The 72,089-nt window shown below is 38.2% G+C and overlaps 1 protein-coding gene across 1 annotated transcript; it reads left to right on the top strand.

The window, feature by feature from the left end:
* The first annotated feature begins 49,766 nt into the window (after positions 1-49,766).
* On the top strand, positions 49,767-62,291 carry LOC122114849 (vomeronasal type-2 receptor 116-like). The gene is made up of 8 exons (XM_042688111.1): positions 49,767-49,816; positions 49,980-50,114; positions 50,616-50,712; positions 55,081-55,347; positions 55,728-56,534; positions 57,714-57,941; positions 58,699-58,822; positions 61,369-62,291. Exons 1-8 carry the CDS (start codon positions 49,767-49,769, stop codon positions 62,289-62,291), a joined length of 2,631 nt encoding a protein of 876 aa, XP_042544045.1.
* The last annotated feature ends 9,798 nt before the right edge of the window (positions 62,292-72,089 follow it).

Here is a 72,089-nt window from a genome sequence, read left to right as displayed (position 1 = left end):
CCCATTAAACTAACCTGGGAGGGGGATCTCAAAATCTTGGGTAAAGCAGAGCATTTTTCTGCCTGTTCGAACAAACTGACTTAAGAAACCAATCAAGCCACAGAACCTCAAGCTGACCAGAGACTCCAACAAGAGGCTGGTTACAGACAAAAGGGAGATACAGGATTCTTCCCACCCCTCCCAAAAAAAATTAAAAAAAAATCAAAGAACTTTTTTTTCTTCTTCTCTTTTTTCTTTTTTTTTTTTTTGGGGGGGGGGACCTTATATATATATATATATAATTTTTTTTTCCTTTTCTAAAACTTTTATTAATTTTTTATTTTTGCCTTTTTGAAAAAATAATTGTTTTCCAGTAAATTTTTTTCCCTCTTATAATTTTTATTTTAGGAATACGTGAATGTACGTTTTCCTTTCTTTTCTTGTCTTCTCTTTCTTTCTTATCTTTTTGTTTTTTGTCTAGCTCTACTGAACTTCTGATCTTTTTTTTTCTCCCTTTCTTATCCTTTTCACCTTGTTCTTTCTTTTGTTCTTCTGTATGTGACTTAACTCTTGTCCTGCTCATCCTCAGATAAACCTATAGTTAACTAGTAGACCCTATCCCCCATTGTGTACACACTTAATCCACAAATTTATTACTCAATCCAAAACCTCTGAGACTTAAATTCCTTAATAGCAGTACTACCTCTTTATATCTATATAATATTTTAAGCATTTTTTAAGTTTTTCACATCTCCTCTATCTCCCTCCTGTTTTCTCATTATATTCATATTCCTCTCTAAATAGATGGTCTTTCAATCTCCATAACTATATTAATTTTTACGTTTCTATTTTTTTTTCTGGTCTCTTTTCATTTCCCTTTCCCTTTCTTCTTTTTCTCTCCCTCTCTACTTGCATCCTACCCAACCTATTTCCTGCATTGAGATTAGGACATAGTTAACTCTCCCTGTGCCTCCCCACACCAATCTATTCCTAATTTTTACCCACATCTCTCCCTAACCCTAAAAATTTCTGGTTTTCCAAATTCTTCTCTGCGGTTCGAAGCCCATTAACATATAGTTGTTTGATGTTGAATAGATGTATCTGTTGAACTAGATTGTATCTGTAGTCTATTGACTGTATAAATGCAAACGTTGGTTGATGGTTGCCTTAAGATAGTGTTCTAGCACAAAACTGGTGCTATTTTCATCTCAAATGGGCAGAGTAAGCCGGAAAAACACAAGAAAAATGGCAAATCCGGGTATCTCAATTCCCAATCTTGATAATCAGGGGTCAGATCAGATAATGAGCAATCCAGAGGAGAGTTCCCAAATAGCTCTACAAACACTGGTGGCAAACATGATAAATGAGAAGTTTGACAACTTACAAAGGACTCTGTATGAGCGTGATAGGGAGAGAGAGGAGGCATCCCAAAAGTTTATACAGGAATATCATAAGCGTGAGGAAGCTACTCAAAAACTGATACAGGATTTGCGTGAACAACTTGAGAATACTCAAAGAGAAAGGGAGGAATGGCGTGAGCAGGCTGAGAACACTAAAAGAGAACTGCAGGAATCCCACGAACGGGAGGAAAGAGAACTGCAGGAATCCCACAAACGGGAGGAAGCTAATCAAAGAGTAATTCAGGAATTGAGAGACCAGGTAGAGAACACACAAAGATCACTAAAGGCATTCATGGAATCCATTAACAAAGAGCTGAAGGAAGTCAGGGAGACCACAAAGGGAATGCTGAATGGAACCCAACAGAAGGAATGGGAGTCCAAAGAAACCATAACCAATCAACTAAGTGATTTGAGAACAAACACTGAACACCAAATTAAGGAAGTAAAGAAATTCATACAAGACCTAAAACAGAGCTTCAACAAAGAACTTGAAGCCATCAAAGCTGACCAATTAGAAGGAAAAGAGATAAAAAACAAAGTAGAGAGTCTTGACAGCAGGTTAGACCATGCAGAAGATCGAACCTCAGGGATTGAAGACAGCCTAGATATTATAGAGAAAGAACATACAACCATCCAAGACAAGTCCAAGAAGTATGATAGATCTATCCAACACCTGGAAGACACCATCAGAAGGCCTAATCTAAGGATAATGGGTGTAGAGGAGCACCTAGAAACAGAAGTTAATGGTCTAGGAAATTTGTTTAACAGGATCCTAGCAGAGAACTTCCCAAACATACAAAAAGATAGGCCTATTCAGATACAAGAAGCTTTTAGAACCCCAAATAGACCAGACCAGAATAGGACATCCCACCGCCACATTATAATCCACACAGGATCAACTCAGATCAAGAAAAGGTCCTTAAAGCTGTCAAGGAGAAAAGGTTAATCACCTATAAAGGGAAACCAATTAGAATCACCTCAGATTTCTCAGCAGAGACAATCAAAGCAAGAAGAGCCTGGAATGATGTATGCCATGCCCTAAAAACAAACAACTATCAACCAAGAATACTGTACCCAGCTAAACTCTCCTTCATAACTGAAGGCCAAATAAAAACCTTCCATAGCAAAGAAAAATTGAAACAATACATCTCCACCAAACCAGCCCTACAAAAGGTTCTTAAAGATGTCCTACACATAGAAAACCAACAAGACCACAACAAAGGCCAAGAAACTGCACCCAAACTGAGAATCGAAGAACCATAGGAAGAACCCAGTTTTCGCAGCCCCCAAGAAGGTGGATAACATGGCAGGAACTCCCAAATACCTCTCAGTCCTATCTCTTAACCTTAACGGACTGAACTCTCCAATTAAGCGACATAGACTGTCTAGTTGGATTAAAAAACAAGATCCTTCTATCTGCTGCCTGCAGGAGTCACATCTTGCCCGTAAAAACAAACACATTTTCAATGTTAAAGGCTGGAACAAAATCTACCAAGCAAACGGCCCCCATAAACAGGCGGGAGTTGCAATCTTAATATCAGATAAAATAGACTTCAAATTAAAATTCATGAGAAGAGATAAAGAAGGTCGCTACATACTAATTAAAGGATCTCTCCTTCAGGAGGATATTACAATTCTAAATATCTATTCGCCAAACAATGGAGCACCCAAATTTATCAAAGAAACACTACTTTCCCTCAAATCCCATATAGATCCAAAGACATTAATTGTTGGGGATTTTAACACACCACTCTCCCCACTAGATAGATCAACTCGGCAAAAACTCAACAGAGAAACCGCAGATCTAAACAGCTGCATAGATCACCTAGACTTAACAGACATCTACCGAACATTTCACCCAGCAGCATCCGAATACACGTTCTTCTCAGCAGCACATGGAACATTTTCTAAAATAGACCACATTTTAGGCCACAAAGCAAACTTGTCTAAATTCAGAAACATTGAAGTTATACCTTGCATTCTCTCTGACCACAAGGGAATAAAATTAGAACTCAACACCAAAAGCCACCAAAGAAAGTCTGGTATCACATGGAGGCTGAACAACACACTGCTGAATCAAGAGTGGGTCATGGAAGAGATTAGAAAGGAAATTCAAATGTTCATGCTATTCAACAAAAATGAACACACAAATTACCAGCTTCTCTGGGACACAGCAAAGGCAGTACTCAGAGGCAAGTTTATAGCTCTGAGCTCCTACATCAACAAATTGGAGAGATCTGAAACTAGCAATTTAATGACACATCTAAACCTCCTTGAAAAAGAGCAGCAAGATAAACCCCAATCCAGTAGACGGAAAGAAATAATCAAAATTAAATCAGAATTAAATGAATTAGAATCCAAAAAAACTATAGAAAGAATCAACAAAACAAAGAGTTGGTTCTTCGAAAAACTTAACAAAATTGACAGACCCTTAGCAAATCTTATCAGAAAAAGAAGAGAACACACCCAAATTAATAAACTCAGAGATGAGAATGGAAACATCACCACGGAAACAACCAAGATTCAGAACATTATAAGGGAATACTTCTCAAAACTTTATGCTAATAAGTTTGAGAACTTGACAGAAATGGACCTTTTCCTAGCAAATATTGACATGCCAAAACTAAACCAAGATGAGTTAAACCAGCTTAACAGGCCCATATCAAGCATTGAAATAGAAACAGCAATAAGAGACCTCCCAGCTAAGAAAAGTCCAGGACCAGATGGTTTTACAGCGGGATTTTACAAGGCCTTCAAAGCAGAGCTCACACCAATACTCCTCCAACTCTTCAATGAAATTGAAAGAGAAAGCTCACTACCGAACACATTCTATGAAGCCATCATAACCCTCATCCCAAAACCAGGCAGGGACTCATCAAAGAAAGAGAACTATAGACCCATTTCTTTGATGAACATTGATGCAAAACTTCTCAACAAAATTTTGGCCAATCAACTTCAACAATTCATCCAAAAAATCATACACCACGATCAAACAGGATTCATTTCAGGGATGCAAAGCTGGTTCAATATACGCAAATCAATTAATATTATTCATCACATCAACAGGAGCAAGAATAAGAACCACATGGTTATCTCAATAGATGCAGAAAAAGCATTCGACAAGATCCAACACCCCTTTATGATGAAGGTTTTGGAAAAATTAGGAATCCATGGAACATTCCTCAATACAATAAAGGCTGTATATGACAAACCTACAGCCAGCATTATACTCAATGGTGAAAAACTAAAGCCATTTCCTCTTAACTCAGGAACAAGACAAGGATGCCCACTCTCTCCACTTCTCTTCAATCTAGTATTAGAATGCCTAGCTACAGCAATAAGACAAGATGCAGACATAAAGGGGATCCAAATAGGGAAAGAAGAAATAAAACTCTCCCTCTTGTATTTAAAGAATCCCATAGACTCCACTCCCAAATTACTCAAGCTGATTCAAAACTTTGGCAAAGTAGCAGGTTATAAAATCAACCCCCCAAAATCAATGGCTTTTCTGTATGCCAACAATGAGAAAAGTGTGGCTGAAATTAGGAAAGCAACTCCATTTGTAATAGCCCCACAAAAAATAAAATACCTAGGAATTAACTTAACTAAAGAAGTGAAGGACCTCTATGATGAAAACTTTAAAATCTTGAAAAAGGAAATCAACACAGAACTTAAAAAATGGCAAAACCTCCCATGCTCCTGGATTGGAAAGATTAACATCGTGAAAATGGCAATACTTCCCAAGGCTATCTACAAATTCAACGCAATACCTATCCAAATTCCAACCTCATTCTTCAAGGAAATAGAAGAGGCAATCCAAAAATTCATATGGAACAATAAAAGACCCCGAATAGCAAAAACGCTCCTGAATGGAAAGAACACTGCTGGAGGAATATCAATACCAAACTTCAAACTCTACTATAAAGCCATAGTAATCAAAACAGCTTGGTATTGGCATAAGAACAGACCTCAGGACCAATGGAATAGAATTGAAAACCCAGAAATGAACCCACAGACCTATAGCCATCTAATTTCGATAAGGGATCTAAAACAATAGAATGGAAAAAAGACAACCTCTTCAGTAAATGGTGCTGGCAAAATTGGTTAACTACATGTAGAAAACTTAAGCTGGATCCTTATATATCACCCTGCACCAGAATCAACTCCAAATGGATCAAAGACCTTGAACTCAAAGAAGACACTGTGAAAACATTACAGGATGGAATAGGAGAAACCCTAGGTCTCCCTGGCTCAGGCCGAAATTTTCTGAATAGAGACTCAGAAACACAACAAATCAAAGAAAGGTTGGACAAATGGGATTGCATAAAGTTGCAGAGCTTCTGCAGGGCAAATGACATAGCTAGCAAGATCAATAGAAAGCCCACAGATTGGGAGAAGATCTTTACTAGCCATACAACGGACAAGGGTCTCATATCTAAAATATACTTGGAACTCAAAAAATTAAACCCCCCAACAACAAATCCTCAAAGAAACAACTGCCCAATAAATAAGTGGGCTAAAGACTTAAAGAGAAACTTCTCTGAAGAAGAAAGAAGGATGGCCAATAGACACATGAAGAAATGTTCAACATCCCTAGCCATAAAAGAAATGCAAATCAAAACAACATTGAGATATCACCTCACCCCAGTTAGAACAGCAAAAATCAAGAACTCTAACAACAACAGATGCTGGAAGGGATGTGGACAGAAAGGAACCTTACTTCATTGTTGGTGGGAATGTAAACTTGTTCAACCACTTTGGAAAGCAGTATGGAGGTTCCTCAAAAGACTTCACATAGAACTCCCCTATGACCCAGCAATCCCACTTTTGGGCATTTACCCTAATGTTTACAAACAAGACCACACTAAAGCTACCAGCACAACTATGTTTATTGCAGCATTATTTTCCATAGCTAAGATATGGAACCAACCCAGATGCCCCTCAGTAGATGAATGGATCAACAAAATGTGGTATCTATACACAATGGAATTCTATGCCTCCATCAGAAAGAATGACATTGCCCCATTTGTTAGGAAATGGAAAAACTTGGAAAAAATTATATTAAGTGAAGTAATCCAGGCCCAAAGAAACATAGGTCCCATGGTTTCCCTTATTTGTAATATCTAGTATATGTATGAGTCAAGCGGAAAAGGTCAGATAATGTGATGTCAGGAAAATGAACCCTTAGATGTATATTTTAATGTTTTTTTCTTTCATGCATGTGTTTCTAACACATTTATAAGATTATCTCTTTGTTGCTTTGTATGTCCCTCCCCCACAGTATAACCCCTGCTTTCACTATATTTGATGTCAGTATAACTTGTGGAGGAGATGGGGAAAAACCAGTTGTTTAAGGATACAGGTGGATCTGTTGCAACAATGAGAAGTACAAGTTGTCATGTCCAAAACGAGCTTTACAACATTGGTGCGGGGGGGGGGGGGGGGGGGGGTGCGGGGGGGGGGGGGGGGAGGAGAAGGATTGGGATTAGGGGGGGAGGGGGGAGGCTGGGAACGGATGTGAAGGGTAAACAAAGGAGGAAGCTGCAATGCTTGGTAAGAAATGTACGCATTATCCTGCCCATGTAACTGTAACTCCTCTGTACAGTATGTTCACAAATAAAATTAAATTAAATTTTAAAAAAAAATTGTGTAACTTGTTATGTACTATTCAATGCTTTGATCCATGTATGACTCATGGATAGGTTCAACCAAACTAATCAGTGTATGTGTTATGAGAACACATACAGTCTACTCTCTGAGTAATTTCCAGGTGAACTGAATGTTCTTAATAGCTGTAGTTGCCATAACAGGCATGTGTCTAGAGACAAGTGGGGAAATATTTTAAAAATATTATCTTGTCTTTAATATTAACAATATTAATATTAATATTACTACCAATCTTATTATTAATATTAGTATTAATACCAATCTTACTCTTAAAACTCCACATTTTGTTAACACCATCCTTCCCACACTGCTTCAGGAATCAGATTTCCCAGTGTTCTCCATTCTATGAAAGAGTTCCATCTTTCATGGCAAGGCTAATACTTATCTAACACCTTCCTTCCCTGTTCTACTGTCTGTCTAAACACCCTTCATGTGGTAGGTGGAAGTCTGTTGGGTTCTGGCTGAGAGTACATAGCCTTGACTAAAATTCCTACTACAATTTGGTAATTACTATTTAAAGTTAAAAATGTGGAATGAAGGCTGGGAATGTGGCTTTGTGGTACAATGCTTGCCTAGCATGAATGAAGAACTGAGTGTGATTCCTCAGTGCCACATAAACAGACAAAGACAGAAGTGGCGCTGTGGCTCACGTGGTACAGCGCCGGCCTTGAGCAAAAGAAAACAAAAAACAAAAAAAACTCAGGGATAGTTACCAGGCCCTGAGTTCACTGCCAGGACTGGAAAAAATGAGGAATGAAAATATTACAATAGAGCTCTGGCCTCCCTGAGGACAATAATACCATGGGGCGGGGACAAAGCTAGAAATTGGGCTTGACAGTTTCTTGTCCTTGGAAGTTTTACACTTGAAATGTTAGACGAGAAATGGCTAAATGCTCCAAATTCTCACGGTCCTACTGGTTAGTATTACAATCCTCAATAATTTATTGATACTGTTCTTTCCTTTTTCACATGTCCATCTTTCTGGGGAAGCCCTACAAATGAGTGCATAGAAATGAAAGGTTCAGCATGTTCCCAGAGTGTAGCCCTGGAAGCAGCCTCTCCCACAGGGCAGCCACATCCCTACATCCCACATCCCTGCAGCTTTCCACAACTGCAATTAATCAACCTTGAACACTTCACCTCCAACCTATGGTGAGGAGTGGCTATTAGCTTGCCAATTAAACTGCTTGACTGAATTCACTAATAAAGTAAGAAACCAGCTGAGTTCCCTCTGCCTGGGGCCATTTGTTGAAGCAGGAACCACAGCCACAGGTAAACCCAGGTCTCTGCAGGTGAGGAAGCTGCAGTAGACTGGTTTAGAAATGCTATCTACACATGCCAGGGTCTAAGTTTCTCTAAAACTTAATAAAATATTAAAGAGAGAACAGGAAATATATAAGCATTGGCCTGATGAATATTGGGGAGCTCAGGGCATTTTGGGAGCCAACTCTCACCTAACATCACGTCAACATAACATAACACAACATAACATCAAACCAAACAAAGCACACTGATGGCATTCTAAAAAGGGGCAAGATGAATGGCTGCCTCCTACTCACTAGTGACGATCAGTAGTTCTCAAGCTGTTCTGCGAGTCTTATCAAATATTGCAGATCTGTAAAGTCCATGTAAGATGTAGAGGTGCACGCCTGTAATTCCAGCATTCAGGAGGCTGAGATAGGAAGGCTATAATTTCAAGTCCAGGTCGAGGCTACATTGGGAGACTATCTCAAAAAGCAAAAAGAAAAGTTCCATATAGAAGCCAAAGGGAGTCCAGTATTTGGTAATTAATTGGTCACTTCACAGAAAAGACTGGTGCCACAACCTATTGTTAGTGGTTTAGGATGCTTCTCCTCTGTTCTCCCCTCCTCCCTTCTCAGCCCATTCACAGAAGCCTTAGCTGAATAAAATACCAGGATTCAAAATAAAAGTACTTCTAGAAGATCCCATTGCACAGAGCCAGATTCTAAAGCACAGGGGGCCCCATACACAGACAGCCTTTCCACATGTTAGCTCTAGGGCTGGGATGAGCATTCAGGAAGAAATCTAGTAAGGACTGACTGATTTCCCTTCATTCTCCATCTCATGCTGGAAGGCAATCAAGGATCCTACAATGGTATTACTGCCTCATGTAGTTCTAGAAAGAGGCAATAGCAAGTGATACAATTTTCATGGCTTGCTCATTGGGCACTTCACAATTGAGAGAACCACCAGGAAGAGTGCATTTGTAGGTAAATTTTGAAAAGCTAAGGAAGAAAACCAAGAAAAACACAACTCACTATCTTCCTCTGAGGTACCAAGGCCCTTCCAGATGTCACAGTGACAAGAAACAGCTGTGTTTCTGTATAATGTGTAGAACAGAAGCTTTAAGGCCTAGCCTTGATCTGTATCATTTTGTGAAGTAATAGCATTAACCTGAGATGAATATAATTGCCAGATAGAAAAATTTTACATCTCAGGACTGGGGAGGTGGCTCAGTGGTAGAGCACTTGCCTTGCATGCATGAGGTCCTGGGTTCGATTCCTCAGCACCACATAAGCAAAAAGAAAAAAGCCGGAAGGGGCACTGTGTTTCAAGTGGTAGAGCTGAGGAGCTGAATAGCTGAGGGACAGTTCCCAGGCCCAGAGTACAGGCCCCACGACTGGACACAAAAAAAAAAAAAGAAAAATTTTACATCTCATTTGCCTACATCGACAGTGAATATCCATTGGCACAGCATGAGGCAAGAACTGATAAATAATTTGTGCCAATAAATAATCACATGTGAAAATATATAAAATCATACCACAGACCCTAAGCCCATGAGCTTACCAAACATAACAGATCTTTGTTTGGTGCAACTCCATCATGTAAACTATAAAAGGAGTAATACCTAGTACAGGGACACAGCAGCACACACTGACCCAGTATCAGACCATCCAGCTTATGTGTCAAGGATTTACAAGTACCTAAGTCCCAACTCTATCCTGGAAGTTTCAGCTCAGGTCAATCCTCAGCTTGATTTCACCCACTCACTTATTCTTCAGGATGAAGTGTGCCAGAAAATCATCTTTAGACCCAAACTCAACTCTTCTTGAAATAAGTTGTGTACCTTGAACCAGAATGTCACTGGAAACAACTCTGATTTTTGACACCACCTGGCCTCAACAGCTCAGTGATAGCTCTGTGACTGGGCAGTATCTTATCTGGCCATAAGCTCTTGCCCTTAGGCAAGGCCTCTTGAAACCCTGTGCCCACCAGTTTAACCCTTTCCTAGCCTACACTGCTCGTTACTTCAATTAATTGGAAGTGTAAGGTATGGTCTGAGAATTAATATTACTAATTATGGGTAGAATAAAAATCGACTACATTGTTAGTGCCCTAGGATCTTAAGTGTTTGGTGAATTAACGTGAAGCAAATGAACATATATTTCTAATTCATGGCTACTTAATAAAATTTGATATTATATATGACATTGCTCACAATTGGGTTTCTTCACCACAATCCCCATCTCCAGCCCCTCTGTGGCTGTTTTGGCAATGTGCTTTGCAGATGAGGAAAACACACCATCATTTTAGGATCCTGTGAGGCTTCTATTAAAGGGTAATTCCATTTTAGTGATATCCATTCCAGGAATTAGACTGTCCTTATCAATGGCCTACCAAGACATACTGCAAGTTCCTATCTTATTTCAATATAACCTTTGCTCACCTCTAGCAGAATCCTGACTCACAGGCAGATGCTTCCCAAGGGAGATGAAAGAGTGATAGAAATTCACAGGTGTAGGCTGGGCCCACCTTACTCTGACCAGTGATTAATAATAATGACCATTGTTCCTTTTGCCCCAGGGTGGACACTGCCCTAAAATACTTTCTCATTTCACAAAAAGGAGACTACTAGATAAAAACTGAAAGTAAGTTAATTTCTTCCTGAATTTTATAAGAACAAGAGCAGAGATACACAGAGGACAAATTCTAAGTGGGCTAATGTGAAATACAAGATAGTCCCATTCTTCAGGAGGTATAGAGGTCAAGCAAAAACACAACATTGAAACTTGTGCCAAGCCAAGCTTCTCTCCAAGGCAACGGTAATATTTTTTCAAATGGGATGTCATCTAGATACATGCATTCCTCTCCCCATAATGACTCATTAGGGTTCCAGAACATGATAAGGCAAGTGGAGAGAGGGTGAGGGAAGCAGGGTCTTCCTTCAAAGATCAAAGGTGTCTACAGGAAAGAGACAATTAGCTCAGTGCCTGCTCCCAGGACATCTGCTCAGACCTCTGGGCTTAACCTTGAGGCTTCTTTACCACTTTGCCTATTTCATGGAGAGTTAAAGCTTTTGCTTTAGCTCTTTTGTTTCAGTTATTCGCATGCAACATGAATGGATGTACCCTGTTTTAGACTGGTCTAAGTGCTGGCCAACTGACTTCTCTGTGCCTCCAGCAATTTTCCAGAGCACAAGCTGTGGAGAAAGACCTGCTGTCCCAAAGACTATATACAGCCAAAAAGCTATCTGTTCAACTCATCCTACAGGAACTAAAGCAAGTCCAGCCTGTTCTCATCACAGGAACTCTAGGAAAATCACAATAAAGGATTTCAAACATACTCTCAGAGTATACATTAAATGATACTAACATGTTACCTCTCTCTACCATCACCAGCTTTTTCATTAGGGAGTTTTTTAATCAGTTGTGGGGCCTGAACCCTTGGCTGGGGTGATGTCCAAAAGCTCTTCAGCTCTTAAGCCTCAGAACAACTTCTGGCTTTTTCTGCTTATGTAGTGCTCAGGAATTGTCAGGGCCTCTTGCATGCAAGGCAAGCACTCTACCACTGAGCCACCTTCCCAGCCCCATTAGAAAATTCTTAATCTCCCTAATGTTTCATCTGAATATATGAAGAAGCCCCCAAATAGAAGATAAACTTTGCATAGTCATTTAATAGACATGTTATAATGATATGGCAAACGTGAGTTGTTTTCATTACATATATTAGAAATAAGTGGAACTTCTACTTTGAAATTTTTCTTCCTAGTGTTTATAGACTCTACAGTACCCAGTGCTCAAAGCAATGGATCCAGACTCTTAAGTGTCTGTCTCTACAACTCAGAAACACAAGAGACAAGTCTTGAGTCTCTTTAAACTAACTTCAGTCTTTACTCATTTACTATAATAATTTGGAAGCCATTAGGAAGTGGAAATGTTAGAAAAGAAATTATTATTTTGAAAATATAACTTTAGTAGGCATTGGGTTTCATCAAAATGTATTGTACTCAAAACCTGACAACTAATGAATTCAAATGTCTTTGTACATCTACTTAGTAGGAGGAAAGAAAGAAAACAAGAAAGAAGGAAAGAAAAGAAAGAGGAACCGGACTTGTGAGTTCATAATGCATTCAATTGTTTAATCAACTAAAGTGTTATTTGCTCAATAGGAAAAGCAATGTATTTAGTAAAGCTAGATTGGCATGAATAGATTAATACATCTTCAGAGAGTGATCCTGTAGCTCCCCTCACATGGTTAGCAAGGACAGGAATCCTTATTTTCAATGATACATTTCTGGCTTCCTCCCACTGAGATACTGGGACTCAGGCATCTCCCCATCACAAGCCATGGCTCCTACACATCACAGAGGCATCATGTGCTACCTTGGTTACTTTACCCAGCTGTTCTAAAACTGCCTCATGGCTTTTCTTTGTTTATTTTAGTTTTGGTGATATTTTTCTTATGATCAGCTCACTTGATCAGTCACATGCTATTTTAAAACGAAATACTTTAAAACTAAAAACGATGAAGTAACTGGAAATAATCTATGATCACCAATATTTCTTTTCTGACTGAGTTTTCCTCATCAGCACTTATGGTCATTCAGTACAGGGGAAAGATACCAAAACAAAATAAACACAAACTTATTAGCAAGAAGTAAGCTATCAAATGATAGCATGATAGGTCCTTTCCTTAAATTTCAGTATAACTAGTTTTGCAGTTATATGGAAAATAGCTAAGAATATAAAATCTTTGGAAGACACCAGAGTGGATTGACAATAGCAGACTCACCATCTCTCCTGTGTAAACTAGCAAATCCAGGGCTGTGGCTACGGGACAGCTCTGAGCTGCTGCTGAAGGATGCCCAGGGCAAGGCAGAGGTCAGTGGAGCATTGCAGTTGTCTGAACAACAACAACAAAAACATCATCATCCCTCACAAGCTAGAGACACACTGAGAAAAGTTTTCCTACTCTCTACTTTTTCACCACCCTTCATTTTTAATTAAGAGGTAGAAAAAATGGTTGAATTTGTAGCAAACATCAGTTTTCACTGAGATATGTTAGTAACTGCTAACTACAGGCTCTCATTGATTATTAAAACCTGATTTATAGCATTTGCTGTTTCCCATGGTGGAAGTATTTCAATTTGACCAGAATTGAAACTATCCATAGGATAGGTTGGAAAGAGACACACAGTTTCACATATCAGGTGGCATTTTCTCCATGCAAATAGAAGCTATGTAAATAACCATTGTGCTTAAAACACAGGTGTCATGAAATCAGTAACTAGTGGAGAGATTTGAGAATTCACTTTCAATTTCCTTAACTGAAAGTTTATATAATTTTATTTTGGAAAATGACTGGTTTGTAAAAGTAACGATTGGCTCTGTGTTGGAAGGTTCTAGATTTTCCGAAAAATATCTAAAGATTCTGGCCCAGTCCAGAGCCAAAGAGGATTCTTCATACATGTTCAAAGAGCCCTATATGGCTCAGGGGTTGGAAACAAGTGGCACAATTATGCCTAGGGCCTCTAAAGAGCGAGAAAATCCTTCGAGGCACGGTTAAATGTAACAAACAAATTTATTTACACTATTTACACCAGAAAGGGGTCCTGCGACTACGTTGTCCTGGGCTAAATACCCAGAACCAAGAGCAGCCTCGACCATGAAGCCTCCAAGTCTCCAGTAGGCAGCCCCAATCTTTATTAGTTGGTCTGCAAACCACAAATTAGTCGGCTGTTCTGCAAACCTCCAACCCAGACCTCCAAAGCTGCAAAGCTGCAAAGCTCCGAAGGGGAAGGCTTTTCCTTTTCTTCCCTTCCTCCTTCTCTGCAGCCTCTCTGCTCTCCACAGGCCTGCCCCGCCTGCGCAGGAGGCGCCTCTCCACAGGCCGCTCCAGAGAAAGGTCCCAGACGGCCCCTCGAGGAGGCCCCGAATGACCTCTGGAGGCCGTCCCGGATGGCTGTGGAGGCTGGCCTGCCTCCTCAGGCCTGCCCTGCGCTACTCGGCAGGCTGTCCCTGCTGTCGCCTCTCTTCACTCAGTGTCTCCCCTCTCCCTTGCTCTACTTCTTCCTTGCTCTCTCTCCCCCACCCTCCTCAGGACTCTCCTCAGGACTCTCCTCCGGACTCTCCACAGGACTCTCCTCAGGACTCTCCTCAGGACTCTCCTCAGGACCCTCCTCAGGACCCTCCTCAGGACTCTCCTCAGGACTCTCCTCAGGACTCTCCTCAGGACTCTCCTCAGGACTCTCCTCAGGACTCTCCTCAGGACTCACTTCAGGACTCTCCTCAGGACTCTCCTCAGGACTCTCCTCAGGACTCTCCTCAGGACTCTCCTCAGGACTCTCCTCAGGACTCACTTCAGGACTCTCCTCAGGACTCTCCTCAGGACTCTCCTCAGGACTAACCTCAGGACTCACTTCAGGACTCTCCACAGGACTCTCCTCAGGACTCTCCTCAGGACTCTCCTCAGGACTCTCCTCAGGATTCTCCTCACGACTCTCCACAGGACTCTCCACAGGACTCTCCTCAGGACTCTCCTCAGGACTCTCCTCAGGATTCCCCTCAGGACTCTTGGTCTCTCCCCTACTCTCCCCTTCTCGGTCTCCCCTCAGGACTCCTAACAGGCAGCCTATGCACAGGCTGTGCCCCTCCCCTTTCGGCGGCTTGCCCCGCCCCTTCGGCGGCATGGCACGCCCCTCCTGTGGCACACCACGCGGGGCGGGGCCAGCTTCTCGATGTCCCGCCTCCTCCGGTGGCCCGGCTGTGCAGCAGTGAGGCTCACCTCTTGATTCCCGCCCCCTTCAGCCGGCCGGGCCACGGAGCCATGTAGATTATCGGGGCCCCACTTATTATCGGGGCCACGCTGGTTATTACAACATCATTTCCATTTTCACTCACCAGGGCCTCAGGCTCAGCCTTTCCTCCGGTCATGGGTGCGCACGGCACACAGGTCAGCACCAGCTGTGTCTGTTACCAGGGTAACCACAGTCTCCACTGTGGCTGACACACTGTTCGCTCTTCTCATCCATTCAAAATAGCTCACTTCACACACTCAGCGTGCAATTTGTTATGTGATGCGCTGATTGATATCTATGGATGCCGATCACACAACAGTTTCTACGCTCAACAGCTTCAGTCTCACGGCTTTTCTTTGCAGCCCTCTCTACATGTGTCCGGCTTTTACGAGTATTACTATGCGACCATGTTCACAGGCCCAGTAAACTTCTAACATGCTCCTGGCACAAGGAAGTGCAAAGAAAACCCAATTGTTGAAGTGTTACTGTGGAAAATGGGAATTTCAGAACATTCTGGAAGGGAGAGGTTTACTGCAGGCACAACGGTGGAAGGAGCTCAGGTTGAATGATGTCTTCAGCAGACCAGTCAGCACCATTCCTTTTGTGTTCAAAGGAATCCCAGGAAGGGAATCAACCTCTCCAAACACATGTCATTGGCTGAGGCCAAAAGGGAATTAATGTCCTTCCCTGTTCTCATTTTCCTCCACCTGTGACCTGCACTCCACCCAGGCACAACTCAAACTCGGGTCTTCCCCCATGTGACATCAGGTAAGTCCCACCAGAAACCACCCCACAGAGCTCTCCAACCAACAGCTCTAGGGTCCCTTCTCCTATCCTAGCTCTCAACTCTGATCTCCTGGATTTTCCAGACAGAGTGAATAGTAAGAGAGAAAAGCTGAAATCAGCTTGTCAGGAAAAATAACACCCACTGGATTCTCAGGGGAACATGATGAAGTCACTGGGCAGTGCACAAGACACTGCCATCCCTCAGCCTTTCTGGAACACCGAGGGAAAACCACAGCAGCTTCCTGATTCTCAGGAGCTGTTTTTCCCCATGGTCTTGCAGAAATGCTGCCAACTATTCTGGGGCATTCCCTTTCTGCACAGCGAGTCCCTGGTGGCTCCTGTCCAAATGTCTGGTCATCCACTAGACTTACCCTTTGTTTTATTCAATAGTTTCTTGCACTCAGTGCCTGTACAAGTCCAAGCTGAAGTACCTCCACCATAGTTTTTACCACAGCCCTTACTTCACCATTTGGTCAAATCACAACCCTTCATTCCAACCTTAAACTGGCCCCAGGCTTCCCCAGTGGCTGAGATCCAGGCCTATGTCCATGGCACATTCTCTACACTAATACAATCTTGTCCTTCACCTCCAGTGAGGTCCTGTACTATCCCACCTGTTGTTCAACAGCTAGAACATCATCTCAAGAAGAAACACCTAGAATGTCATAGAATTTTACGCTCTGTGGTCAAACAGTCTCACAAAACTTTTAGTCAAGATCAGGGCCTCTAGATCCAGAGAGTCTTTAGCAACCATTCAGGTGATTTTATCAGCCTTGAAATGAGGAACAAGCTGGAACATCATTTCCAAGAGAGGCTCCTACAGCACCTCTGTAAAACAAGCTGGCAAGATCCAGCTGTCTCCTGCTAAGAATTACATAGGAACAGATCAGACAGACCACAAGCATGAGTCTTTTCAAAACTCTACATCTGTAAATAATTGTTAACGGAATATTCAGAAAGCAACCTCAGAGTACCCCGTATCCCAGGGATGGGAGAACTTTAGAAAAGACCAGCAACACTCTATGAGCAGAATAGTGAGAGCTCCAGACAGGGATGCAGAAAGCTGCTCAGTGGATTTTCTAGAGGCCAAAACACAGAGCAAATAGAAAGTGACTTGATGAGACCAAGTAATGATTCAGAATATTTTCCCCCAACTCATTCAAATAAGAACTATCTAAGAGCAACCCTAATGGCCCATCTCATCACTAAATGGGAGCAGACCAGCAGGGACAAGGCCCCCATACACGTTAGTCATTCCCGGGGCATGACAGGTCATGCGTAAGCCCCCTTGAAAACTCCAACTCTAGCAAGAAAACTGGCAGAGAACTACCCTTGGAAACTAGGGAAACATGCAAGAGCTCCTCCCAGGAAGACTCCCACATTGATGCTGCCACTGGACAGCTGCTAGATATGCATATCAAGAAGCTTTGGGTAAAGCACTAGTGGGGCTTGTGCCTAAAGATTCTCAAACCAATAAAACTCCTTACTCTGAAAAAGGCTCCACCTGTGCCAACTTCACAGGGAGCTTCTCCCTACATGGCCTGTAGTAACTTCAAGGCCAATCACACAGTGAAGGAGGGCCCATGCCTGAGAGAAGCCCTTCCCAAAGAGCAAAAAGAGAGAAAGAAAAATGAAGTCCATGCCTTACAACCTTCTCAACCATCATCACGACCTGAAACCCCAACGGGAACAGAGTATAATCATAACTGTGGTTCCCTGGAGGTGTCTCCAACTGGAGAGGAAGATAGACTGCTTTCTGAGACTTGATCATTTAGCCAAGTAGGAAGAAACTGGCACCATGACATTGTGCCCAGATCAGAGGGAAGCCGTTTAGAACTAACTAAAATCTGAGTAATCGGCATGTCTGTGACACAAGAAAAAGAAAACCTCTGCCACAGTGTGTCCATCCAAGAGGTCTTTGTTCCACACAAATCTGAGCACACAGATCTCAGGGAAATGGCAGAGGATGAAGAGAAACAGCCCAGTAACATGGATTTCAATAATTTGAACCTCAGAAATTTAGAACTACTAAGGACCACTGAAACACCATTACCCTCTAGAATTTCAATTTCCAACTACCCACTTGATTCATGCCTGAAAGAATAGTCAGGATCAAGCAGTACAAGTGAAAGCACCCCTTTTGATGATATCCTGCAGGACCAGGATGCTGATGTATTCCTGTAAGGTGGTGCCCCGGAGATGCTGATTGCTGACGACATGTTTGTTTCCCAGAGTTCTCTGACTACAGTGACACGTCAGGAGTCACGATGTGCAACCCCTAGGATGGGGCCCCTCTCCTCTTGCTCTAGAGGAATGCTTGCGTCTCAGCATATGACTCTAATCCCTGCACTCAAGGCCCTTCAAAGAGTCTTAGGTTACATGTATTGCTAGTGACTTTCTAAGAAATAATAATTCAACAATGCTACATGAACATATGCATAAATTAAATGAAGAAATGGAACCACAAAAAAATAGTCAAAATCTGGAAGGTACAAAATATAGGTTATTTGGGCTGGGAAGGTGCCTCAGTGGTAGAGCACTTGCCTTACATGCTTGAGGCCCTGGGCTCAATTCCTCAACACCACATAAGCAAAAAGAAAAAAGCCAGAAGTGGCACTGTGGCTCAGGTGGTAGAGCACCAGCCTTGAGCTGAAGAGCTGAGGGAAAGCGCCCAGGCCCAAATTTCAGGCCCACTACTGGACCCCCCCCAAAAATGTGGGTTATTTAATTGGTCAATGATATTTCCTACGTGTTGAAATGATACTGGGGAGGCTAGAAGATGGTTAAGTTCATGTATCACCAGCCTAAACTCTGCCCGATAACTCTCTAATCCAGTTCAGGTAGCAAGTATCAGTCAGTGATCAACTACTATGTATAAACTTCTTAGAACAAGTTTTGATATTTGGAATAGGCCTTATTTTTTTTAATAAAAACTCTGGAAGCCCAATGATTTCTACATAAATGAGAAGCTAAGAAAATGAGGAGATGTCACCCTGTGAAAATCTACAAATCAGCCAGGCGCTAGTGGCTCACACCTGTAATCCTAGCTACTCGGGAGGCTGAGATCTGAAGATCTGAGGTTAAAGCCAGCCTAGGCAGGAAAGTATGTGAGACTCTTATCTCCAATAAACCACCAGAAAACCAGAAGTAGTGCTGTAGCTCAAGCGGTACAGCACTTGCTTTGAGCTGAGGGACAGTGCCCAAGCCCAGAGTTCTAGCCCTACGACTAACAAAAAATAAAAATTAATCTACAAATCCCATGAGGTAGAGGTAGGGCATTTTAATCAGCATTTTCCTCAATAGATCAGGCTTAGAGTTTTCAAAACCCAAAGCAACAGCCTGTATGAATCACAATAATCAGTATACTCATTCATATTTTATACAATATATTTGACATGAGAATCTTCTACATTGCAATAATTCATATGTTCACTTGTGATGGTTAAGGAATGCACTGAAGTCAAGTCCTAATTAACCTCTCAAATTCAAAATACTCTAAAATGCAAGAAAAATACTCATTTCTGCAGTTATACCATGATTTACAACAATGAACTTACATGCAGCAGCATTAAATTTAAGTAGTACTTCCTAAATGACTTCATCTTTCATAGAAAAATAGTTTTACCCCTTAAGAGTACAAGAAAATTTGAGTTTAACTGTATTAGCATTTAATCACTTGATATGGGTTTTTTGATAATAGCAAATGTAACCTATTCAGAAGTACTAGCATGAATAGATTAATACATCTCCAAATGTCAGCCAACATCTCCCTTCACAACATTAGCATGAAAGGGAATCCTTACTTTCATATATTTAAGTTAATTTTTAAAATTATTTTTAAGGAGTTGTAGAAAGGAGTTGCCATTTAACAGAGGAGTTTCTAAATACAATCTATCTTGGTCAGTAACACCATTTCAAAATTCTCAACTACTCTGTCCTCACCTCTTCCCTCACTCTTCCTAATTTTCTAGGTTATAAATCTGCATTTTCCTCTCCCTCTCTTCTTCATTCTTTTTTTTTCAATTTCATTTTATTTTTTTTAATTTAATTTAATTTAATTTTATTTTTTGTGAACATACTGTACAGAGGGGTTACAATTACATGGGCAGGATAATGCGTACATTTCTTATCAAGCATTGCAGCCTCCTCCTTTGTTTACCCTTCACATCCCTTCCCTACCTCCCCCCTACCCCCCCACCCAATCCTCCCCCTCCCTTCCCCCCCCCACCCCGCACCAACGTTGTAAAGCTCGTTTTCGACATGACAACTTGTACTTCTCATTGTTGCAACAGGTCCACCTGTATCCTTAAACGACTTGTTTTTCCCCATCTCCTCCACAAGTTATACTGACATCAAATATAGTGAAAGCAGGGGTTATACTGTGGGGGAGGGACATACAAAGCAACAAAGAGATAATCTTATAAATGCGTTAGAAACAAATGCATGAAATAAAAAAGCATTAAAATACATATCTAAGGGTTCATTTTCCTAACATCACATTATCTGACCTTTTCCGCTTGACTCATACATAAACTAGATATTGCAAATAAGGGAAACCATGGGACCTATGTTTCTTTGGGCCTGGCTTACTTCACTTAATATAATTTTTTCCAAGTTTTTCCATTTCCTAACAAATGGGGCAGTGTCATTCTTTCTGATGGAGGCATAGATTCATTCTTTACTGCTTTTCCCTTGGCTCCACCCATCCCTTTTGAGTGTAGGCTTCCTGTGGAGTCCTTCTATTCCATGGTAGATTTCTAATCTCCCACAGAGGTCCTGGGACTTTGGCCCTGACACTAGACATAGCACCTTCACAGCACAGAGGTGTCAGGTTGTGTCTTGGATTTCTCCCTGTAGCTCTGATATAGGCTTAAAAATATTTTAAATTCATCAGTTTTAGTTTTTCATAAGTACCTCTAACCTGTTTATCAACTCAAAAGGGATGACATACTTGGAAATAATGTATAAATTTCAATGATCCTTTCCAACCCGAGTTTCTAGGAGCACTTATTGTCATTCAGTAAAAGGAAAAGTTAGCAAAAACACAGACAAAAATATACTAAGCAAGAAAAAGCTATAAATTATATCATAACAATTGTCTTCAATTTCATTAAATACAGTGTAATTAAATTTATAGCTAAGAATGAAAAATAGCTAAGAGCATAAAACACTTTCTGAGGGAGTTCAGGGCAAATTTACAAGAGGACAACAGGAAACTTACCACAGGGCTGAGGTTGCTGGACATCTAGCTAGAAGCTGCTACTTATGGACACCTGAAGCAAGCACCACCATAGCTGAAGACAAAAAAAATCATCATGCACAAATTAATAGACAGGATGATAGATGCTCTCCTTTCTTTTCCTCCTTCCTTCTCTCCTTTTCAGTTAACAGGTATGCTAGTAAATCTGTAATAATAAGCTCTCAAAGAGAATTAAAACCCTGATTTATACCATTTGTTATTTGTATGAGTTCACACCTTCACCCAAAATTGAATCTGACCCTTACTGACCTCAAGGTTGGAAAGTGATGCTCAGTTTCACTTTCTGTATGACTTTTCCTCCAAGCTTTTGGAAGATAGGTGAACATCTATAGAGCTGAAAGCATAGGCAGTTGTCATGAAATAAGGAAGCAGTGGGGAAGTTTGCAAATTTACCTTAAATTTTTCTACTATTATATTATTTAATTTTAAATAATGACCGAACTGAAAAAATAATGAAAGTTAATGTTTGGCTCATCCTTACTAATGAAAATTGCAATGAATTCCCAACTTTTAAGTAAATATATTAAAACTATTTACTTTATAATCAGGGAGAAGTCTTCAATAGGAATCATTGTTTCTGTTAAACATTGCCCCAAAAACCTTGTCAGTACACAGGTAGCATTAAGAATTTCAGAGCAGAGAATTGAGGGAAAATATGCTACCCCCAACCTTTCTAGCTGATGTCATTATGAACCTAGAAAATCCAGAATATTTGGTCAACTATTGGCTCAATATTTCTAGCTAGATCTAAAATTCAAACTAATAAAGAATATTATGTACACACAAAAGTATTTGTGTTTGTCCAAAAACAGACTGTTAGATCGTAAATAATACTGAAATGTATTACCTCTTAATTAAAAGTGAAATACATCTGTAAATAAACATGGAAAAATCCAACTCACTGAAAGCTGATGAATGTTAGGACGTAAGTAGAACATGGTCAGTCTGGCTATAGTATATAGGCTGTGAAACACGAATGTGAGACTCCCTTTGAACACTTAACACACGCTTTAGAAATAACTGACAGGATTGTAAAGCAGGTACTTCGGTGCAGGGTATGGGTATTCGCAGTAATGGGAAAGTTGCACAGAGAGGATGAAAGACGGTGAATATGCTTGAAATACTTGATGTTTATGTTTGAAAATGGAGTATGATCTCATTCAAACTTTTGGGAGGGGGAGGAGGGGAAACAGGAAGGTGACTGGTTGAATTTGTACAAAGTATATTGTATTCATATATGGACATATAAATATGAAAGTAGCTTGTAAGGATCAACAACTAATTGATGCCAATAAATATGCAAATTAAAACCTGGGTATATTTTAAAATATTATCCATACAGGAAATAGATATGAGAATATAAAATGACAACCAAAACATAAAAAGTATCTGATAAAGCAATTTGCTGGTGCATGCCTGTTATCCTACCTATTCAGGAGGCTGAGATCTGAGGATCAGAGTTTGAAGCCAGCCCAAGCAGAAAAGCCTCTGTGAAACACCAAGTAAATCACTCCCCCTCCAAGCTGGATTTCAGCGTCATCGGCCTTGGTCTCTGGTGTTTCGCAGAGGTTCTCACCTGGCACCTCCCAGGACTTGCGGGCACACTCACATGAGCCCTCAGAAGCCTCAGGCCAGGCACATCCCAAGAAGGGCCCAAGACCGCCTGGCCTTCACATCTGAACCAACGACAGCTATCTACAGTGTATAACACAGTTCTCCTCAAGGACCACAGGTGCACTTCCCCGCCCTCCTCCAGGCCTATGCCTGTCCCAACCGCCAGAATAAACAGTCCCCGGAAGTGCTAACTTGACGTGCAAACTGAGCGTCCTCACGTACAAATGTTAACCAATCATGGTGTGGCATAGAGACATCATTCACTTGCTTATAGTAAACCTACCCAATAGGGATGACCCACCGCATCTTTCATTTACGTAAGTTGGTCAAGGGAAATCTAGTTAGGAGCTTTCTCATTATATGAGCCAGCTTCTCTACTGCTTATTAAAACAGTCTTTTTTTCCCCAGAAGAAATTCTCTTATCCTGTTTTGCAAATGCTTATGTTTTTTTCTTAAATAAGGCTTCTCTTTTTATCTTAATTTCTTTTCTAGTAAATTCTTTAGATGTGATCACTTTTCCACTTTTACCTTTAATTATTCTCCACTCCTAAAAATTCTGTGTCTTGCTCAACTTTATCAAGCCATTATCAGGTTGCCCCAAAATTTGTAGATGTTAACAAAAAAAACCCTAATGATTTTTTAAAAAATTGTAAGTTTGAGTACTCCGTTTTGGTGGTGTCTTCAATAGCCAGTTTCTAGTGCATTTATCTAACCAGAAGTTTCAGTGTTTTCTCACAAGTTCCAGAGATATTTAGTAATTGCCTAAACACATGAGAGCCGTACATCTGAGTCATACAGTTCAAGGACCAGGCAGTCATGGAAACTGCTATGGATTCCAAACGAGGTTCACAGCTCCAAGACTTACATGGTATCAAAAGTTATTCCTCCAGCACCGATAATCATTAGCATAATATTTGCTAACAAATCATTTCAAAGTCTTTTAAAGAATCAATGGTTTATTTTCCATGTGGGTAAGTGAGGTTCTGGAAGGAAGAGAGAACTGTGGGATTAGTCTCAGTTGGAAGGAGTGGATGAGAATGTTGAAAGGGTAACATTGATCAAGATGAACTATATTCATAAACTGCTTCAGTGAATGTCAATTGCTTTGTACAATGCTTAAATATTATTTAAATATTCAAAAAGTAAAGAATAGTTTAGTTTCTAGACTCTGTAATAAGCTCACTGGCATCTGGAAGGAAGCATTAAGTTGCATGGTAGGATTTTATCCCTTGAGTAAACAATATACTCCTTGGCCATGGTTGACTTAATGCATGGACAGATTTCTTAAGACAAGTATGGAGAACTACACAGGAAATAGGAAAATAATAAAGAAAAGATAAGGCTGGACACTGGTGGTTCACAACTCTTATACTAGCTAATCAGAAAACTGAGATCTGAAGATCACAGTTTGAAGCCAGCCCATGCAGGAAAAGCCATGAGACTCTAATCTCCCACAAACTGCTCAGAAAAAGCTAGAGTGCTCAGAAAAAAATCCCAAGTGGTAGTATGCTAGCCCTGAGTGAAAGGAGCTCAGGGATAGTACCTAGGCCCAGAGTTCAAGCCTCAGGGCAGGCAAAAGTAGGACAATTTAAAATCCAAAAAGTTCATTCAATAGTGCAGGTTTAAAATCAAGTCTGACCTCCCAGCTAAGAAAAGTCCAGGACCAGATGGTTTTACAGTGGAATTTTAAAAGGCCTTCAAAGCAGAGCTCACACCAATACTCCTCCAACTCTTCAATGAAATTGAAAGAGAAAGCTCACTACCGAACACATTCTATGAAGCCATCATAACCCTCATCCCAAAACCAGGCAGGGACTCATCAAAGAAAGAGAACTATAGACCCATTTCTTTGATGAACATTGATGCAAAACTTCTCAACAAAATTTTGGCCAATCAACTTCAACAATTCATCCAAAAAATCATACACCACGATCAAACAGGATTCATTTCAGGGATGCAAAGCTGGTTCAATATACGCAAATCAATTAATATTATTCATCACATCAACAGGAGCAAGAATAAGAACCACATGGTTATCTCAATAGATGCAGAAAAAGCATTCGACAAGATCCAACACCCCTTTATGATGAAGGTTTTGGAAAAATTAGGAATCCATGGAACATTCCTCAATACAATAAAGGCTGTATATGACAAACCTACAGCCAGCATTATACTCAATGGTGAAAAACTAAAGCCATTTCCTCTTAACTCAGGAACAAGACAAGGATGCCCACTCTCTCCACTTCTCTTCAATCTAGTATTAGAATGCCTAGCTACAGCAATAAGACAAGATGCAGACATAAAGGGGATCCAAATAGGGAAAGAAGAAATAAAACTCTCCCTCTTTGCAGATGACATGATCTTGTATTTAAAGAATCCCATAGACTCCACTCCCAAATTACTCAAGCTGATTCAAAACTTTGGCAAAGTAGCAGGTTATAAAATTAACCCCCCAAAATCAATGGCTTTTCTGTATGCCAACAATGAGAAAAGTGTGGCTGAAATTAGGAAAGCAACTCCATTTGTAATAGCCCCACAAAAAATAAAATACCTAGGAATTAACTTAACCAAAGAAGTGAAGGACCTCTATGATGAAAACTTTAAAATCTTGAAAAAGGAAATCAACACAGAACTTAAAAAATGGCAAAACCTCCCATGCTCCTGGATTGGAAAGATTAACATCGTGAAAATGGCAATACTTCCCAAGGCTATCTACAAATTCAACGCAATACCTATCAAAATTCCACCCTCATTCTTTAAGGAAATAGAAGAGGCAATCCAAAAATTCATATGGAACAATAAAAGACCCCGAATAGCAAAAACGCTCCTCAACGGAAAGAACACTGCTGGAGGAATATCAATACCAAATTTCAAACTCTACTATAAAGCCATAGTAATCAAAACAGCTTGGTATTGGCATAATAACAGACCTCAGGACCAATGGAATAGAATTGAAAACCCAGAAATGAACCTACAGACCTATAGCCATCTAATCTTCGATAAGGGAGCTAAAACAATAGAATGGAAGAAAGACAGCCTCTTCAGTAAATGGTGCTGGCAAAATTGGTTAACTACATGTAGAAAACTAAAGCTAGATCCTTATGTATCACCCTGCTCCAGAATCAACTCCAAATGGATCAAAGACCTTGAACTCAAAGCAGACACTCTGAAAACATTACAGGATGGAATAGGAGAAACCCTAGGTCTCCTTGGCTCAGGCCAAAATTTTCTGAATAGAGACCCAGAAACACAACAAATCAAAGAAAGGTTGGACAAATGGGATTGCATAAAGTTGCAGAGCTTCTGCATGGCAAAGGACATAGCTAGCAAGATCAATAGAAAGCCCACAGATTGGGAGAAGATCTTTACTAGCCATACAATGGACAAGGGTCTCATATCTAAAATATACTTGGAACTCAAAAGATTAAACCCCCCAACAACAAATCCTCAAAGAAACAACTGCCCAATAAATAAGTGGGCGAAAGACTTAAAGAGAAACTTCTCTGAAGAAGAAAGAAGGATGGCTAATAGACACATGAAGAAATGTTCAACATCCCTAGCCATAAAAGAAATGCAAATCAAAACAACATTGAGATATCACCTCACCCCAGTTAGAAAGGCAAAAATCAAGAACTCTAACAACAACAGATGCTGGAAGGGATGTGGACAGAAAGGAACCTTACTTCATTGTTGGTGGGAATGTAAACTTGTTCAACCACTTTGGAAAGCAGTATGGAGGTTCCTCAAAAGACTTCACATAGAACTCCCCTATGACCCAGCAATCCCACTTTTGGGCATTTACCCAAATGTTTACAAACAAGACCACACTAAAGCTACCAGCACAACTATGTTTATTGCAGCATTATTTACCATAGCTAAGATATGGAGCCAACCCAGATGCCCCTCAGTAGATGAATGGATCAAGAAAATGTGGTATCTATACACAATGGAATTCTATGCCTCCATCAGAAAGAATGACATTGCCCCATTTGTTAGGAAATGGAAAAACTTGGAAAAAATTATATTAAGTGAAGTAAGCCAGGCCCAAAGAAACACAGGTCCCATGGTTTCCCTTATTTGCAATATCTAGTATATGTATGAGTCAAGCAGAAAAGGTCAGATAATGTGATGTCAGGAAAATGAACCCTTAGATATGTATTTTAATGCTTTTTTCTTTCATGCATGTGTTTCTAACGCATTTATAAGATTATCTCTTTGTTGCTTTGTATGTCCCTCCCCCACAGTATAACCCCTGCTTTCACTATATTTGATGTCAGTATAACTTGTGGAGGAGATGGGGAAAAACCAGTTGTTTAAGGATACAGGTGGACCTGTTGCAACAATGAGAAGTACAAGTTGACATGTCCAAAACGAGCTTTACAACGTCGGGGGGGGGGGGGGGGGGGGGGGGGGAAGGGGAAGGGTGGAAAGGAGATGGATTGGGGGAGGGGGGAGGCTGGGAAGGGATGTGAAGGGTAAACCAAAGGAGGAGGCTGCAATGCTTGGTAAGAAATGTACGCATTATCCTGCCCATGTAATTGTAACCCCTCTGTACAGTATGTTCTCAAATAAAATAAAATTAAATTAAAAAAAATAAATAAAATGGCACAAATAGGTGAGTGATTGGACCTTTACATTCCCTCAAGATAGAAATCATACATTTGATAATTCATAAATATGGCTAATTAAATCTTTGAATCTTATCCAAGAACATAGAAGAGATTCACAGAAGTACAGCAAAGAGAGGGCTTTGTCACAGTTTTCAATAAAAAATGACAACTTGGTACCTACAAAAATATATTTTTCAGATTTAATCTGAAAAGATGTTATCAAAGTGAAGAGAAACCTACCACGTGTCATGTGGGTAAAATCGAACTGAGGTAGAGCTGGATACGTGAGAATCCGTGTCACTAAAATAAAACGGAAAAGACTTCAGGGTATAAACAGCTTGTCAAATGGTAGAAAGAAAAAAAAAAAAAAGGATACAGGTGGACCTGTTGCAACAATGAGAAGTACAAGTTGTCATGTCGAAAACGAGCTTTACAACATGGGGGGGGGGAGGGGGAGAAGGAGAAGGATTGGGTGGGGGGAGGGGGGAGGCTGGGAAGGGATGTGAAGGGTAAACAAAGGAGGAGGCTGCAATGCTTGGTAAGAAATGTACACATTATCCTGCCCATGTAATTGTAACCCCTCTGTACAGTATGTTCTCAAATAAAATAAAATTAAATTAAAAAATAAATGAATAAAAAATAAATAAATAAATAAAATCAAGTCTGATTTGGGGAAGGGAATGCCAAAATGCTGAAAGAAGGACAAAAGATGAACCATTGCAAGAACAATACTCAAAAGACACTACATCAGAAATGAACTTTACAACATCGGGGGTGGGGAGGAGTAGGAAGGAAAAGGATAGTGGGGAGAACAACCAAGGAAACTTTCAGACTGAAATGTATGAAAATGTCACAGAAAATCTGCCTATGGCCATCATTGACTGCAATGAGAAATTTCATCCAAGATACAAATTGTATTCAGAGTAATAAAAAAGTTTACTCAAGAGATTTGTTAGGATAGTGAAGAACTGAAAATTATACTCACCATTTTGCCGTAACTAACTGCTGCCCTCAGGCCCAGACATTCCCAGAGTCCAGAACAATGATAGATAACTAACTGCTGACCTCAGGCCCAGACATTCCCAGAGTCCGGAACAATGGCCAACACATATTCCGGATCCTCCTCCGGGAACTGGACCCCGAGATAATGACCACCTGGCAAGGCCAGCAAACTAGGCCAAATGTCAACCAATCGCAAGCCTGTACCTATGGAAATTCCCCCTAACCCTTATCATCCAAAGCAACCATCCCCCTTGAGTCACCCCACGCCAATCATTTTACAAAGAGTGTTACAAATTTCCAGCGTGGCATAGTGATTTGCTGTGAGTGTCTACCGGGGCCCTGCCCCTACCTTAAAATGTATAAAAGGTGCTGTAACCCTGTGTTCAGGGCCTCTTGCTAACACCCCTACAACGGTGTGCATGAGGTCCGCGCTCATGAGTTCGTTAATAAACGACTCTTTGCCGCTTGCATTGTCCAAGGTCTCTGGTGGTCTACGGGGGGGCTCCAAGACTCTGGGTACTACGATAGAGGACACTCTCAGAGTGAAAGTGTGTCATAAGAAAACTCCAGAAGGACAACCAAATCAACCCAATACAGGCCTTTATTGAAGCTTAAGTGGTTTCAGTTCAATAAGTCGATCAAGCCCATCCTGCAGCAGATGCTGGACATGAAAGTTTCATAGAATTACTACACATCTGAAGAATCACTGTGTGCAAGCAATTACTCATGAATGCCTAAGAACTTCCACCAGAGAGAACATATAAAAGTGCCGTGAGACCAGGTGGTGGTGGTTGAGATCTGGGAATCACAATTTGAAGCTTGCCTGGGTAGGGAAGTCCAGACACTCCAATACCCAATTACCACTAAAAAGTAGGGTCAGCAATGCCTTGTCATGATGTCTTCCCAGGTTTCCTCATCCTGACATATCATAAAGGCTTTCTGTAGTTTATTTCTCTAGGGACTGAACAATGGACAGATAATAAACAGTAAATATATATTATTCTATATTATATATATATTATATATTATATATATTCTATTATATATATAATAGAATTCTATGCTTCCATCAGAAAGAATGTTATCTCTCCATTTGTTAGGAAATGGAAAGACTTGGAAAAAAGTATATTGTAAATAAGCCAAGACCAAAGAAACATAGGTCCTATGGTTTCCCTTATTTGCAATAACTAGTATATGTCTGAGACAAGCAGAAAAGGTCAAAAGCTATGTACATATGACCAGATAAGATGATATTCAGTGAAACGAACCTCAAGATAGGGACACAAGTGGTTTTTTTCTTTCTTGCTATTGTTCCTAACATATTTATAATGTACCATGTGATTGTTTTTGGATATTCCTCCCCAGCTGTATAACCCCTGTTTTCACTGTTTTTGATGTCGGTGCCCTGCGTCTTGTATATACGCTTTCAAACTTGGGGAGGGGAAGGGAAAAACCAAAATGCTTAAATAGGGATACAGGTTGACCCATTGTAACAATGAGATGTACAAGATACTATGTTGAAAACGAACTTTACAATTTAAGCCTGGAGGGGAGAAGTAGGGGAGGGGGGGAGTGAGGTTGTGGAGGTGGGGGGATGGTAGGGGAAAATAAAGGAGGAGGTAACTATGCTTGATAGGAAATGTACTCATGACCTTGTTCATGTAGCTGTAACTCCTCTGTAGTTTTTTAACGATAAAAAACGTATTAAAAAAAACTTCACCTTACATACCATGTAAGAAGCATGGTATGGTATGTGTGACTGACCACTAAACTAATATGATGACAGTGCCATGGGAAGTGTATATGCTGGCCTGAGACATATATTTCCTTAGGCTGGCAGGCACAGCTGAGTAGAGATGCAGGCTTTCTGGGAAGCAAGGCTGTTCAGGGTAGTTATAGTATGAGACTCTCCAATCATTGACAGGATGGCTATGGCCAGTGGGGCTGGTTGGGCAAAAGAGACTCTGCTGTTCTTTACTTGGCTTCCTTCTAGGTAGGAAGATTCCATGGGGTAGTGAGAAAGGTGAGCCGTATGATAGTGGGAATGTTGACAGAGGGGAGGCTAAAATACTTTCTGCAATGTTTTCTTAGAGACATAAGACTCATGTTGAAATCCCATTTTCTTCCCTATGATTCATCCAACAGTGCTCAGGCATGTCTGCGCTTCAGAAACTCCACTGTTCTTGAACATTCTGCTTGTGGTTAAATTAAGTCCTGCTTCTGGGTACTGGCTGAATGGATCTTTGAATTTTCCAGTGACTTTACCTGACTTTTGTCTTTACTAGGAAAAAATTGATAAAAAATAATTTATCTGGTTCCTGGACTTTCTGGAGGATGCTGTCCTTTCTCCAGTACAGATAAGGAAGAGATCTTCCTTGTGGTACTTATCTTCCAGAACTGGGCAGGAGGATTCAGCTCCTGGACTTGTGAGGGCCTCATTCCTGTAGGCTTCTCCTTCTGGATTCTAGCTTTGGGTCTCTGATCTCTTTCATCAGGCCCATTAAACATCTTGCTCTACCATGAGTCCTGGAAGCTGGATCTTGGCATCCTGTTGCTTCTTCATGCATCCTCTTCTTGGCTCTGCAGAGCTTAACTCATAGGAAGTTGGTGGAAGGCAGCATGTATGCTTCAAGCAGCACCTTGGGGGCATACTGTCTTCACGGAATGTGTTAGCATCACATCCTGTATATGATATGATGAAAAGCTGGACTCTCACTTGTACTGCTTGACTATTCCTGTTATTTCAGGCAGGATGCTTGGAAATAGAAATTTTGGAGGGGAATGGTGTTTGAGTGATCTTCAGAAGTTCTAAACTTCTAAAGTACAAATTATTGGAATTCTTGTGGACTGTCAAGATAATGGGCAGTATCTCTTCACCCTATGCCATTTCCCTGAGATCTTCTGTCCTTTCAGATGTGGATTCAACAAAGATCATTCCTACTGACACACTGTGGCAGAGGCTTTCTTCATTTTATGTCTCAGACATGCCCATTACAGGGCTTGTAGGTGGTTCTAGACTACTTCTCTCTGATCATGGAACACTATCATGGTGCCAGTTTTCTTCCTACAAGACTATACAATCTGACTTCAGAAAACAGTCCACCTTCCCCTCTCCAATTGGAGAGACTGCTGAGAGAACACAGCTGTGACAATACAGTGTATGTTCCTCTCAGAGTTTCATGTGGTGAAGGTAATTGAGAATGTTGTATTGTATGATCATCAGTCAGTTTTTTCTCTTATTTTTTGGTACACTGTGAAATCTTCTCCCTGGAACTGGACCCCCTTGTCTATGGGATTGGCCTTGAAGTCACTACAGGACAGGATCATGGACACTCCCTGTGAAATTGGTATGGGGGGAGACTTTTATGGGCTTGAGAATCTTTAGGCACAAGCCCTACTGGTGCTTCACCCAGTTTCTTAATATGAGGGTCCTATAGCTGTTGAGTGGCAGCATCAAAGTGGGAAACCTCCTGGGAGGAGCTCTTGCAGGTTTGCATAGTTCCCAAGGGTGGATCTCTGCCCGTATCCATGCTAAACTTGGAGTTTTCAAGGTGTGGGGGGAAGTGGGGGGACAAAGTATGGTCTGTTGTGCCCCTGGAATAACTAATGATATTGATAAACTCCCATTTTCTGATAAGATGGGATTTTATGTTTGTTTGTTTTTTACTAAGCAGTTCTTCTTTGAATGAATCAGAGAAATGTATTCTGAACCATGACTTGATGGTCCATTCAAATCCTTTCCTAATTCTCAGTTATGCATGTAGAAAATCCACCAAGGAACTTTGTGTCCCCATCCAGATCTTTCACTATTCTGCACTTACAATATTACATACAAGTCCTATTTGGAGTTCTTCCATCCCTGAAACACTTCTGAGCACTCTGAGGGTGCCTTCTGTATATTCTGGCTCCTATCATCTACAAATATGGAGTTTTGTAAACACCTATACTTGTCCCCTACCTGGTCTGTTCCTGGGAATTTCCCATCAGGAGACATCTAGATCTTGAATTTTGTTCTATAGAGGTACTGCATGAGCCTCTCTTGGAGATGATGTTCTAACTTTTTCTTCAACCCAAAGCTGACAAAATCACCTGGAAGACTGATAAAGCCCCTCTTTTGCCAGGGGCTCTGATCATGAGTGAAAGCTTTATGAAACTGTTGGACCACAGAGGGTGAAATCCTATATGACTTTTCAGGCACTTCTTTACAAAGTGATTTTCTTCCTGTTCAACAGCAGGTAGACTAGGAAATTTGACCTTTTTCTGGGCTGTAAGGCCAGAAAATGTACATGTCCTCATTGGAGCTGAATGAAATGCTAGCAATGAAATGGGCAAGGGCCTCAGACTCAGCCATTGGTAGAGGCTGGGGCCAGGGCATAGTTTGCATGAAGTGTTGAACTTGGACTGAATGAGGCATCAAGGGCTAGGGTAGAAAGAACTGTGGAGGAAATTTAATCTGAACGTGTATGGCACGTATTTAGAGAATATGTTGAACAAAATAGAGGATAAGTCTAATGGATGACCAGACATCTTGACAGGAGCCACCAGGGACTCACTGTTCAGAAAGGGAAGGACCCTCAACACTGTGGGGGAAAATACCTCCTGAGAATCAGGAAGCTGCTGTGTTTCCCTTTGTGTTCCAGAAAGGCTGAAGGAAGGCATGCCAGGCATGCCCAGGGACTGCATCCTGTTCCCCAGAGAATCCAGAGGGTTTTCTCTCTCCTGAAAAGCTTTTAGTTTTGCTCTTTCTAATCACTATCTCTGGCAGCTCCAGGATATCAGGGTTAAGGGCTGGGATAGGAGATGGCACTCTAGAGCTGTTGGTTGGAGAGCTCTGTGGGGTGGTTTCTGGTGAGACTTCCCTGAAGTTCCATGTTTGAGTCAGGTTAGGTGAAGTGCGGGGCCACAGTTTGAGGAGAATGAGAAGGGGGAGGAGAATGTGCAAGTGAGCACAATAAATGTTCTTTAGAGCAATCAAAGATTCAAGAGGCAGACACACATTCTGGGATGAGCATGACCCAACAGAAACTGGGGAATACATCTACACTTGTGACAAGGTAGAGGCCAGAGACTGAGAGAATTCAGGTGAAGGGGTTGGAGAAGTCTTCAGGGATAAAATGCTGGAGAAAATGTCCTCCTCAGAATGCCTCGGTAATGGGTGGGCTGTAGCAGATTCTGAGTTGAGAACTTCACCTAGGGCATCTGCGTTTAAGAAGTGCTGAAAGCTGCCGGTGTCATCGAGCTTCCAGAGGTGTCTGTACGAGAGAGGAGACAAACTTTATTAAGCAACAGATAAGCCTAGCAGGATGGGCAAGATAGGCCAGACAAGCAAGTGTAGTTAACCTGCTCTCCATGGCACCCACAAAACTATACCCTGATATTTACACAGCCCTTACTTCTCTACAATCTGAGATTTCAGCCACATCCTAGATCAGCCTAAAGTCTTCCTTAATCCCAAGATAACTCCATTCCCTGGAGAAGAAATGCAGGCACAGGGATACATGGAAAATCTTTATGTACACAAAGGGAAACTAGATCATGAATCTCTTCAATGTGTTCCCAAGTCTGTCTGCAAACTAGAAACAGAGACAGTGGTTAGGGCAGACAAGGGAGGGCCCCAGGACTCTCAGGAGGCTGAAGGAAACATCTCTCTATTAAAGAACATGGAAGATCTCACTAGATCCCAAATCTATACTCATGGCGGCAAGACAGGTGCCAGTGCTAAGAGGCTATAGGGAAGGGTAGTGCTTCTTTATTTACAAGGCACCACCTGCTTGGAAAACCTCCATAACCTGCAGAACCTCTCTTGGTAGATTGGGAGAAAGGATGTCTCATCACTAATACAGTTCTTAGGGAATTGAGTTGGTCCACATGTGGGCCTGGAGTTCACACCTTCACATCAAGTCAGTGTTACCTCTCAGCCCCTGAGCCCCTCCCCCTGTGTGACACATTTCCACATCAAGTCAGTGTTACCTCACAGCCTCTTAGCCCCTCCCCTTGTGTGACACACTTCCACATCATCAGTGTGACCTCACAGCCTCTTAGGCCCTCCCCCTGTGCGACACACCTCCACAGCAAAGCAGTGTTACCTCAAAGCCTCTCAGTCCCTCCCTTTTGTCATGATACTTATCAGCTTCATTCCACGCAGAGAACCTGAGAAGTGTCTCCAGTTCTGGTTTCTTTCCCAGGACTCTCCTGCTAAGGTTTTACACACTGAAATACTTGGTGACCTAGCTCTGGTTGTCAGAGATAGAGATCAAATCCCCTTGGGAGAAAGTGCAGAGCCTACCTTTCACAGCAACACTCTTCTTCCTGCTCTTGATCTGGCCTCTTTTCTCCACAGGATACTGAGAGATGAGAAAAATGTGACTTAGACCTCTTTACTCTTTTCCTTTGCCTAGACAAGTTGTGTCCCTGCATTTCCTTTCTTCACAGTTAGAGTGGCTGCTAATTATTTCTGTTTTTCTTATATGAGAGAGACAACAAAGATCATCTCAGTGCTTTTTCTGTTTTCAGGACCAAGACCCTGATTTCCAGGTGCCTCTCAGCTTCCAGGTTGGCTTTTCCTTCCTGAATCCAAAGGTGACCTTAGCCTCTGATGGGAGGTTGACATGAGCTTTGAACCGCACTCTAATCAACCTAACCCTGGGGAAAGTGTGGTTTTTAGGCCCTTGCTGTGTTCAAGTCCTCAGCTTTTAGGACCTCAGTCTTTGGTTGCTGAGTTTCAGGGTTTGAATTAACCCTGGTACTTGCTGCACACCACACAGCTGTTCTGAGAGCTCAGAATACTACCTTATGCTACTGACATTGTGCCCTGTGCTGATAGTGCCTAGGAGAAGATGGCTCTCTTCTTTCCTGGAATTTCCCCTCTAGAAACCTTGTTACTTGTTTTGGAGAAGTGAAAATATCAGTAAACAAAAGAACCATTTAAAAAATTATCCAGTAGTTGTACACAGGAGTTGCCATTTCACAAAGCAGTTTGTGAATATCATGTATGTTGATCACTGTTAATCCTTTCCACAGTGTCTCCCATTCCTCCCCCACTCAGCCCTTTCCTTCTTATTGTGATAGATTATACATTGGATTCTTGTCTACATTTCCCCCTCTTCTCCATTGACTACCCCCCTTTCCCTTTGACCCCTCCCCACCCTATCAAGAACTCATTTCCTGTTTTTTTTTTTATTTTACTGAATTTGGATTTTTGGCTTTCTAATAAATTCCACTTTGAGATCTCCTTTGGCTCTACCATATCTCAGTCAATACATTTGTGTACACATGAATAACACCCACAGTATTTGTGCATATATAAGATAAATCTAGCTTCCACATATAAAGGAAAACATGGATCCTTTGTCTCTCTGGGACTCACTTAATTCACTTAATTTGCCCAAGTCTTCCATTCCTTTACAGATGCTACAATATCACTCTAACTGATAAGTAAAATTCCAATGTGTGTGTGTGTATGTGTGTGTGTGTATACTCATTTTGATTGGTCTGTCCTTAGGGATCTTACCTTAGTCAGTTTGTTCTTTCTCACAGGTGTTGGTGAGGATGGATTTTCCTTGAAGCAGGGAAGTAGCAGTAGCAGGCGGAAGAGCCCCACGCCACCCACAATGGCAAGGATCATATCCATTGCAAAGGTGGCGAGTTCAGGGCTCAGCCATGGTATAGCAACGCTTTTCAGTGACAAGAGAGGATTCTCCATCATCTGAATCGAACTATTGCTCTTGAGCAACTGAGCTCTGGGAGTTTCTTTGGCAATATATAATAAATGAAGGCCTACATCACAAAGGCCTGGTTTTCTACTAAGTCACAAGGGGGGGGGGAGTGATGTGTCACAAAGCCCTCCTGCTGCCACTAGCTCAGCAAGTCCTTCATTCACCTGCTCAACCTGTCAGAGGCATACTTCCATCCATTTCCTGTACCTTTCCCTTGAACTGAGACATAACCTGTTTCTTTGGAGATCACTGCTTAAAGCCCATATAGTTAACAGTTTTTGAAAATTTAAAATTTACTCTGGATTTTGTGTTGTTCACTTTGCTTTTTAGTCTCAAGACAACCCCTGTCTGCAACTCCCAACTCTCCCATGTTACTGGAAATTCAGTTCCCTGAATTCTGACTAAGAAGAGAGTAGGAATTACCATCTGCTCCAAATGTTGTCCCCTGGTGAGTTTCCCCAGTTATCCCATATGAGCTTTATGCACATTTGTCATATCTCTCTGTAGGAATCATTGTGGAATCTCAAATTGTATTGTGGTAGTCCAAATTTATTTCCTGATTTGCAGATGATAAGTCATCCTCATTTAACCTAAGCCCATTTCACTGTACTTTTGCTACATCATAATTCTAGGACTGAGCTTCAAGGCATGACCTGTAAGACTGGCTGTGAATTTTAAACGATGCAAACATAACGTTTGATTTAAATGAATTTTATCTTGTGGTACAAAGTCCCACTTAACTCAGGTCTTTGAGTGGCCTGGCTTTTGCTTCTTGGAATAAGCATATTTTGGGGGTTTTCTCCATGAAACTGAGGAGAGGCCCAGGCTCTAATAGCTCTGGCTAGGAGCAAGGACAGACACTTTTGTTGATTTCTAGAATACTTCTACATGCAGAAGGCATTACTGTCAAGGGAAGAATGAAGGAAATAATGGCCAAAGTGGTGAAGAAAAAGGCTCAAGGTCTAAATTCTCTCCATTAGGAGACCCTGGCCTGCAGTTTCATTGGAGTGGATAAACTGCCCTTCTCTAAGTATTTTTGTTATGGGATGGAGTTATCATTTTACACTGGAGAATCATTTGCTGTAAACATAGGGAAGCCCTTTTGTATGTATCTTTAGTTCAGTGTCAGTGGCCAGCCACGTCCAGGGTTGACTTTTCTCTGGACTGTAGCCATTTCTGTCAAGAAAGGAGGAAGAAGGTGTGATGTCCAGGTTTCTACCACCTGATCGTGTACAAGTTGAGACTATTTTCAGGCTTGAAATATTGTGCACTTCTCAGGTTCATTTCTGGTGGAAAGCCACTTTCTGTGCAATGCTTCCTACTCTGAAGCTCATATGGAAAGTGGAAGAACTGTTTAGATATGAAAGGTCCTGCCTTAGGGAGATTTTTTTTCCTCTCCAATACAGTGGCTATAAAGGAGCTTGGTAATGCGTGCTTCTATGAGACATGTGTAGAATGTTAGCACAGCTTCTAAGCTAGGCTGCCTATGAAACATCCAATCACAAACAGGTATATGTTCATGTGTCAAAAATACTTTCCTGTGAAACTAAAATTCATACTATTCGTGTTCAAAAAGAGGCTATCAAAGGAGAGAAATCACTGACATAGGAGGGATGAGAAGATGGGAGAAATAAATAACCGAAGAAAATTTCTTAGCAGTCACTCACACAATCTTAGAGTTGAATCCTTATAGTAAAAAGTTAATAACAGGGATTGGAGACATAGATCAAGTGGTAGAGGGCTATCCAATTAGGGAAAGCTTCTGATACTGAGTTTGATTCTCTGTCACAGACAAGGAAAAGTAATAGTAAAAAGTTAAGTAATAAAATTTAGTTCCTTAGCAGCCATTGCCTCTTTGATAGTATTTCCTTAACCACACAGGTCTGGTAGGAAGTGTTAGGCAGTCAAACAAGAGCACCATTTACTCACAGAAAGTTCTACTGGGTATCTTTAACTAGAAGTACATTATTTTCTATTTTCATTTGTTTATTATGTATTTTGTGTTAAGAGAAGCACATGACATTTTTCTCTTGGGCTATCTAATGACATTTCAAAACTTGAACCTCTGCACATGCATGTGTCATTTAATTTAATCATACAAAGAAGTAATATGACATACAATTTAATTCCAATTTAGATACTTGGGCTGGGAACGTGGCTTAGTGGTAGAGTGCATGCCTAGCATGCATGAAGCCCTGGGTTTGATTCCTCAGTACAACATAAACAGAAAAATCCAAAAGTGGTGCTGTGGCTCAAGTGGTAGAATGCTAGCCTTGAGCACAGAGAGGCTCAGGGACAGATCCCAGGCCCTGAGTCCAAGACTGGCAAAATAAAAGGAGAGAACCAACTTAGATATTAATGTTTACCTACTTAACAGGTGATACTGCGGTTATTTCTATTCTAGTTGGATTTGTGATTTTTTGGGTAGATCTTCTAGCATTATTTTTACTGTTTGAAACTGAGCCTTATATATTTGTGTAGAAAATTTTGGCATTGAGTACATAATTGTATATTAGTTATAGATGTCCTTTTCTTCTACTTAGTAGGGTCTGTGTCATACCTGTATTCTGAAGCAGGAATGAAAGGCAATGAGGGACTGATAATGCATATATTTTCTCTGAAATCCAGGACACATATCACCATAAGTTATTGCATCATTTTTAGCCTCACCCTTTTCTAATAAACATCCAATTTAACAATCCTACTGGACACCAAGTGACTTTGGGATCAGAAGAGGAGATTGGAGATAGAGTATGGCATTTTGAGCATTTGGAATTTTCCAGAAGGTCTTAAATAAGTGGTGAAAGTAAGAAAGCTTAGTTCATATGGACTAAGGGGTCAACAGTTGTCTTTATCTGAAGATATGATTGAGTGGCCCACAGCATTTATTGAGGTGGGTTGAATGTAATACTCTGAAGTATTAATAAATAAGAAAAATGCCCTTCTGGAATTGATTCCTATTTTCCTCATTGATGGCTGAACCATGTGCATTTAACAACTTCAAATTTAGAGTATTTCCTGAATTAGATGATTAGTGGATAGAAAAGGACCGTATTTATTTACTACAATGTTTCTAAACATTTACATTTTATGTATCACACAATACGAATGTCATCTATGTTAATCAACTTTCTGTCATTATGATAGAATAACCTTTGACAGTGAATTTACAAGGCAGAAAGTTTAATTTTGCCCATGCCTTTAGGTTTTAGTCTGTGGTCAACTGGCTTGTCGCCTTTGTGCCTATGCTGTTACTTAATTTCCTACTCTAAGAGAATTCATTTCTTCAACAAGTTCCTACTTGTCCCTGTTGCAAATGGGCTGAGGAACCTGGATTTAACACAGCAGCTTTTGAAGGTAATATAATATCCAAACTGTAATAGTATCCAATAAAATTAAGTGTGTGTGTGTATATATATATATATATATACATATATATATATACACTTAATATATATGTATTATATGTACACACAATAGATGGAAATTGTGATTCTTAATTATTCAAATCAGTAAAGCACTGTTGTTTAGGAGTGTTAATAGTCTGAAGAGTTACCAGCTCATATCTGTTTTATTCTGAAATCTCACAGTAAGAATTGTCCTGGATTCAGGAAGTCCCCTCAGGAGGGAAAAGCTGCTTGTTGCTTTGATTGTACCCCTTGCCCAGAGAATGAGATTTCTAACAGGACATGTAAGTGTTGACATGTGTTTTCCACTTCTTAGTGTTTTCCAATCTAGCAAAATAATGGAAAAGATATGCATTAACACTGTAGAATCAGAAGTCTTTTTTCTTCAGTTACAAGTTTAAATACTGAGTATGTTGCTTCTTGAAAGAATTACAACATATTAATATAAATTAAACATTTTAAGTTTTCTGTAGTCCATAACAGGCATATGATCTTGGAACATCCATTCTCCTCAAGGAACATGTTAAAACTCTTACCAGGAATTTAACATAAAATATTATGAAGGACAAGTCTTCAGCCCCTTTACCTAAGTTTGGTTCATATTGAAAACATTGAACTTGAACAACTTTATTTTTCCACTATCTAAGATTGTTGACATAAAACAACTGCTTGAATCAGTGATGTTTGATAGAGAATAAGAGATATTTTTGCTATGTAATATGATTCTAAACATACAGTGCTTTTATTCTCTGCTTTCCACTGTTCTTGGGTGTATAGGTAATAAAACATATAATGACAAAAATTGAAGATTGTGATTCAAAGCTTTGATGAGTAAATGCACAGATGTATATGAGAAAAACAAGGTGTATTATTCACAACTTTCTGTGGTTGTTGTAGAATTCTGCACAGAAATCTGTGTATGGATAGGAAAACTGTTGAAGTGGTAAATTTGGTAAATTACAAATGCACATGCTTTAGGATGTCAAAATTTTAATCAGACTGATTAAATAGTAAAAGTGGGGACACAATGTAGAAAAACATTGAACATTCTGCATTGAGTTTGATGGTGGTTAAAACTGTTTTCCTTCAAGAATTATCCCTATATCAGTTTTCTATTTTATCAGTGAACAATGTCTTAAATTAATAGCTTTCTTAGTATGCTACCAAATTTTGACATATTCCAAGATTGCCAACATAATATGGAATGCAGCTGATTTATGTAAATACTTTATGCACCTGTGACTTATGGCAGATTCATCTGTACTTATAACAAACAGTGTACTACTCACCATTTGCAATATTTTAATGAATATATCTTAGTAAATACAACATTCCACAAACCTCAATGTTAATGAAGAATGTAGAATATATATTATCAGCATTCAGACTATTATGAAGGAAATTTAGTGGTATGGAATTAACTATCAGAGAATAATGTAAAATCATATATAGTTGCATACATGATTCATACATATACATATCTGAATGCTATTTGCTGTATAAATTTTAAATAGTAATGATAGATATATTAATAGTAATAGTACCATTTATTATATAAATCAGTAGCATTCATATATATATATATACATGTATATGTATATATATATATATATATATATGTAATATGAGGTTCAATTAAGCCTTTCTGAAATCCTGTATGTGGAAGACTAACCACTAGGTTGAAAACTAAAGTGAACTAAAGACAAAGAATAGAGAAAATCAATCCTGGGATGGTGGTATAAGTCCTGCCTTCAGCGGGGAAGAGACCAGAGAATAACGAGGTTAAGCTTTGCTGGGTTTTATGTGAATTCAATTCTATATAGCAACATACTTTTTAAAAAGAGAGCAAAAGTGGATGAATGAGAATTTGAATTACAAACATATAAAGTAAGTGAAGTGCATGCTAAAACAAAAGCTTTATGTACCCTTAAAATATTTATGTCCAAGAAAAATAAAAGTGGTAAATGATGTCATTTGTACATTCAACAAAACAAATTACATCATGGAAACACAATGACTAAAACTTCATATTGAAATTTTTAAACTACATATAACCTTCATAATTCTCAGTTTCTTGAAGCTAACATAAATGTCTAGAGAGTATAAACTTTCAAAGTTTGAACACCTGGTATAGTGATCAAGAAGACCACAGTTAGAATCCACAGCATCACAATTAAATATTTTCTATTCTCCCATATAGTAATAAAGTAAACACCACCACTGAATCATTTCTGATAATTTTTGGTTAACATGTCTTCATTAAGAAATTAGGAAGTGGTTCTGTGGCTAAAGTGGTAAAGTGCTAGCCTTAAGCACAAAGAGGCCCCCAGGGACAGGGCCCAGGCCCTGAGTTCAAGCCCCATATCTGAAAAAAAGAAATTTATTAATATTTTCAGAATGTAATCATTACTCATTTTTATCTACTCATTCAAAGAACAGAATAATATGACAATCTAATTTATTTTATAAGAACATATAAACATGGCTATAATGATATATAACCTGGGTGCCGGTGGCTCACACCTGTAATCTTAGCTACTGAGGAGGCTGAAATCTGAGGATTACAGTTCAAAGCTAGCTTGGGCAGGAAAGTCTGTGAGACTCTTATCCCCAATAACCCACTAGAAAACGGGAAGTGGTGCTGTGGCTCAAGCGGTAGAGAGCTCACCTTGAGCTGAAGAACTGAGGGATAGTGCCCACCCCCATGACCGACAAAATATATATATATATATATATATATATAATGGCATACAAGAATTATATAATTTATAAGAATGACACAAGAGATCATTCCTTCTTGAAAAAAATTTTCATTTTGCTTTCTCATTGTAGATATTTTAGGGAGACTAAAACATCATGCGGTGTTCAGTGCCATTCAACACAATACTTTCTACAAAGGAAGACAGGAGACAGGCTAGTACCACATACAGTAAAATATGTAAAAAATTAAATATTAGTTAATTTCTTACAAAAGAACACTAAAACAGATCTTAGTAAATTGTTAACAAATGTAATTTGACTTATTGCATACATTGTACTTGGATGATTTGCTTAAAGCAAGCATCACAGGTTGTAAGTCAATGTTAAGTTAGAATGAGAAAAAATACTCATTAGGACCACTACTGTTACACATTGAGTGGAGATTCTGGACAGTACAATATTGTCCACAAAGAAAATTTTCAAAACTAAATTTAATATTCAAAAATAGAAATTTCAGGAAATGAATTAAATGTATCATGAACATCTCTAGACTGAAGAGAATTACAATTTTCTATAATGATTTCGAAGGCATAAGCCATTGGGAAGGGCTTTTGTTAAAAGATGATACATATTATATTTTAGAATGTAAAATATTTACGAATAAGATGATTAGAATAAAAGGTTCTAGAAAATCATATAAGAGAACAAAAATCAGATTTAAATAGATTTAATTTAAAAATCTGTTTATTAACAAATTGAATTTAAAAAGATTATTTAAAGTATGCATCTGACTGGAAAGACACAAATTTGAAAACTAAAATATGTTTGTGGTGAAAAGTAAAACATGAGAGAGAACTAGAAAAAATGACAAGTCTCCTTGTAATTCTCAATTTCCCTTGATCTTACAAAGTTATCTCCCACATAATTTGTGCAATTCTCAGAAACTTTGCTTTATCAATGAATGTCATACACTAGAACACGTGGAGTTATAAATTATTAATGTGAGCTTATTTTTCAGATTTTGATCATATTGATCAAATGTTGTTACAAATAGGTCAGATAAATGAGGTGGTAAATGACCAGGAAAACATGGGCAAGATTCACTTGGATTTCTGTGCTGCATAGATTTATTTATTTATTTTTGTTTTGTAAACGGAGTAATCTGGCAAATCTAGCAAAATGAGCTGCTCTCAGGGTAGGGTTGAAGAGAAAGGAAAATTCTGAAGAGAACTAATGGCAATTCCCCTCTTCACCAGATATGGTACCGTGTGAGGTGTCCAGATCATCAGTATTCCAACACAGAGAAAAATTCCTGCCTGCAAAAAGCTGAGAGTTTTCTGGCTTATGGAGACCCCTTGGATGGCTCTGGCTAGCATGGCTCTCTGCTTCTCTGTACTAACAGCTGATATCCTTGTCAAAGCTAATAACCAGGCTTCCAGCCATGTCTTGCTCATCTTATCTGTTGTTTTCTCTGCTCCTTGCTCTTCACTGGACATCCCAATACAGCCACATGTTACCTTTAACAGATCACATTTGGAGATGTGTTTTCTGTGACTGCTTCCACTGTCTTAGACAAAAATATTACTGTGGTTTTGGCCTTCACTTCTGCAAGGAGTAGGATGTGGCAATTGCTGGTGTCAGGAGTACCTCACTTCATCATTCCTATCTGCACCCTGATCTGACTGACCCTCTGTTGAATCTGACTGGGAATTTCACCCCATTTTTTTGACACAGATGCACACTCTGAGCATGGCCACGTCATCATTCTGTGCAACAAGGGCTCCCTGACTGCCTTCGGCTGTGTCCTGGGCTGCCTGGGCTCCCTGGCCCTGACAAAGCTTCACTGTGGCTTTCTTGGCCAGGAGCCTGCCTTACACCTTCAATGAGGCCAGGTTCCTGACCTTCTGTATGTTGGTGTTCTGTAGTGTCTGGGTCACCTTCCTGCCTGTCTACCACAGCACCAAGGGGAAGTTTATGTGTTGTAGCTCTGGAAGTGTTTTCCATTCTGGCCTCCAGTGGGCATCTCTTTGCCTCTAAGTGCTACATCACCTTGTTAAGGCTGGGTAGAAACTCTCTGCATAGGATCAGACACAAAAGACATTCTAGGAGGAATAACCTCTCCTCATGTGAAACATACTTTTGTACAATGAATAGGGTTTCTGAGCAAACCATGGACTATTTTCCCTTTATAACTTGTTTAGACTTGGTCAATTACCAATGAGTGATTCTTACCAATTTTCCTAGTTGTATGATATTCACTACAATGCCTCCTTGGCCCTGTAAATATATTTTCCAGGTATTCTTTGTTACTGCAACTGGTCTCTACTTAAGCTGATCATTTCTAATCTTTTTCTATATTATCTACTTCTCCCCACCCTTTTCCTCTGCTTTCTCATTTATGTTTCCAGAAGTTAATGTATTCTTTTTTTATTGTGAAAATATCATACAGAGGAGTTACTATTACATGGGTAAGATGAGTGCATTTCTTATCAAGCATTGTTGCCTCCTCCTTTGTTCCCCCTTTCTATCCCTTCCCATCCCCCCCCAACTCCCTATTAACCCCCCCTCCGCCAAAGTTGTAAAGTTCATTTTTTCAACATAACAACTTGTACATCTCATTGTTGCAATGGGTCCACCTGTATCCCAATTTAAACAATTTGTTTTTTCCCTTCCCCTCCACAAATTATATCAACAGCAAATGCAGTGAAAGCAGGGATTATACTGGGGGAGGAGGGACATACAATGCAACAAAGAAATCATTTTATAAATATGTTAGAAACAATCGCTTGAAAGAAAAAAAACATTTGAATACTTATCTTAGGATTCATTTCACCTAACATCACCTTATCTGACCTTTTCTGCTTGACTCAGATATATACTAGTTATTGCAAATAAGGGAAACCATGGGACCTATGTTTCTTTGGGCCTGACTTACTTCACTTAATATAATTTTTTCCAAATCTTTCCATTTCTTAACAAATGGGGCAATGTCATTCTTTCTGATGGAGGCATAGAATTCCATTGTGTATAGATACCACATTTTCTTGATCCATTCATCTACTGTGGGGCATCTGAATTGGTTCCATATCTTAGCTATGGTAAATAATGTTGTGATAAACATAGTTGTGCTGGTAGCTTTAGTATGGCCTTGTTTGTGATCATTTGGGTAAATGCCCAAAAGTGGGATTGCTGGGTCATAGGGGAGCTCTATGTGGAGTCTTTTAGGAACCTCCATACTGCTTTCCAAAGTGGTTGAACAAGTTTACACTCCCACCAACAATGCAGTAAGGTTCCCTTCTGTCCACATCCCCTCCAGCTTCTGTTGTTGTTAGAGTTCTTGATTATAGCCATTCCAAGTGGGGTGAGGTGGTATCTCAATGTTGTTTTGATTTGCATTACTTTTATGGTCAGGGAGGTTGAGCATTTCTTCATGTGTCTATTGGCCACCCTTCTTTCCTCTTCAGAGAAGTTTCTCTTTAAGTCTTTAGCCCACTGATTTATTGGGCAGTTGTTTCTTTGAGCATTTGTTGTTGGGGGATTTAACTTTTTGCGTTCCAGGTATATTTTAGATATGAGACCCATGTCTGTTGTATGGCTAGTGAAGATCTTCTCCCAATCAGTGGGCTTTCTATTGATCTTGCTAGCTATGTCCTTTGCCATGCAGAAGCTCTGCAATTTCATGCAATCCCATTTGTCCAACCTTTCTTTGATTTCTTGTGTTTCTGGGTGTCTATTAAGGAAATTTCAGGCTGTGCAAAGGAGACTTAGGGTTCCTTCTATTCCATCCTGTAATGTTTTCAGAGTGACTGTTTTGACTCCATGGTCTTTGCTCCATTTGGAGTTGATTCTGGTGCAGGGCGATATTCTGAATTCCCACCAACTCATTGTATGGCTGTGTCTTCTAATGTATTTCCTGAACATTTTTCCTCTTGAAAATTTCTGTCTTTTGATGCTGTTACTTAAATTATATTTTTGTACTTATTTGGGTTTTTCTTTCTATTCACACATTTATCTTTTTCAAATATTCCTGAGTTGATTTTATCACACTTTAATTTGAAATTAGGTGAGTATACATATGCTATTAATAAACTCCTCATATTTATGTGGGAAGATGTTGAATTATAAGATAATGTTCTTGGAGTGTTGATGTATAGACAATAGATATTTTTCCATACACATTTCATAAATCACATTTTATTAGTTTTTAATAAACTATACACATATTATTCATTTTCATGTAATGTTTATCTCTGGATTTTAAGATTTATTTATCGTTTGAAACATTTCACTCTATCCTGTGCAATTCATTTATGTCTTATATATAATTTCTTTTATAAAACTTTAAAAAATTTTCAGACATTGCTCATCGAGATTTTCTTTCATTTTTGAGGAATATGGTTTCATAATGGCAGCCTTTTTTCTCTGTTGGAATACTCATTGATATTTTAATAGAAAGTTGTGTAAGCCTCCCATCAGAAAGAATGACATTGCCTCATTTGTTAGGAAATGGAAAGACTTGGAAAAAATTATATTAAGTGAAGTAAGCCAGTCCCAAAGAAACATAGGTCCCATGGTTTTCCTTATTTGCAATATCTAGTATATGTATGAGTCAAGCAGGAAAGGTCAGATAAGGTGATGTTAGGGAAATGAACCCTAAGATATATATTCAAATGTTTTTTTTTTCTTTCATGCGATTGTTTCTAACCGCATTTATAAGATGATTTCTTTGTTGCTTTGTATGTCCCTCCCCCACAGTATACTCCCTGCTTTCACTGTATTCGATGTCGGTATAATTTGTGGAGGGGAAGGGGAAAAACAAGTTGTTTAAATAAGGATACAGGTGGGCCTGTTGCAACAATGAGAAGTACACGTTGTTATGTCGAAAACCAACTTTACAACTTTGGTGGGGGGACGGGGGAGAGTATGGGAAGGGAAAGGAAGGGGAAATAAAGGAGGAGGCTACAATGCTTGATAAGAAATGTACTCATTTTCTTGCCCATGTAATTGTAACCCCTCTGTACAGTATTTTCACAATAAAAAATAAATAAAAATTAAAAAAAGAAAGTTGTGAAACATGTGGGTTGATTACTGTTCCTTGTTCTCCCTAAATCTCAAGTTTTTTTTCTGAATTTCCCTAAGTCTTTAATGGAATTCCTACTTTATATAACCATTTATTTTATTTCTCTTTGACTTGATGGATCATTATTTAAATTAATCTTCTGAATTATCTGTCTAATATTTTGGCCATTTTGGTATTTTTGATTATTCTTATTTATAAACATTGGGATGTCTCATATTGTGTCTAAATACCATATTTTGCTTTATCTATTTACCTGTATTTTTTGGCAACTTACACAAATTACTTGTATTAGCTATTGTGAATATGCTTTAATAAACAGGTGCATGAGTGTCTTTTCAGAGTGCTGATAAATTTCCTTTTGATGTATGCATATGTGGGTAGCAAACTAAATTCCTTTTTAGGTTGTAATTTTCCCCATGCATTTTCCACAATGACTGTTCTAAATTATATTCACACCCAATACTGTGTGAAGAACATTTTTATGCTTATATTTTCTAAATATATTGATTATATTGTCACACATATGTTACTCAGTTGTCAAATATTTATATAAATTCTATTTTTTAATGATGGACTCTATTACATTGTGATCAAGGACAATTTGTGAATCAATTTTGGTTTTTTATTTTTCCCAATATGTTATGAGCTTTATTGAAAAGTCATTCCTTCTGTTGATATGAACAAAAATATTTTCACTGTAATGAAAGGGTGACATTGATCAAGTGCTTTGTAAAAAGGTAACTTGTTTATAAAACAAGTTAAGGGTAATAAAAATATATTACAATATTTTTCTGTTTATGTTGAGTGAAATATGTTGTGGATATTTACTGTTAATTTTTCTAGAATTCAGCTCATTCATTTAACAAAGAAGGATTTAAAATTTAAAAGCAATGTAGTAACACAACCTGAGTAATAGGAGAAATATCTGAAATAAAAATGACACAAAGAAAAATTACACATGACATCACTTAAAACAATAGGACACTACTACACATGTTAGAATAATTAGTATCTGAACATGCTTTACTTGAACTCCTACAGCAATAGGAAATCACATTTATTGCTGATGGAAACAAAAATGGTACAGGCAGGTAAGAACACAAGTCTAGTATTTTCATACAAAATTTGATCTCCTCTTTCCACACAATCTAGAAATTTCACTCATTATTTACATAAATTAATTGTAAATTATGTTGACAAAATTAAGAGCAAACAGATGACATATATTAAGAAAACCTTTATTCTAAAGCCAACCCATGGACTTAATCATGGAGTTTTTGTAAGATTGTGGATAATCACAGTGCAACTTATCTGCTCAGGATTTTACCCAGCAATAAATAAATAAAAATGGTATCTCTATCTAAAAGACATGGGCTGGGAATATGCCTTGGTGGGAGAGTGCTTGCCTAACATGGTTGAAGCCCTGGTTTCAATTCCTAAGCACCACATAAACAGAAAAGGTTGGAAGTGGCACTGTGACTCCAGTTGTAGAGTATTAGGCTTGAGCAAAAAAGCTGAGAGACAATGCCCAGGCTGAGTTCAAGCCCCAGGACTGGCAAAATAAAGAACAAAAAAACAATACTTAATAATGTTGACTGTTCAGAAGCTACCAAACGGTATTGATGTTTATCTCAATGCAAGTAATTTTTCTTCCCAGACTGAAGATAATTTTAGAGAAAACCTGAGCAAAATCTGAACAATTCACTTGTAAAGCACACACTAAAACCTAATCTGTTTCTTGTATCACTAATATCTTGGAATGTGTGGTATATGGCATAATACAAGAGCCAGCTTCACAAAAAGAGCCAGTTTCAGTGCCTCTTGATGCAGGAAAATCTCTTATTTACATCATGATTTTCATTTTTCCCTTGCACATGGTAAAATTATGGTCAACACTAAAATGGCAATTTCCCAAACGAAAGCATTACACAAAGTTTTTTAGCTGCTTTGAAAAGTGTCTGTGTTCCATGTGCATGAAGGTCTTCTCATGGATTGTGTGTGCAAACCAGAGGCATAGGAGCTAGTATTACTTTCATACTATTGTCTTTGTTTAGGGGTAAAGAGAAGGATTATTATACACCCTCAAAAAGGGCATGGATACCTGCATGGTGCACACCAGCATTGCTCTCTCACTACCTTTAGCCATGGGTGTGGAGGTCTTCCCCCATCTTTGAATGTGGTGGTGTGATTTTCAGTGACTTTGGCCAGGCCTTTATTTTAATAACACGTTCTGCCCATTTTTCCCTGCACCTCACATGACAACTTTGATTCAGAACTTTTACATGATCCCGTGAGGCTCTATTTACAAAGTTTCTTGACACACTCTAAGGGCCAAGTCTAACAATGCTGAGTTCATTTATGGAGCTATTTGCTTTGGATGAAATCATAGCCTTGGGAGTGGAGAAGGGACCCATCAAAATGTTTCTCATCTCATGTTTTTGACTGGAGATAGACTCTCAGATGCAGAGCCTCAGGGATGTGAGAACCCAGCATTTGTCTAGGGAAATGGAGCAGTCTATGCGGAAAGAAACAGAGGGACAGAGTGGACATCTCAGGCAATAAAAATCACACTCGTGTATTCACATATTCCTGCTGCATTTAATCATTTGTGGGATACCACAAGCTCCACATTTGTTCACCAGCAGGCCTTACAGACCATTCTATGATGTTTCCTTTGATATTTACATCAGTTGTCCTACAACTTCCTTTTCTTGTCAGTTCCCTCAGTGAAAAGGAATGTTTGGCAAAGAAGAAGTACACCACACATACCAGTGGAGATGTCTTGATTGCTGGGATTTTCCCATTCACCTACACAGAATTAGAACATACCCAAGATAACTATTTTCAGGTGAGGTAAGTGACTTTTGAATTAATTTTTTTCGGTAGGATTTTCAGTCTGAGCAGACCTTTTGTTAATTAATTCTCTCTTTATGTGCTACCTTTTGCTACTATGCACCTTTTCTTTAGAAAGAGCCTTATATTAATGTGTGTATCTCCAATGAGTAATTTTCTATTTTCAAATGGGAGTATGCAAGTCTACTTTCCTCTATTTTAATATTGTTATTGTCAAGATGATGTACAGAGGGGTTTCATTACATAAGAGAGGTAATGAGTACATTTCTTTTTGAACAGTTTTACCATTACTTTCTTTGACTTAACCTTCCTTTCCAGGCTGAAAACTCTTCTCGCTGTAACTGCTCTACATTGTCTGTCATTGTCATTTCAAGAATCAAGCAATGTTATTTGAAAAAGCCATTGGCATGAGTTTTGAACTAACAAGCTACAGGAACATATATTTGCCCATAATTAAGAGGCAGATACTTCCTTAAATTAATTTGATTTGATTTCTAATAGCCATCAGTCAGGATATCAATGCCCATCTGTATCAGAACTAATTCTTAATGGAGAGATGCAGTTACTATTTCAAATACATTCTGGGTCAGAATTTCATGTCAGTGGTACTCCACGTATCAGAGAAAATTCTGTCAACCCAGAAGAAGGGAGGCATTATGGGAGATTTTTCACCCACCCCTTTGATTCTGTTTCCTTTCTACACATGCATTCCCAGTATGTATATATTATCCAGGTGACTTCTACAGCAGAACATTACACTTATAAATATATAAGGAAGAATTTAGGGCTATCAGTCCTAGTAGAATGTAAACTATTATTTGGTACATTGATTGATTGCATCCCTCTCCAAGTGTGGTAAGTCAAATTTGCCTGTGGTATCTGCTCACATGTGGGAACAGAGATGGCCTCTTCTCTGCAGTACAGAATATATGAACTTTTTTCATGTGTTATACTGAAGTCTTTGCTTATTGTTCTTTGGACCAGTGTTGTTTCTGCTGACCCACTTTCCCCATGAAGTAATAGTAAATTTTGCGTGTTTTTTAGGTGTATTTATGTAATGTCATTGATGCCTGTGTTTCCTGATGATGGGTACTTCTTAGCTAATTTCAGATCTGCAATCTCTGTGTGTAGATGGTACCAGAGTCTGGTCTGACACTCAGGCATCCCACAGTAAACATTTTTGTCTGTTAGTTGCTAAAAATGATCACTCACATTTTCTCCAAGAAGGCTTTCCCATAATTATTTCCACCAATGTGATAGTATTAGCAATGAATGAGAAAAATTGTGATAAATCTTTGGCACAACATGGCCCAAAGTAACTTGTATGAAGAGCTCAGGATATGAACCAATGGATGGGAAATTACTGGAATAATATTATGCCTCTAAGATATTGGCTGAAATGATTTAACAGAGTTCATAATCAAACTCCATCCTCTCTTTTAATGTCAGTACAGTATGAAGACTTCAGGATATCAAACATGATCATTTATTAACTTTAATCACAGCAGATGTCATTGAAATGGTCTTGGCATAGACCGACTGACAGATGCAGAACTGACAGTGATCTTTCAGAGGATTCAGGTTAGTTAAGGCAGCATTCTTTGCTTCCACTCATATGTGATAGTAGCCTAGAATATGCTGTATTGTGAGGGCTTAGGAGAGGAAGGTGAACCTGCTGGCATTGACTTTGTGCTGTCTTTTCCAAATTGCTCCATTCAGGGAGAACTTTGGCTCAGAAGTGACTCTGTACAGATCCTAGTTCAGGAAAACCTATTCCTACCTGACACAACACATTCTCTATTACCTGAGATTTTTCTCCTCTTCTCTGATTCCTCCATTACACACACAATAATTGGGTATCATCAAAATGTCTCAGTTCACTAATAAAACCAGCATTTGAAACAAACAACTTCAGACTTGGAAATACGCTAGTGTGCACACTTAGAATATTTCTTTTTCTAGAAAAAAAGCCTTTTTAAACCTTTCTCGTTTTAATGCTCCATTGAGCATGTGAATTCATGGATATCTCAGGCTACAAATGTATGTCAGTGTCCCTATCCTGTGTGCTATTTGTCACTTAAAATAGAACTGCATTTTATGAGAAATTCTTCAATGCCATCTTTTCTAAATGTATATTTGCAGACATTTAAAAAATTTTTATTTTAGCTCTCCTTATGTTTTTGTATATGACTTCCACTTAAAAACTGCTTTTTTAAAGCTCTCTACTCTCTACAATATCTGATATAGAGCTATTGATCTTAATTTTGTTTGTCTCCAGAAATTGTTTGGATTGCATTTTTCCCCCCAAAAAAATATAAAATAGAACCATATATTACCAAATAGATTATATTCTTCACTGTAATTTACAAATTGAATAATTCATTGTTTCTCTGCTACTTATGTAAGTAATCGTCTGATAGATCCAACTTTCAGATAGAAACGGAGGTTAATAGTTCATTTTCTATTATGTCTTTGTTATATATCTACCAATTCTGCTGTCATTTTACCCAATCCAAGTCCTTTTTTTACAATAATTACATTTTCCCTTATCAATGAGAATTGTCATGTTTTCAGAAACTGACAGATAAGTTTGAGATGAACATACAAAACTCTTTTCTAGAAATGTATGTTGATGATGATGATGTTGTTGTCGTTACTATCATTTAGAAAAGTGTTTTATTGTGGGTGTTAATTTAGAGCTTTGCAAATAACACTCCAGAAAAGCTATATCCCTTTCTCCAAATTGTCAGTTCTTGGTATTGTTCTTATGTTATTGAAATCCTAGCCAGGAAGTTATTACCTGTGCCTACTTCTTGAAATATTCTGCTATGTTTTTCTCTACTGTTTTCCAAATAGCTAGTCTCCTCAGAATATCTGTAAACAATTTTTAATAGCTCTTTTATTGGGGATAGAATGAGATGAGACTTGTATGTTTTACACATGGATATGTGTATTTTCAGAGCAACCACATGTTAAAAAAGCCATTATTATTTTCAGCAGTAGACATTGTGTTCAATATTCACAACTACTTGGGATCATTACTGGTCTTTCTATTAGATGTTACTGTTCTTTTTGCCATTAAAATGACAGTTTTTAATTTTAGTATTGTTTTAGATACAATAGTCATGCAATTAATTTCTGTCAAGGCTGGATCTATGCCATACTTCTTAGATTTCAGCCTCTCCAGAAGTTAGGAGAATAAGCCTGAAAAGTTGTACCTGCATCTGTTTGCTCCTAGTCTATATTTAATTTTTTAGTCTATTTTTTACTAGGACTCAGTGAGAAATTTGAAATCTGGTATTGCAGTATGTTCCATTATTTACTGTTTTTTACACCTAGCTTTCGTCATTCAAGGAATTTTTAGCCATATTTTTTTCTATTCCTGTGATGCATGTTCTTGATACTTTGGTATGGACTCCTTAAATGTGGAGATAACCTTTTTTAACACCATTTTTTCCCAGTTCCAGACTATTGTATGGAGAGATATGTTCAAGGACTTCAGTTTTGCTGTTGGTTTTCTATTTAATTAAAAAAATGGTTGTTTTTGATTTCTATGTTTTTAAAAAAAATTAGAAGCTTATTGATTTGGTAAGTTGAAGAAGTTATATTTCTAACCTTCTTGTGTTCATCTATTATAATATTGTCTTTCCTGTATCCTAGTATTGTGATTTTCATCAGTTTAGTAAATCTCTTCTGCAGTAAGATGGAAGGTACATCAATAGCATTTTTGCCTGTTTGTAAGGTCTACTTTTCACCATTAATATTTAATAATAGTGTTTCAGGATAAATTCTTCCTGTTTAGAAAATATCCACCCAAACAAAGAAACATAGCACCCTATGGTACTTTTATGGATTCTGCTTAAGAGATTACCACAAATCAAATGAATTTGCTGCTTTAAGATGCTATAGGAGAAACTTGAAATATTCCTCAAAAGTGTTTTCATTTTTTTAATTTTCCTTGATCTGATTTTAGAAAGGATATACTTTCCAATGCTGAGTTGTTCCTGTTGTGTGTACCACCTTCAGTTTTACTGAATACTTTTTCTCAATTAGGTGGTCCTGTAAAAATTATTATCAGAACAATGCCCAAGTTCCTTTTCACGCCTTCTTTCCCAGGAAATTGATTCCCATTACCTGATGTTATATTTACCATTGCCAAGGGTTTAAGGAGGCACTTTCTAACCAGCATTTTAGAAATTCAGTCTAAGGGTACTTGCCTGACAGAAGAGATGATGGGTCATTTTCCAACGCGGGCATTTCCATGGTACACTTGTATACTGCATTTAGTCTGAATTTAATTCTCTTTCTCTGTCATTTGGGGGTACTTATATTTGGATGTAGAAACCAAGGAAAATTAGTTCCTTTTCTATTTGTCAAGGAATCTAATTTTCCATTTTTGTAGTAAATGAGAATTATATAATGCTGCTTGAACCTTTTTGCTCTTCTTCTGTTGTTGTGTTTTGTCTTTAATTTGCCTTGTCTTAGAAAATCATTCTAATCTGTCAACTTGGTGTGTTTCATTCTATCACAAAGTAAGTCACTCTCTGAGTAAGATTATCCTGCAACAAAACCAAATAAAATCAGCCCTATCCTGATAATGGGATTTACTTTGCTGATTGCAGGGCTTGGAAGAGCAAGATTCAGACATGAAATAGTTTGGTGTTCATTAGAAAATACTTCCTTTTCAAGAACAACCACCTATTGTTTTGTCTGTATTTGACAGAGGGGAAATGCAAGATCTATTTGTACTCTTATAAGACTATGAATCTCATTCATGAGATGCTTTCTGAACTCACTGAATGTGAAGTGTTTACATATTACATATTAATTAGATATTATTAGGGGCATAGTTTCATTGCCTGAATTTTTGTGCTAAACAAACGTTTATTCCCTTAAGTCAATCAATGCACACATTTAAGGATATTTCCTGTATCTTCTATGCAGACAAAACTTCAACCACTACCAGCTTGTTTTAGCCTTGGCTTTTGCTATTGAAGAGATCAACAAAAATCCTCATCTCCTGCCCAACACCACTCTGGGATTTTCTACCTATTCAATTGGACAAAGAGACGTGATGCCTTTTAGGAATCTTATGTTTAGCATCTCTGGGAAGGACTTTATTATTAATTATATCTGCAAGAGAGACAGTCAGACCATAGTAGCACTGACTGGACCAGCAGGCACTGTCTCTTCCCAATGTGCAACATTGTTGGACCTCTACAGATTTCCCCAGGTGAGAACATGAGGGATACTGAGATATGAACTCATAACTATTTCATGCTATTCTCAGGTTTTTGATGAATTTGAAATAAAATTGTATTAGAAAAACTCAACATGAATTACCACAAAGTTGAAAAACTATCTTTGGTAAAATGTCCCTTTGAGGATATTTTAGTATAAAGAAGAAGCGGAGTCCCTAGCAGACCACAGGAGTTCTTGTGTTTGACCTAGTTCATTCATATTCTTCATCAGCCTAAGCAATTGGAAAATGCCATTAAAAGTGGGATAAACAATCTTTTTTCAAATTCTAGATGTTACGTAGTGCAAATAATGACTGAGGATTTTGTTTATGTCAATCTGATTTCTTATTTTCTCATTTTCATTTCCTTCTAGCTTAACTTCGGGCGTTTTGATCCTGTCCTGAGTGACCATCGCCTGTTTCCTTCTATCTATAAGATGGCCCCCAAGGACACATCTCTAGCTTCTGCTATGGTTTCCTTGATGGCTCATTTTGGCTGGAACTGGGTGGGTCTGGTGATCTCAGAAGATGAGACTGGAATGGCAATGCTGTCCCAATTGAGAGAAGAAATGAACAAGCACAGAGTCTGTGCAGCTTTTGAACACATGGTATCAACTGCTTTCTTTAACAATGCAGTAGAAAATTTATCCTCTCATCGGAAAATTGCAAAATGGATGACAAATGTGTTTGTCATTTATGGTGACAATGATTTGTTGCTAATTGTATTAAACGCTGTAGGCAGATATTTAACTGTAGGGAAAGTATGGGTCATAAACTCCCTCAGTACATTAATACTTACGATGAGATCTTATTTGTCAACTGTAATCCATGCACCTCTTATTTTTTCACAACATCATGGAGAGATTTCTGGTTTCAACAATTTTATCAAAACAGCTAACCCATCTAAATATCCAGAAGACTATTACCTTGCTTTGGTGTGGATTCGATCTTTTAATTGCACATTTTCTGAGTCTAGTTGTGTGACTTGGAAGAACTGTCCAGCCAATGCCTCCTTGGAATGGCTGCCTAGGTACCTTTTTGATATGGTCGTGTTGGAAGAGAGTTACAATATATATAATGCTGTGTATGCTGTGGCTCAGGCCCTTCATGAGATGCTTGCTGCTCATGCAGAGACCCAGGCAGTGGGAAATGGGACACATCTTGTGTTTTCCCCTTCACAGGTAAAGCATTTCCACTTGAAAGCAAATACCATGAGCAAACTGACATTGTTAAAAGGATTCATTCAAATCAAACTAGGGAGTGAAGAAAGTTTTATTAAAGACAAAGCATAAATTGTACTTAGTTTAGCTGTCTGTGATGACTTTTGTTTTTGTGTTTTTAGTGCCAGTCCTTGGGCTTGAATTCAGGGCCTGGGCTTTTTTTGCTCAAGCCCAGAAATTTCCCACTTGAACAACAACTCCACTTCTGGATTGTTTGGTAGGTAACTGGAGAAAAATGTCTCATGGATTTTCTTGCATGGGCTGGCTTCAAACTGTGATCTTTAGATCTCTGACTCCTAAGTAGTTTGGATTACAGTCAAGAGCCACCATTACCCAGCTTGTTTGTGATATATTTTTTAATACCTTGTAGAATTTTACTTGCAAATATCCAGTGGTAAGAACGTATTTTTTATTACTTCTCTACTAATTCTTTTTATGACAGATGTCTGCAACATCCTCAGTGCTTAAGCTTTCAATTTTGTCCTGCTTCTATTTGAATAAGTAATAAGAAGGTATAACTAATTTTTTTTACCTACATGTTTTGTTCTCAATAATTCATAATTTATGTAAGTGAAATAATTGAATTCCAATTCAGTTAGTTCTTAATAACAATTTCCCTGAATTCCACTTTGGAGATACTCATAAAGAAATCTCTGGGGCTGGGAAGGTGGCTCAGTGGTAGAATGCTTGCCTTGCATGCTCGAGGCCCTGGGTTCGATTCCTCAGCACCACATAAGCAAAAAGAAAAAAGCCGGAAGTGGCGCTGTGGCTCAAGTGGCGCTGAGGGACAGCGCCCAGGCCCAGACTTCAGGCTCCACGACCGGACCCCCCCCCACAAAAAAAGAAATCTCTCTCTGCCTGTTTAGCCAGGCAGTGTAGTCTGTAAAATCTGTGATTATTTGGGTGATTATCCTAGATTTTTTTATCTTGAAACATTACCTTAGATAGTGAGTTGAGTTTTAGGAATCATAGCATTATTTTATATTAGATCTCCAAAAATATTCAGTTGTACTGCTGCATTACTTTGTTAAAGATGAATACTCAAGCAGAAATGAAAGTCAATGAGATATGTAGTTATTCTATAAATTTTCTGGGTGAACTGTCCACTAAGTTCACCATGAGCTGATTCATCTCTTTTAGCTCCACCCCTTTCTGAAGAACATCCATTTCAACAATCCTGCTGGAGACCAAGTGATTTTGGATGAGCCCAAGAAATTGGAGGCAGAGTATGACATTGTGAACCTTTGGAATTTTCCAGAAGGTCTTAGGCAAGCAGTGAAAGTGGGAAAGTTTTCAGCATATGAACCACCTGGTCATCAATTATCACTATCTGAAGATATGATAGAATGGCCCGAACCATTTACAGAGGTTGGTTGAGTCAAACAACAATGATCTGAAGTATGAATAAATGAATTAAATGTATTGATAGTTTATTCCTCTGGTCTTCATTGATAGGCTAGTAATGTGTGTTACTGACTTCCAATTTAGAATATTTTTATTAAGTTATTGTTTAATGGATGAAAAAGGAACATTTTTATCTGCCAAGTTGTTTTGAAATGTTAAGTATTATTTTATTCATTTAAATTTTATTTATTTATTATTAAGGATTCCAGATATCATCTATGTTACACAGTTCTGTATCACTGTAACACAATACCTCTGAAAGTCAACTTATAAGTTGTTTAATTTTATATGCAGTTTTATTTTTCACTGTGTTCCATTGTACACTTGCTTTTGTGTCTATCCTGTTAGCTAATTTCCTATATTAAAAAGAATGATTCCTATGTTCCCCCTTAAGTGAGGATGAAGAATTTAAAGCACTTTCCTTTAAGTATCATGTAATACTGAAATAATATCATCCAATTATATATACAGACACAAGTATAGACTTCTGCCATTAAGACATAAAGTGAGGAGGAAGGATTTAAATAACTTTCTTATGAGTATAATTTAATATTTGAAATAATATACAATATGCACATATGTATATATGCATATATATGTAAAGTTTGATTCTGAAAGATCAAAATCAGTCAATAATAATAACAAATGATTAAAATATCAGAAAGTCTGCAATACTGGAAGTTGATTATAATCTGTTTATCACCAACACTAATCTGCTAAGACTCCTACCTCTGGCTGCGGTTGGCATTGTCGTCCTGGATTCAGAAAAGCCCTTCGTGAGGGACAGGCTCCCTGTTGCTTTCATTGTCTCACTTGCCCTCAGAATGAGATTTCTAACAGGACAGGTAAGTATGTAAGTCTTGGAGACATTCTGTACATCACCTTAGAGTTTCTCAATCCATGCTAGACAATAGGAACCCAAAATAATATGCAGAGACAAAAGCCTTCCTTTTATTAAGAAGGAGTTTAGATGAGATAAAAGACAAAAATCCTGCCAGAAAAGGCACAGCACATGAAGGTGGCTAACAGATTTGGCTAAGTTTTGTGGTTCATTTTCTAGTACATGGTATCCATTCTACCAAGTAACATATTAAAACTTTATCTGTAATATGTCACAATACACTGTGCATTATAATATTCTGCCATATCAACTGCTTTAGTCTACTTTGACAAGTGCATCTTCCACAATTTTCAGTTCCTACAAGCCAGCATTGCTGATGACTAGACCTAGTATACAAATATCTGTGTTTGATAGGAAATAGGATTATTTGTATGGTATAATATGATTTTAAACTTCTAATCATTAGTTCTATTCTTAGCTTTTTATTATTCTCAGGGGTTTAAGAAAGAAAACATAGAATGAGAGAAAACTGAGACTTTTATTTAGACTTTAATGAATAAATGCATAGAGGAATATGTGGAATGTAAGCTGAATTATTCACAAACTTGTGTGGATGCCAAAGAGTTGTATGTAAAAGCTTGAGTGTTGAATGGAATCCGTTCAGATTGAAAATTTACTAAAATGGCAAAGTTGCCCTAAGGCAATACATAGGTTCTACATTTAAAGTATAAATATTTCACACCATCAGAGAATATATGTGTGGATAGGATGAAGAGGAAGGCACAAAATAAGCTTTCAACAATTCTGTAGTGCATATTTTTCAGTTGGATACCACCAGTTCATTTTTTAGTAATAACTATTGAACTACAATCATCACTAAATGGGGGGATATTCCATTTTCCTTTATCACTTATCAATATTTTACTTACTCCTTTACTTTGAACATAACATAGAATGCAGCTAATATGAACCTGAATATTTTATGCACAAATAGCTTGTGTCAAATATATTTCCAGGTTCTTTGAACCTGCTGTTTGAACAAACATGCTGTTTGCCATTGTCATTACCTTACGCATTATAAGTGAAGAAACATGACTTTCCACAATCTGTATGTTAAAGAAGAGATTAAACAAATATTGCCACCATTCTAATTATGAGTATTTTAATTGAAGATTTTTAATTTGAATTTCTATTTGAATAATTTTTTCAATAGATTTAACTTTCTCCTTAGGGAGTAATGTAAAATTTTGTTTTATATGTCTTCATGTTATTTACTGTGCATCATTTGGTAAAGCCTGTGTGAAATTTTACATATGCACTCTTAGCCACTAATTATAAATAGAAAGATCACTAAACACAAGAACTAAAAGAAATTAATTCTGGAATTATATTGGCTAAAAGTAAGCAACACATGTGTGTATTTGCATTGAAGCATGAATGAGAAAAATAATATTCAAGAGAACCCCTTTAACGCAACTTTATGCTAGAATTCTGGACAATGCAGTGTGGTGGACAAAGAAAATTAAAAGGCACATTAATTAGTAGAGAATGTACATGCAAATATTTTCTCAGATAATATTTGTAGTTATTAGAACATTCTAGAAATATTTTGATGTATATTTCAATTTCTAGAGACTGAAGAGTACAGTGTTCAGAAATGCTTTATCTCTACCTCCAAATCATAAGCTATTACCTGTTTTTTAAAATGTCATTTGGTACAGTTTAAAATATGAAATATTAAGAGAAAAAATTACTATTGCGATAGTCTTTATTTAGGTATTTTGAGAAATGATATAAAAATTCAAAGAGGATAGAAATAAGTACAGATATAGAGGCTCTTTTTTTTTGCCAGTCGTGGGACCTGAACTCTGGGCCTGGGCATTGTTTCTCAGCTCTTCAGCTCAAGGCTAGTGCCCTACCACTTGAGCCACAGCACCACTTCTGGCTTTTTCTGCTAATGTGGTGCTGAGGAATTGAACCCAGGACCTCATGCATGTAAGGTAAGCACTCTGCCACGGAGCTACCTTCCCAGCCCCAGAGGCTCATATTTTAAAATGTCACTATATCCAAAATGAGGGTATTGCGTCAATGTACTATCCACCAAACATCCTAATGTTCGGTGAGAAAAGTTCAATGTGTGATTGACGTGGGGAAATCCAGAGGGCATGTCAAGAATTATTGTTTCTGTTTCTTTGGCATTTACATATTTATCTCCAAAATACAATGTGTACATTGCTCATGAAGTATGTGGTTTCAAGGAATTGCACAGACTATTACCTGGGGAGTGTTAATTAGGTGATTAGGATTTATCTTTGCACATTTTGATAATGAGAAATGCTTTCATGGAAACACTGAAAGACAATAAAAGTGAGGGAGGAAACGTAAGCGGGACTCCCTTTGAATTGTATGTCGCATAGAAATTGTACCTTTAGTTGAAAAAGCAACAAGAGGAACAATTTGGTTAAACTAGACAGATTAATCTGTTCAGGGGAAGGGCTGAGATACAAGGAAACAATGGCTTCACTGATGGTAACTCCCACCCCTTGCCAGATATGGAGCAGTGTGTGAGGTGCCCCGATCACCAGTATGCCAACGAACAGAGAAGTATCTGCCTGCCCAAATCTGAGAGCTTTCTGGATTATAAAGACCCTTTGGGGATGGCTCTGGTCTGCTTAGCTCTCTTCCTCTCTGCAATTACAATGGCCATTATTGGTATTTTTGTGAAGCACAATAATACTCCCATTGTCAAGGCCAACAACCGAGCTGTCAGCTACATCTTGCTCATCTCTCTTAACTATTGTTTCCTTTGCTCCTTGCTCTTCATTGGACATCCCAACACAGCCACTTGTATCCTCCAGCAGACCACATTTGGAGTGGTGTTCACGGTGGCTGTTTCCAGTGTTTTGGCCAAAACTATTACTGTGGTTCTGGCCTTCTCTGTCACTTCTTCAGGACATAGGATGCGGCAGTGGCTGGTGTCTGGAATGCCCAACTTCCTCATTCCCATCTGTACCCTGATCCAACTCGTTCTCTGTGGAATCTGGTTGGGGACTTCTCCTCCCTTCATTGACACAGACGCACTCTCTGAACATGGCCACATCATCATCCTGTGCAACAAAGGCTCAGCCACTGCTTTCTACTGTGTCTTGGGATACTTGGGCTCCCTGGCCCTGGCAAGCTTCACTGTGGCTTTCTTGGCCAGGAACCTGCCTGACACCTTCAATGAGGCCAAGTTTCTGACCTTCAGTATGTTGGTGTTCTGTAGTGTCTGGGTCACCTTCCTGCCTGTCTACCACAGCACCCAGGGGAAGACCATGATGATTCTTGAAGTCTTCTCCATCTTGGCCTCCAGTGCTGGGCTGCTAGGCTGCATCTTTGTCCCTAAGTGCTACATCATCTTGTTAAGGCCAGATAGAAACTCCCTGCATGGTATCAGGGGCGAAACACATTCTGGGAGAAAGAAGCCATCTTAATATTAAATGTAAGTCTTTCTAAAATCATGTAGCCTCTGATGCACATCTGCTACTTTTCTCATCAGAAACGAGTTCATCTTTGGGGAAATATTTCAAAGAAAAATAAATTTTTCCTCACTTGCCAGATTTACAAAGTTTTTTGCAAGTTGATTTTATGGTGGTCAAAATTAAATGTTATTCCCATTTGCTCTGTACTTATTTCAATTGACTTTGTGCTTAAGTTTTTTCCTATGCCTTTTGTTAAACTGCTTTATTATCTTTAAGTAATTGTTCAAAGGAGTTGCCATTTGCAAAACAGTTCATGCATACAATGAATTTTGAGCAATGCAGGCCTTTTAAACATTTCTTGTCTACTTTTGAGTGTATCACTCCATCTTCTTTTATTTTTCCTTCACTTTCTCAATTCATTACTAAGAATTTCATAGCACATATTCTTAATGGTGTAATCATTATGTATTTGTTACTTCTATGATAGATGTATGTTTCTCTTTCTAAAAAACTTGTTGTCTTTTACTTTTTAATCATAATTTCTATATTTCTTATCTACATGTGTTTTTCTAGTTCCACATTAGCTTTTACAAACTTTCCTGAATCTATTTTTGCACCCTTTCTCTCCCATACATCATTTTAACTTAGATGTATGTATGCTATGGGCACACTCCTCAACATTATGTCGAAAGTTTTTGAAAGCATGAAATAACATTTTTAGGAATTGGCAGTTGGACAAAAGGTTTGATATCCATCATCAATTATATCTTTCCTTTTGCAATTGTTTAAGAACCACTTATTAAATTGAGTAGGGAGAAGGGATTCTTTTACCCTATGGATGGGAATGTAAATTGGTGTAACCACTATATTTAGCAATACAACTTTTGGGCACTGTTTCAAAAGTTTACAAGTCAGGATACAGCAAGGCACAATCAAATTCATTGCTGCACTATTCTCTCTAGCCAATTATGAAAACAGACTAGAAGCACATACTGAAGTTTGTTTGTTTGTTTTGGTTTTTGTTGTTGTTGTTATTTTAACTATTTTTTATTGTGAAAATACCGGACAGAGGGCTTACAATTACATGGGAAAGGTAATGAGTACATTTCTTAGGAAGCATTGTTGCCTCCTCCTTTGTTTCCCCTTCCCATCTACTCCCCCGAGGTCCCCCCTTTCCGCCAAAGTTGTAAAGTTTGTTTTTCAACATAACATCTTGTACATCTCATTGTTGCAATGGGTCCACCTGTATCCCTATTTAAACTATTTGTTTTTTCCCTTCCCCTCCACAAATTATACCAACATCAAATACAGTGAAAACAGGGATTATATACCGTGGGGGAGAGACATACAAAGCAACAAAAAAATCTTCTTAAAAATATGTTAGACATACTGAAGTTTTATTCATCCATACAAAAAGAGTTATAAGGTAATTTGTAGAGACATGAATGGCCTTTTGAAAATTATGTTAAGTGAAATATGGTATGATCAGATGTTACAAAGATCATGTTTTCTCTGATATGTGGAAGTTAGATCCTAATTATAAATACATATGTAAATCTATACAGGTTAATTTTCATATATACACAAACAAGTTAACTAAAGCATGATATATGCATTAGAGGATTTTAATGCTGCAATTCTTAAAAGTATCTTAAAGTGAACAAAATTAATTCCAAAGAGTGGAATTTGGGGTTTCAGTTCTCAACCTATTGAGTAGCTAAGATTAGAGAAGCCAGCCACTGGCTCCCTGAGATTTATGAACTTTAGACAGAATTATATTATATATTTTTGTTTTATGCTTTGGGCTGCTTTTGTTCAGAAAATATACAAATTTAACTATTGAGAATATGTTCTAATAAACATGATTGCATTGTCTTTTCAGTGTGCTGATTTTATTTACTTTGGTTATATGCTAATGTAAAAAGGACAATTTTCTTTGGTGTTTTAGCATTCCGTGCTGTTATCTACAGGGGGACTCTAATATGCGTTTACACCAATGATATTTACATCAACCCAAAGTTTATGTGTTCTCAAAAAATTTTTGTGAGAATCCCTTTTCATGTATTCAATTCTATTATGGTAAAACATGTTTCACAATTTCTGTTTTATAAAATCTTCAAATTATTTCATTGTTTGCCTTTCAGTCTTTCCTTCTGTCCATCCATAATCAGGGAGAGTTGTCCATTTTCTGATGTTTTCTGTATCTTTATTCAAGGCTCTATAGTTTTCTTTTTACAGGGCTTTTAGCTCTCAGTTCACTTTATCCCACAGTGAACTACACAATTTATATAATAGTGATAAACCAGTTGTAACAGTTCTATCACCAATATGTGCATAGTAAGAAAACTGTCAGGCAATTAATGCTTAGTATATTCTTTAGAGACTGATGTTTATATTTAGAAAAATAACTTGGGAACAAGTTATGAAACAAAGCCTCAGTCATTACCTCCCATGCTTTCTTGGATTATTGGCTCCCTGGTCCTAGAAAGTTTCACTGTGACTTTCCTGGCCTGGAAACTGCCTGACACATTCAGTCAGGGCCAAATTTGTGAATTTCAGCATGTTGATATTCTGCAGTGTCTGTCTTTCATGGCACTAATGTGAAGTTAATGGAAGCCATGGAAGTCTTCTCCATTTTGTCCCCCAGTGAAGGGCTGCTAGGTTGTATCTTTGTGCCTGAGTTTTACATCATGGTACTAAGACCAGTTTCTTGAAGCTTTCAAAGTCTAAAACTTTCAGAGTCTAAAAGTCTATTCCAGTGGTCAAGAATATATATATATATATATATATATATATATATATATATATATATAACAAGACCACAGTTTAATCCACAGCATCACAACTTAAATGTCTTGTATTTTCCAATATAGTAATAAAGTAGACACATCATTGAATAATTTCTTAAATGTTTTTGGCATGTATTCATTAAGAAATCTATTATTATTTCAAGAATATATTCAGTATTCATGTTTACCAACTCCTTCAAAGAACACAATAATATGACAATCTAATTTATTTCATAAGAATAGATAAACTTGGTTATGTAAATAAGAATGACATAAAAGATCTTTTCTTCTTAAACTAAATTTTCATTTTGTTCTCTAAATTTAGATATTTTAAGGAGACTAAAACATCCTGGGGTGTTCAGTGCCATTCAACACAATAGCTTCTGCTAAGGAAGAGAGGTTATTACCTAGTTATACTAAAATAGACAAAGAATTAAATATTACTAATAGCTTACAAATACTAAAACAGAACTTTGTAAATTGTTAACCAGTGTAATTTGGCTTATTCCATACATTGTACTTGATTGATTTGCTAAAGCAAGTATCACATGCTGTAAGTCAATGTTAAAGTTAGAGGGAGACAAAAATATTCATTAGGCCCATTACTGCTGCACATTAAAGGAGATTATGAACAGTACAATATTGTCAGAAAAGAAAAATTTTGAAAATTCCCATCCGTGGTCAAACATTTTTCCTCATTTAATCATTTAATCATCCTTTATTAGTCTTTTTTTTTTAAATCTTTATTATTATTATTGTGAAAATACTGCACAGAGGGGTTACAATTACATGGGCAAGATAATGAGTACATTTCTTATCAAGCATTGTAGCCTCCTCCTTTGTTTCCCCTTCCCATCCCATCCTCCCCCGTCACCCCCAACTCCCCCCACAACCCTCCTTACTCCCCAACCCCTGCCACCAAAGTTGTAAAGTTCATTTTGGACATAATGACTTGTATGTCTCATTGTTGCAATGGGTCCACCTGTATCCCTATTTAAACGATTTGTTTTTTTCCCTTCCCCTCCACAAATTATAACATCAAATACAGTGAAAGCAGGCGTTATACCGTGGGGGAGGGACATACAAAGATTATTTCTTTGTTGCTTTGTATGTCCCTTTATTAGTCTTTAATAAACTATGTACATTCATTTGCAGTCCAGTTTTATCTCTGAATTTTTGTTACAATTCATAATTTGAAAATTTCATTTCTATTATGCTCAATTTATTTATAATTCATTAGAAAATATAACTTTGTTTATCAAACATTTTTGTTTATCTTAGAGATTGCTAATAGAGATTCCCTTTCATTTTTGAGGCATATGGTCTCATAATGGCACCTTTCTTCTCTGTGGGAGTGTTTATTAATTTTTTAATGGAAAGTTGTGAAACATGTTGGTAAATTTTAATCTACCTTGTTCTCCCTTTATCTCAAGTATTTTTCTGAATTTTTCAAGCATAACACTAACGTTTTTCACTCAGCTCTTTAATGGAATTCCCAGCTTAACTAACTCTTAATTTTATTTATCTTTGACTTGATGGATCATTATTTAATCTTCTGTATTATGTGTCAAATATTTTAATAATTTCAATAGTTTTGGTTATTGACATTTAAGAACATTGGGATCACACATATCTACATATCTTGTTGTGCTTTATCCATTTACTTGTGTTTATATAGCAGCTTGGAGGAATTGCAGGTATTAGCTCTTGTGATGTGCTCTAATAAACAGGTGAGTGGGTGTCTTTTCAGTGTGCTGATTGAGTTTCCTTTTTATATATGCAAATGTGGATAAGATGCTAAATTTTTTTTTAGGTTTCCATTTTCCCCATATATTTTCCACATGCTTCAAAAAGTACTCATCCTAACCATGTATAAAAAATATTTTACTAGCCAGCGCTGGTGGCTCATGCCTAGCTACTCAGGAGGCTGAGATCTGAGGATCGTGGTTTAAAGCCAGACCAAGCAGAAAAGTCTGTGAGACTTATCTCCAATAAACCGTCAGAAAACTAGAAGTGGCATTGTGTCTCAAGTGGTAGAGTTCTCACCTTGAGCTGAAGAGCTGAGGTACAGTGCTCAGGCCCAGAGTTCAAGTCCCATCACTGACAAAAAAAATTACTTTCTAACTATATTGATTATACTATCATACACATGTTTCTTTATAACCAAATGTTCATTCGAATTCTGTTTTGTAAAGATGGCCTCTATCACAAAGACAACTTGTGAATCAATTTTTATTATTTCCCCAATGTGTCCTGTGATTCCTTGATAAGTCATCCCTTCTGCTGATATGAGCAAAAATATTTACTCTGTGATGAAGGAGTGATATTAATCAAGTTGCACTATATTCATAAAGTGCTTTGCTAAATTGCAAGTCCTTTGTACAATGAATCAAGGATAATAAAATATATTATCATATTTTTCTGCTGATGTTAAGTGCATTACTTTGTGGATATTTGCTACATTAAATTTTCTTTTTTAATTTTTATTTTTGAATTGAAAAGGTGATGAGCTGGGAGGGGGGTTACAGTTACATAGGTAAGGCCAAAAGTACATTTGTTTTTAATCATTATTACCCTATCCCTCTTTGTCTCCCACTTACCTTACCCTATCCCCACCCCCCTCAAGTTGTAATGTTCATATCCAACATAGTTTCAAGTGAGTATCAATGTTGCTGTGGTTCATCTGTTGTTCTGCTGTTTCTGGGATTCCCTTTCCTAAGTTTTCTAGTATAGAAAAAAGCGCACAAATTCTCAATTAACTGAAGCTAAGAATTTTTCCAGGCCAGAACAAATCTCAAGCTTTAGGAATGGATCGCAGGGCCAAGAACCTTTTGAAGACATTGGATTCAATCTCTAGCACTAAAACCCTAAAATTTTGTGTTGTCACAGACAATGTTGATGTGAAAACCATCAATAATTTCTCAATTTTTTTGGTTAAGATATCTTCATTAAAAAAATTGTTAAAATTCTCAGGATGTGATGAATATTCATTTTCTAAACTCCTTCAAAGAACAGAATATGACTAATATATTTTATTAGAATTGCTAAACTTGGTTACTGCATCTGAAAATGAAATTACAAAAAAATGAACGCCATAGATCCTTGAACTAAATCTTAATTTGTTTTAAAACATATGTTTTAAGAAAGCTAAAAGCATCATAGCATATGCAATATCCATCATCATATTACTTTCTGCAATAAGACACAAGATGTTACCAAAATACAGAAAAGCACATAAGATTAGCAAGAAAAGATCCCAATAAACATAGAATAAATGTCATTTGGTTTATTCTATAAACAGTATTTCACATGTACTTTATGCTTTGCTTATACATTAGTCCAACGTTTAAGTAAGAATTAGACAAACATGATTCATAGGACCATTGCCACTGCACACTATGTTGGAAATGTTGACAATCCAATATTATCAACAAAGCACAATAAAAGGACACATTTCTTGGAAATGAGGGAAAATGTATACGATCGTTTCCAAATGATATTACACAAAATTAGAAAATTTAGGAAACAGTATACCACTGAATTTCTAGACACTAAATAGAAGTACAATGTTCAAAAGAATTTTTACATGAAAATCATAAGTCATGAGAGAGTATTTCTTTTTTGTTGTTGTTGTTGGTCATGGGGCTTGAACTCTGGGCCTAGGTGCTATCCCTCAGCTCTTCAGCTCAAGGAAGGCCCTCTACCACTTGAGCCACAGTACCACTTCTGGTATTCTGGTAGTTTATTGGAGATAAGAGTTTACTGACTTTCCCACCCAGGCTGGCTTTGAACCTCGATCCTCAGATCTCAGCCTCATGAGTAGCTAGGATTACAGGTGTGAGCCACTGATGCTTGGCAAGACAGTATATTTTTTAAGTTATTATATATGAAAATACAAAATGTTTAGAAATTAAATGACTGTTATAAAAGATACTATTTGGAAACAAGAAAAAAACATGTAATAAGGATAGGAATATGTGTACATTTAAAGTATGTTTTTGTCTGGAAAGACCTGCATTACAAAATATTAGTATTCCCCAAATGGACATAATTATTCAATGTAGCTTCCTTTCAGTGCCAACAGTTTTCTTTTTTTGTCTTTTGGTCTAAGACTGGGACTTAAACTCAGTACCTGACACTTTCAATCATTGGCTCCAACGTCACCAACAAAGCCATGCCCCCAAACCATAAACTCCAACATTTTTGTGGTAAAAAGTACAATGCGTTAGAAGAGGGGAGGACGAGAGGTGATAAGAAGGTTATTGTTCATCTCCATATACCTAGAAGCTATCTATTTCAGATATATTGTATGTGTACATATCACTCAGGAAGTATATTATTTTTTATTGTGAAAATACCATACAGAGGGGTTACAATTACATGGAAAAGATAATGAGTACATTTTTTATCAAGCATCTTTGCCTCCTCTTTTGTTTCCCTTTCCCGTCCTGTTCCATCTCCCCCTTTCTCCTCTCCCCTCCTTCCCCCCCAAAATTTGTAAAGTTCTTTTTTCAACGTAACACTTTGTACATCTCATTGTTGCAATGGGTCCACCTGTATCCCTATTTAAACAATTTGTTTTTTCCCTTCCCCTCCACAAATTATACCAACATCAAATGAAGTGAAAAAAAGGGTTTATACCATGGAGGAGGGACATACAAAGCAACAAAGAAATATCTTATAAATATGTTAGAAACAATCACAAAAAACAAAAAACATTTGAAACCTTATCTTGGAGTTCATTTTGCCTAACATCAACTTGTCTGACAGTTTCTGTTTGTCTCAGATATATACTAATTATTGCAAATAAGGGAAACCATGGGACCTATGTTTCTTTGGGCCTGGCTTACTTCACTTAGTATAATTTTTTCCAAATCTTTCCATTTCTTAACAAATGGGGCAATGTCATCCTTTCTGATGGAGGCATAGAATTCCATTGTGTATAGATACCACATTTTCTTGATCCATTAATCTACTGAGGGGCATCTGGGTTGGCTCCATATCTTAGCTATGGTAAATAATGCTGCAATAAACATAATTGTGCTGGTAGCTTTAGTATGGTCTTGTTTGTGATCATTTGGGTAAATGCCCAAAAGTGGGATTGCTGGGCCATAGGGAAGCTCTATGTGGAGTCTTTTGAGGAACCTCCATACTACTTTCCAAAGTGGTTGAACTAGTTTACATTCCCACCAACAATGCAGTAAGGTTCCCTTCTGTCCACATCCCCTCCAGCATCTGTTGTTATTAGAGTTCTTGATTATAGCCATTCTAACTGGAGTGAGGTGGTATCTAGATGTTGTTTTGATTTGCATTTCTTTTATGGCTAGGGAGGTTGAGCATTTCTTCATGTGTCTATTGGCCATCCTTCTTTCGTCTTCAGAGAAGTTTCTCTTTAAGTCTTTAGCCCACTGATTTATTGGGCAGTTGTTTCTTTGAAGATTTGTTGTAGGGGGATTTAATTTTTTGAGTTCCAGGTATATTTTAGATATGAGACACTTATCTGTTGTATGGCTAGTGAAGATCTTCTCCCAATCCATGTGCTTTCTATTGATCTTGCTAGCTATGTCCTTGGCCATGCAGAAGCTCTGCAATTTCATGCAATCCCATTTGTCCAATCTTTCTTTAATTTGTTGTGTTTCTGGGTCTCTATTAAGAAAGTTTCGACATGTGCCAAGGAGACCTAGGGTTTCTCCTATTCCATCCTGTAATGTTTTCAGAGTGTCTGCTTTGACTCCGAGGTCTTTGATCCATTTGGAGTTGATTCTGGTACAGGGTAATATATAAGGATCTAGCTTTAGTTTTCTGAAGTGGTTAACCAATTTTGCCAGCACCATTATCTGAAAAGGCTGTCTTTCTTCCATTCTATTGTTTTAGCTCCCTTATCGAAGATTAGATGGCTATAGGTCTGTGGGTTCATTTCTGGGTTTTCAATTCAATTCCATTGGTCCTGAGGTCTCTTCTTGTGCCAGTACCAAGCTGTTTTATTTACTAGGGCTTTGTAGTAGAGTTTGAAATTTGGTATTGATATTCCTCCAGCACTGTTATTTCTGTTAAGGATTGTTTTTGCTATTCGGGGCCTTTTATTATCCCATATGAATTTTTGGATTTCCTCTTCTATTTCCTTGAAGAATGAGGTTGTAATATTGATAGGTATCGCATTGAATTTGAAGATAGCCTTGGGAAGTATTGCCATTTTCACAATGTTGATCCTTCCAATCCAGGAACATGGGAAGTTTTTCCACTTTCTAAGTTCTGTTTTGATTTCCTTTTTCAGGTTTTTAAAGTTTTCATCATAGAGGTCCTTCACTTCTTTAGTTAAGTTAATTCCTAGGTATTTTATTTTTTGTGGGGCTATTACAAATGGAGTTGCTTTCCTAATTTCAGCCACACTTTTCTCATTGTTGGCATACAGAAAAGCCATTGAGTTTTGAGTTTTAATTTTATAGTATATCATTTTTGAATGATATGGAGTTTTGAATTAATTTGGTAAAATAATCTTTCATAATTATTTTAATGGAAAAATATCAAGACTATGCTGGTGTTGTGAAAGGAAAATGACAATGGAGAACAAGGTCAGGATATTCCTAAAATTATACTGTTTCTTCAATTTATAAAGAGAACAACCCAGAAATATTGTCTAACCTAGCAAAATAAAGTACTTGTTAGGAGGGGCTAAGAAAAAATAAAATTATTGAACAGAATTAATAGTAATTTCCATTCCCCACTAGATATGGACCTGTGTGTGAGGTGCCCAGATCATCAAATTCTCTCTGGGTTGCCAGAGAGAAACAACTGCCTGCTAAAAGTTGAGAACTTCTGGCTTTAGAGACCCCTTAGGGATGGCTCTTTACTTCTTTGTATCCACAACTGTTGTTCATGGGGTTTTTGTGAAGTATCAACACACGATTCCCATTGTCAAGGCCAATAACCATGCTCTCAGCTACATCTTGCTCATTATGCTAAAATGCTGTTTTTTCTTTGCTCCTTGCTCTCCATTGTACATCCCAACACATTCACATGC

The sequence above is a fragment of the Dipodomys spectabilis genome, unplaced genomic scaffold, assembly GCF_019054845.1.
Source record: "Dipodomys spectabilis isolate Male_0828 unplaced genomic scaffold, ASM1905484v1 ptg000112l, whole genome shotgun sequence".
NCBI classification, from domain to species: Eukaryota; Metazoa; Chordata; class Mammalia; order Rodentia; family Heteromyidae; genus Dipodomys; species Dipodomys spectabilis.
This window is presented reverse-complemented; position numbering and strand designations above follow the sequence as displayed.

Coding starts and splice junctions, on each gene's coding strand:
- LOC122114849 (XM_042688111.1), top strand. CDS start 49,767: ATGGAGCAGTCTATGCGGAAAGAAACAGAGGGACAGAGTGGACATCTC. Junction 55,348..55,727: donor ACCTCTACAGATTTCCCCAG/GTGAGAACATGA, acceptor ATTTCCTTCTAG/CTTAACTTCGGGCGTTTTGA. Junction 58,823..61,368: donor TGAGATTTCTAACAGGACAG/GTAAGTATGTAA, acceptor ACCCCTTGCCAG/ATATGGAGCAGTGTGTGAGG.